At 37.9% G+C, this 72,089-nt stretch overlaps 1 protein-coding gene and 1 long non-coding RNA gene across 2 annotated transcripts; one reads left to right on the top strand and one right to left on the bottom strand.

The window, feature by feature from the left end:
- Positions 1-16,653: 16,653 nt before the first annotated feature.
- Positions 16,654-42,126, bottom strand: DDIT4L-AS1 (DDIT4L antisense RNA 1). The gene is made up of 5 exons (NR_125924.1): positions 42,085-42,126; positions 39,110-39,193; positions 38,317-38,413; positions 38,160-38,236; positions 16,654-16,879 (listed from the first exon to the last, which is right to left on the bottom strand). It is a non-coding gene; the product is annotated as a DDIT4L antisense RNA 1 (long non-coding RNA).
- On the top strand, positions 41,691-46,289 carry DDIT4L (DNA damage inducible transcript 4 like). Its single transcript, NM_145244.4, has 3 exons — positions 41,691-41,856; positions 42,127-42,266; positions 43,992-46,289. Exons 2-3 carry the CDS (start codon positions 42,176-42,178, stop codon positions 44,480-44,482), a joined length of 582 nt encoding a protein of 193 aa, NP_660287.1. The 5' UTR covers positions 41,691-41,856; positions 42,127-42,175; the 3' UTR covers positions 44,483-46,289.
- Positions 46,290-72,089: the final 25,800 nt, after the last annotated feature.

The raw sequence follows: 72,089 nt of genomic DNA, 5'->3' as shown, positions 1-72,089 counted from the left end.
TAACTGGGCTTGGCTTTTAAAAAGTCTTAACTGAGATTCTTTCTATGGAACAAAGTTCCATCAAAGCCAATATTAAAAAGCCTATGTGAAAAAGAATTATTCTTGCTGCACTGCATACAAATAATGTGGCCAAGTAAAATAAAGCAAATCGGTTCTACCAGGATTTTTCTTTAGTAAAAATGGCAAACTGGAGGGAGAAAAATTACCTTTCAAAAACTATAATACACCTGCTGTTAGATTCTAGTCTGGCCCAATGTTTTTCAATTTTTATTATTTTCTACAGTTTGGACTGAATTCTATTTTTTCTTGGCTACAAGACTTCAAAATAATGTTTTCAATTTTTATTTATTTTTTCCTAATTTGGAGTCACTAAAAACTAAGCTGTGCTTTTGTAAAGTCCTATGAACTAAAACTAGACAACTTAAACTTCAGAAGAAAATAACAGCAACCTATTTACATACATAAGTTACTTTCATACCTGCTTACTGATGTATAGACTTCAGAGTAATGTGGCCTATATCAATTTTGCAGGATTGTCCTTTTGTTTGTTGTTGTGGGAAGTCAGGGACCCCGAATGGAGGGACCGGCTGGAGCCGTGGCAGAGGAACATGAATTGTGAAGATTTCATGGACATTTATCAGTTCCCAAATAATACTTTTATAATTTCTTATGCCTGTCTTTACTTTAATCTCTTAATCCTGTTATCTTCGTAAGTTGAGGATGTACATCACCTCAGGACCACTGTGATAATTGCGTTAACTGTACAAATTGATTGTAAAACATGTGTGTTTGAACAATATGAAATCAGTGCACCTTGAAAAAGAACAGAATAACACCGATTTTTAGGGAACAAGGGAAGACAACCATAAGGTCTGACTGCCTGCAGGGTCGGGCAAAAAGAGCCATATTTTTCTTCTTGCAGAGAGCCTATAAACGGACATGCAAGTAGGAGAGATACCGCTAAATTCTTTTCCTAGCAAGGAATATTAATATTAATACCCTGGGAAAGGAATGCATTCCTGGGGGGAGGTCTATAAAAAGCCACTCTGGGAGTGTCTGTCTGATGTGGTTGAGATAAGGACTGAGATACGCCCTGGTCCCCTGCAGTACCCTCAGGCTAATTAGGGTGGGGAAAAACTCCACCCTGGTAAATTTGTGGTCAGACCAGTTCTGTGCTTTCGAACCCTGTTTTCTGTTATTTAAGATGTTTATCAAGACAATACGTGCACCGCTGAACATAGAACCTTATCAGTAGTTCTGCTTTTGCCCTTTGCCTTGTGATCTTTGTTGGACGCTTATCTGTAGTTCTCCTTTTTGCCCTTTGAAGCATGTGATCTTTGTTCTGCCTTTTGCCCTTTGAAGCATGTGATCTACTCCCCATTCTTACACCCCCCACCTTTGAAACCCTTAATAAAAAACTTGCTGGTTTGAGGCTCAGGTGAGCATCACAGTCCTACTGATATGTGATATCACCCCTGGTGGCCCAGGTGTAAAATTTCTCTCTTTGTACTCTTTCTCTTTATTTCTCAGCTGGCTGACACTTATGGAAAATAGAACCTACGTTGAAATATTGGGGGCGGGTTCCCCTGATAACTGGCAAGCCAACATGGTTTTCTTTTTCCTAAGTGCATGTGAGAACCCAATTCCCTTTGGTAAGTGTGGAGAAGTGTTCATCGGTCCAGTCCACAGAAACACTTGTTTGGCTCCCTGACATTTGGTGAGTTGTCTGTGTATTGTCTGGGGTTTGTTGTTGTTTTCTCCTTTCTTCTCCCTATTTTCTCTCCGTAGAAAATGAGAGTTCACAACCTTTTAAAAATAAGCTTTCCTAATAACTCTTATATGTACAGGAATAAATCATCCAAGTCATAAAAGATCAGACAAAACCTGGGACCAGATACTTATTTTCTCCTAAAATGCTTTCTCCAAAACATTTGTAAAAAAGGAAGGGGGAAAATATGAAAGGAAAATCTTGAGGTCCCAAAATTACTAAGCTAAGGGAAAAGTTAAGCTGGGAACTGCTCAGGACAAACCTGCCTCTCATTCTATTCAAAGTTATCCCTCTGCTCACAGATGCGTATTCTGATTGCCTCCTTTGGTAAGGCTTATTAGAAACTCGAAGAATGCAACCATTTGTCTTTCACCTACCTGTGACCTGGAAGACCGAGTAGTCCCTGACTTTCTAGATGGAACCAATGTGCTTCTTACATATATTGATGTCTCATGTCTCCCTAAAATGTATGAAACCAAGCTATGCCCCAACCACCTTGGCCCCATGCCATCAGGACTTCCTGAGGCTGTGTCATGGGTGCACATCTTTAACTTTGGCAAATAAAGCTCCTAAAATGATTGAGACTTGTCTCCTCATTTTTCTCAATTGACAGGAGAAATCATTTTGCTGTCTCCAACCACAAACCCCAATCACCATAAGAAACATACCCTAAGTTCACACCTTTGAATACTCAGAAAACATTGAGGAAGACAAGTTAGACAGTTTACTCTCATTGTTACTAGGAAAATAGCTCTACATACAAATCCTATTGAAGTGCATGAATTTCCAGGTCATTTTTCTCTAGTCTGCAAAATGCATTTATATGCACACTCCAAACTGAAAAGAATTTTTAACGATAGCCAGCACCATCTATTGTATATTTTATATTTCTCACTCTGTCTTTGCCAATTATGCAATACTTTTAGAGACAGGGATCTTACTTCTTCCAAAAGCAGCCTGATCCTGTATATCAAGGAGAGTTAGGGAGATCTTTCTTTCATCTATGGCTCAGTGATTTCCACCCAATTATTATTTTTATTTCCTTTGGAGTCATAAAAACAACAACAAATCTAACCTCATTTCCATATTATAGCCCTTAAAATAGTTGGTGACAGCTTCCATTCTCTCACCACAAGTATTCTTTCTCCCACAATGCCCAGCTTCTTCAGCTTTATGTTATATAAACATATGTTGTTAGGCCATTCTTGCATTGCTATAAAGAAATACCTGAGGCTGGGTAATTTATAAGGAAAAGAAGTTCATTTTAACCCATGGTTCTGCCAGCTGTACAAGCATGGCATCAACATCTTCTTAGCTTCTGATGAGGGCCTCAGGAAGCTGCCAAGTATGGCAAAAGGTGAAGGGGAGCAGGTGTTTCACATGGTGAAAATAAGAGAAAGAGAGTGAGGGGGAGGCGACACATTTTGAAACGACTAGATCTCGTATGAACTAAGAACTCACCTATCACCAAGGGGGTGGTGCCAAACCATTCATGAGAGATCTGCTCCAGTGATGCAAACACCTCCCATCAGGCTCCATCTCCAACACTGGGAATTACATTTCAACATTAGATTTGGAAGGGACAAACATCTAAACCATATAATATACCATGGCCCTAATTCTGTTCACTGAAAGAGTATTGTTTGATTGGGCTTTCAGCAGGGGTTTTGAGTCAGAAAAGCCTGAGTTCTAATTTTACATCACCCCTGAATGTGTATGACTCTAAGTGAAGCATCTAAGCTTCAGTGTTCTAATCTAAAAAAAAGGCAATAACAATATTTACCTCTTAAGAATATGAGTAAAAACTAATCAAGGTGCGTGAAATGAATTAGATATCAAGATAATACTGCATTGCTGCTGTGGTGGTTGAGTATGAATGTGTTTCAGTTTGTCTATTCTCTGAATAGAGATACATCCAAGTCTCAATATACTATTTCAAGCGTGATCTGAACAACAGAGAAATGTCATAATCTTGCACCACTGGGCACAGCTTTCATGATTGGCAGGACTCTTTCATTTCTTTATTCACTCATCAATCATGCAAAAGGTATTAATTTCTGCTAAGACCATGGAGCCACATCATTCTCTCCAACTATCCAGGATTGGCCCTGACCAAGGATACCAATAAAGGAAAAACTGGAGTATGTTTTCAATTTCTAAGATTCTCCTTATGACCCTAAGTAGAAAATGGTAGTGTGCTTTCTCTATTACGAAGATGAAAGAAGAAAAGAAATAATAAAAACTGCCAGAATTTCCTTGTTGGTTCATTTTTAACAGTTCAGGATGTGACCAGATGCCAAAACAACCCTGAAAACAGGACTTTGGCTATCTGAGATGGAACAGTTACAAGTTAGACAACAGTGCTAATGACAACTTGCTTTATTTGCTATCAATATTTAGACCTTGGGGAAAAAATGCGTTTGAAGAAAACTTATAACTATCTTTGGAAAAATAATACATTTGAATTGATTTTAGTTTAATTTTTTTAAAAATGTGTCAATAACAATAGGTGACCAAACAACCAAATCAATGAGTATGGCCCTGGGTTGTTTTTACACTCTATATACTAGGCTTCTCAGGGCAAAGAAATGCATACAGCCTTGGAGCTTTGGGAATAAGAAACCACAGGAAAGATGGCAAAGCTGAAAGCATGACTGTTTGATTAGGAGCAATATGTAAATCGTGTGAATTAAAATAATTGAATCAATTATTAATATAATTATTTTGTTTTGTTTGCAGACAAAAATAAAAAACATGAAGAGGCATAAAGGATGTGAAAAATCTCCCATAACACTGCCACCAGAGATAATTGTCATTTTAAAAGTCTGTAGAAAGAGAAAAACCACATGTTCTCACTTATATATGGAATCTAAAATAATTGAACTCATAGAAGCAGAGAGTAGTGGTTACCAGCAGCTGTGGAGTAGGGATACGGAGAGATGCTGGTCAAAGGGTACAAAGTCACAGTTAGACAAAAGGAATAAATGCTATGTATTTAAGGTGATAGATACACTAATTAGCTTAATTCAATCATTCCACACTGTATACGTATAACAGCACTGTATACTCCATAATTATAGATGATTATAATTTGTCAAAAAAATTATTTTAAAAGAATCTATCAAAAGTAAATAAAATAGATAAAAACTCTGTATATAAGGCATATTTTATACCTTTCAAAAGTGGTATTTTGAAAAAATATATTTTATAAGGCACTTTTAAACCATCATTAACAAAGATCAGAAATAGTAGAAAAATTGTTTCTGAATTCTAGTAGCAAGAGCACTAAACTGGGATTTCTATACTTTTTTATTTAATTTCTCCTCATAATTACATAATGCCAAAGATTCATTAAAAAAAGAATGTACATAGTCTTTTCCAGGTGGTTTTGGGCACAATAACTATAACATTGTAGAAATTAGGCAAATCATTTTAGCCTGCTTTTTGTGTTTAAACAAGAGTCGTGTCAACCAGAAAGCAAAAATCTAGTTATTGAATAGTGAATGGGTTCTGGGGAAAGAAAAAAAGAATATGTTCAGTGAAGACAAGTTTTCTGAAAAAGGAAAACAAAAAACCAAAAAAAAAAAAAAAAAAAAAAAAAAACTTTCTGGTAAACTCAGATTTTTAATGGTATGTAAAAATGTTGGAAAAGAAATGTATAGTGTACTCAGTGAAAAATATAATTAGGAAAATAATGAAATTAAAATAATGTTAGAAAAGCTAAATTATAAAGTTAATAGAGCTAAAGATAATAAGGACCTTTTCAGTTAGATTTAAAGCAGGTAGAATCAGGAAGCTAAAATATCCCTGAGTGTGAAAGATGGTGCTATGTTAATAGAAGTTTGAATGAAGATAGAATGAAGTTTTCCCTTTACACTCAACTTCCCCTAGGAGAAGAAGGGTCTTTACATTAGAAAGCATAGACAATCACTCAAGTCCCTTCCAATTTGAACAGAAGGGATTCTAGGGATGTTGCATTTTTCAGCAGATTGAGCTTTGGGTAAATACCACCGGACATATGGTTTCAAATCCAAAAACTTCTTAGAAGTTTAATAACTAAGAGACAACTTTTCACAGAACAGTACACCTGATATCAAAAGATTGAAAACATTATATTAGGAATATGATTATAGGACACATAATATAACATACATATGTAAATAATTACATTGCTGCCTACAACTTAAAATTAAAACCCTAAATTCAGGAGGCCAATGTTAAAAGAGAATAACCTCAGCATTTCAACTATAGCCTTGTTTGTTTCTCAACTATCTGAAATCACAAACTGCTTAAAAACCTATTATTTATTTCATTTTTCAGAATATTTGCTTAAGAATAAAGAAATTCATATTATGTTCTTAGCTGCATCCAGAAGGAAAAGCTAAACTTCTATTTTGCTCAAAAAAATTCAATGATCTTCCATATTAGTCAATGTCCTGTGATTATTCCCCTATGGTTTCATTAGAATTAAATGACAAGCAAGCATTCAATTAGCGAAAGACACCGGAGAAGTAAGATGATATTCCACTCATGTCACAGGAAAATAATTTACAATGTTTTAACAACATAAGTTATGTTAAATTTGTGGCATCATGAAATTCCTTCTAGATAATTTCTTACATAACTCTCAAAGCTAAAATGTAATACAGTATCCACATTCTTTTTTATCAATAAAATGAAAAACAAATTTAAAAACACTTTAAATAAATATATTTAAAAATTAAATATATGAGGATATATGTGTATGTACACATGCACACACATGTGCACATACACACAGTTTTTTTGTTATTTTGTCTTTTGGTAAAGAATGTTAAGCCACATGATTTTTGCTAAAACATGTACTCTTAACTGGAAATGCCTATCTGTCTCTAGGAACTATCCAATCAACCTTGTTGGTACCTCAGTGCTATTGTTGTAATCTGGGGTGCACTCAAACTGAAATAAATTTATGGAAGTAATATGTGGGACTTGGGGAGGGAGATGTAATGCTGTGTAATAAAAGTAATATTTTTTAAATTGGTGGGCTTTCTACTGTACCCTTCTAAGTACATAGCTTAAAGCATTTTGTTGTGGTTGGGTAGGAGAAAGGTGTGACTACTGATTCAAAATGCAAAGAGAAAGGGCAACTTCTAATTTTCAGACTAGGATTAAGCTGCAAGACGCATGCTATTGTCTTAAGGCATGATTTTCTAAGTAATGGAATTCTTACTTTCTTTGAAAAATCAGTTATTAAGCCAAGAGGAGTCAGTCCCCACTTTTTTAAAAAAATATATAGAACATAACCATTAAATATTAAGTCTTCCATTAAGCCTTGGCTAGAATTAAAAGAGAAAATAAGATATAGGGGAAGCAGAGAGACTTAAAGAGGGCTGACTAGAGGCATCTGGTACTTGTCTCCTCCATAAAAAGAACTAAAATAGCACACACTGAGATAATCACACTTTGAATAGATTATCTAGGATTCCAACAGAGAAGTGAGAGGAAACACCTAAAACAAGGAGAGGGAAGCTAGGCAGTCTACTCAGCCAGGATTGGCTGGGATCCTGAATAGGCTTCCCAGTGCAGGAAAAGGGCAAGTGAGAGATCCCCAGAATGGAATCCTCTCTTATGGCTAGGATTCCATAGTAGAAATGGAATCCTAGCCATAAGAGAGCACCTCAACCCTCACGGCCCTGAGACTTACATAGGGAGCTGCCTGGAAACTGCACAATATTGCTCCAGAAAGGGAGATCACACTGGGTGTCACATACCCCCTGAGTCCTAAACACCTGCAGTATAGTGCTAATCTGAGGACCCATTCACCATCAGACTGCCTCCTGCCCTGGGCCCCAGCAGCCTCTGCATCTATACAGCCCTGAAACCCTATTGACATCACATACCCACAGTCTTAGCTGCTGCTGGCTGCTGCCCCCAGAAGTATAAGCTATTGGCAGCAATCATGCTTCCACCAGCAACTGAGTGACAGTACATTGTCACATGCCCTAATGACAGACTCCCCTTTCTGCAGCCACCACAGCTGCTGGCTGTAGCTGCTTGAGCCAAAGCCCAAGCTACTGACAGTAACAAGCCATCCCCAGCAGTGGAGCCATGGTGCATTTACAAGCACCCTGAGGAAAGGCTACATGGCTCACAGCCACTACATGGGGCTATATAGCACATGCCCCCCAGCCACCTGCCTAAAGCTGCTGTTACAGAAAAGAAACCTACCTTCCCCAGCAGCAGGGCACAGCACAGCCAATGCTCTCCCCACCCAGGTATTCTTCCAGGGACCTGGGGATCATCCCACCCCTGCCTACCACAGCCAGTGCCTGAATGCACCGCCAGAGGGCCTGAGGACCAACACAGTTATCCAGACTCTCCTCCCAGTGCTTAAACACACCATATTGGGGGCAAAAAGATCACCCAGTTTCATTCACCACCATTGGCACCTAAGCACTCCTCCCAAGATCCTGAAGTCAGATTCACCCAACCAGCCACTCTTGACACAGGATTCTTTCAGTGCTACCTTGTGAGCTGCAAAGCACAGCCAGGGGTGCCTCTGCCCAGGCTTCAGCTGAGCCCACTGGGCTCACTCCACCCACTCAGTCTGGCAGGCTGTGCCCTAAAAGGGTTGCAGCTCTTCACTCCTCTAGTCCAGCCAACAGAAGCATGTCACAGCTCTTTTTCACTCATGCCGCCCACAGCTCACCAAACCAATGAGAAATGTGTTACAGTTCTTTTACTTTTCCTGCTGTTTGGTGGGTTTGGGGTTTTGTCCCATGACCAAGAAGAATGAGGTATGCAGTCGCCGGAGAGTGAGCAAGGCAAAGAAGAATTTTATTGAGCAACAGAAAAGCTCTTGACAAGAGGGAACCTGAAGTGGGTAGGCCTATGTGAGACGGGGCCTGAAAGCAGGCTCAGCTGCATGTCTGAGTCCAGGTTTTAACAGGTTTGGAATGAGGAGGCATGGCTACAGGTATCCTTGGAAAAGGTAACATTCAATTGGTTAAAAAGCATTATTCAGAAAGAGCCAATCAGGAAAGAGTGGGCAAACAGGAACAGAAGTTCTCACCCTGTTCGTAGACTCTATCTGGAACTGGCAGCTCGGTTTCTCGGCTTTAAATTTTCTTTGGTTTGAAGGTTGGGTTTTACCGGGGACCTGCCCCTGTATGCCTAGGAATTTGTCTGTCCCCTGCCACTATCACTATCACCACAGCTGGCATCTATCTGCACACAGCTCTTGTGGGCCTATCAACTGGCATAACCAGCTCAGTGAAGCCACCACTCACACTGGTGCAGACCACTCAGGAGCCAGAGGATTGTCCCACCACTGCTACTGCCATTGCCCATACTACATCTGCTGCCCAGAAGCCTGAGGACATGCCCACCCATCAAACCCACTTCTGCCACTGAAAGCACCCAAACAAGCCATGTAAGTGGCCCAAGAATCAGCCTCCCTGAACCTGCTAACACGAGTGTCAGCATATACCACCCTGGGTTCCAAGGACAGCACGCTTGGCCCACTATTACCACTAGTGGGGCCTGAGGACAGGCCCAATTAGCATTCCCGTTACTGGCAATACTTAACCACAGATTCCACTAACAACCACAGCCTATACCACTGAGGAGATTACACACACCACTGTCGGTGTTTACAACCAAATAAATTATATGGAGACTCTACTACTTCATACACACAGAAACAATACCAAATGCTCTATCTAATCAACACCATAGATACATCTTCAGGAAAAAATCTTCCTCTATGAAAGCAAACCCAAAACATTAGAAGAAGTAACTGCTACCCGAGATATGCAGATATCAATGTAAGGACACAGGAAATGTGAAAAAGCAAGGAAATATGGCACTTCCATTGAAACACAGTAATTCTCCAGCAATGGATTATAATGAAAAAGAAACGTATGAAATCCCGGGTAAAGAATTCAAAATAATGATACTAAAGAAGTTTAGTGAGATATAAAACAAAATAAATAATACAAAGAAATTAGAAAAACATTTCAAGATACAATTAAGAAATATACTAAAGGGATAAATGTCAGAAAAAAGAAACAAATGGAAGTCCTGGAACTGAAGAATTTATTGAAAGAAATAAAAAAATACATTCAAAAGCTTCAACAACAAAGTAAATGGAGCAGAAGAAAAAAAATTCAAAACTTGAAGACAGGGCTATTGAAATAACCTAGTCAGACGGAAACAAAAAAGAATGAACAAACCCTCTGTGACATCTGGGATACCATGAAGTGACAAAATTTTTGAGTTTTTATTGCCCCATAAGTCAAAGAGAAAACCAAAGGAATAGAAAACCTATTTAATGAAATAATAGCTGAAAACTTCCCAAGTCTAGCAAGAAATTTAGATATTTAGGTAAATAAAGCTCAGAAATTCTCAAATGGGTAAAATTCAAAAAGGTCTCTTCCATGGGACATTATAACTGTCAAAAGTAAAAGAATTCTAAAAACAGCAAAAAACAAAAAAAACAAAAAAAACAAACAAGAAAAAACAGAAAAGAAAAAAGCAACCAGTTACTAATAAGGGAATCCCATCAGATTAACAGTATTTCTCAGCAAAAATTTTACAGGCCAGGAAAGAATAGGATAATATATTCGAATTGCTGAAAGAAAGAAAAACTGCCACTCAAGGATATTATACCCAACAAAGTTATCCTTTGTCAATGAAAGAGAACTAAAGTATTTTTCAGACAAGAAAAATCTGAGGGAATTTATCACTAGGTCACTTGTATCACTACAAGAAATGCTGAAGGGAGTCCTATGCCTAGAAGAAAAAGAACAATATCAACTATAATAAAAACACAGAAGTATAAAATCCACTGGTAGAGCAAACACAAAATAAAGAAGAGAAAGTACTCAAATGTTACCACTAGAGAAAACTGCCAAACCACAATGATAAACAGTAAGAGAGAAAGAAAGGAACAAAGGATATATAAAATAACCAGAAATCAATTAATAAAATGACAGAAGTAATCACTCACATATCAATAATAACCTAATATGTAAACAGATTAGACTTTCCACTTAAAATACATAGATTGACTGAATGATTGAAAAACATAATCCAACTATATGTTGCCTATAAGAAATTAATATCATCTGTAAAAACACATAACGGTAAAAGTAAAGGGATGGAAAAGGATATTCTTTTTCCAATGCAATTGGAAATAAAAAGAGAGCAGAAGTAGCTGCACTTATATAAGATAAAAATACTTTAAGTCAAAAACAGTAAAAAAAGACAAAGAAGGTCATTATGTAATTATAAAGGGATCATTTCAACAAGATGATGTAATAATTCTGTACTTATATGTATCCAACACTGGAGCATCCAGTTATACAAAGCAAATATTATTAAAACTAAAGGGAGAGACAAACTCCAACAAATTATAGTTGGGGACTTCAATGCCTCTCTTTTACCATTGGATAGATGATATGGTTGGGCTTTGTGTCCCACCCAAATCTCATGTTGAATTGTAATCCCTATAATCCCCAGGTGTCAAGGAAGAGACCAGTAGAGGTAACTGAATCATAGGGGTTGTTTCCCCCATGCTGTTCTCATGCCAGTGAGTGAGTTCTCATGAGATCTGATGGTTTTATAAGGGACTCTTCTTCCTTTGCTCAGCAACTCTTCTCCCTGCTGCCCTGTGAAGAAGATGTCTTGCTTCTCCTTCACCTTCCACCATGATTGTAAGTTTCCTGAAGGCTCCGCAGCCATGCTGAACTGTGAGTCCATTAAATTGCTTTCCTTTATAAATTACCCAGTCTCGGGCAGTTATTTATAGCAGTATGAAAACAGACTAATACAACAGATCATCTAGACATAAAATTAACAAAGAAATGTTGGATTAAACTAGACTTTAGATCAAATGAATCTAACAGACTACAGAACATTTACAGAATTTTCATCCACCATCTGCAGAATACACATTCTTCTCATCAGCACATGGAACATTCTCCAAGATAGACCATATTTTAAGACACAAAACAAGTCTAACAAGTTTTTCAAAATAGAAATTATATCAAACATCTTCTCTGATCAAAATGAAATAAAACTAGAAATCAATAATAGTCAATAACTTTGGAAACTGCAGCAATTTTAAAAACATCCTTATAAATGACCATTGGGTAAGAAAAAAGTTAAAGAGGAAATAAAAAAATTTTTTGAAACAAATGAAAATTAAAACATAACATACCAAAATCTATGAAATACAACAAAAACAGTGCTAAGAGAGAAGTTATAGCAGTAAATGCCTACATCAAAGAGGTAGAAAGACTTCAAATCAATAACCTGATGTACCTCAAGGAACTAGAAAAGCAAGAGCAAAACAAATCCAAAATTAGTAGAAGAAAAAAATTAAAAGATCAGAGCAGAACTAAATAAAATAGAGACTAAAAATATACAAAATATCAATGAAACAAAAAGTTGGGTTTTTTTTCGGAAAAATGAACAAAATCAATAAACCACTGTCTGGAATAACTAAAAAAAAGAGAGAGAAGACCTAAGTAAACAAAAAAGTAGCCATTAAAACTGATACTACAAAAATAATTATGAGATGATTATGAACAAATATATACTAACAAACTGGAAGACCTAAAAAAAAAAATGAATGAATTCCTGGACACACACAACCTACCAAGATTGGATCAAAAAGAAATAGAAAACTTTAACAGACTTATAATGAGTAATGAGATTGAATCAGTAATAAAAAGTCTTCCAACAAAGAAAAGCCCGGGACCAGATGGCTTTACTGCTGAATTATTCCAGACTTACAAAAAAGAACTAACACCAATTCTCTTCAATCTATTCCAAAAAAAAATTGAAAAGGAGGAAATTCTTCCTACCTCAATCTATGAGGCCAGCTTTACCCTGATACCAAAACCAGGCAAGGGGACAAGAAAAAAAAGAAAACTACAGGACAATATCATTGATGAACATAGATGCCAAAATCCTCAACAAAATACTACTAACGGAATCCAATATCACTATATAATATGATGAATAACTTGGATTTATCCCAGGGATGCAAGGATGGTTGAACATAAGTAAATCAATAAATATGATACATCATATTAACAGAATGAAAGATAAAAACCATATGATCATCTTCAATAGACACAGAAAAAGCATTTAATAAGATTTAATATCCCTTTACGTGTAAAACTCTCAATAAGATAGGCATAGAAGGAACATACCTCAACATAATATGAGCCATATATGACAAACCCAATGCTAACATCATACGGACTGGGGAAAAGCTGAAAGCCTTTTCTGTAAGAACTGGAACAAAACCAGAATGTCCACTTTTACCACTCCTATTCAACATAGTACTGGAAATCCTAGCCAGAGCAAACAGACATGTGAAAGAAATAAAAGGTCTCCAAATTGAAAAAGAAGAAGTTAATTGTCTCTCTTTGAGATGATATGATCCTATATCTGGAAAAACCTATAGACTCCACCAATAAAACCCTCTTAGATCTAATAAATAAATTCAGTAAAGTTGCAGTATACAAAATCAACATACAAAAATCAGGAGCATTTTTATATGCCCATAATGAATTAGCTGAGAAAGAAATCAAGAAGGCAATTCCATTTACAATAACTACACGCACACTTGCACACACGTGCATGCACAAACACACACACACACACCCCTAAACCAAAATACCTACAAATAAGTTTAACCAAAGAGATGAAAGACCTTTGTAAAGAAAATTACAAAACATTTATGGAAGAAATTGAAGAGGCCACAAACAAATGGAAAGACATCTCATGCTCATGGATCAGAAGAATTAGTATCGTTAAAACGACCTTAGTACTTAAAGCAATCTACAAATTCAATGCAATGTCTATCAAAATATCAATGTCATTTTTCACAGAAGTAGAAAAAACAATTCTAACCAAAAAGGGCCTGAAGAGCCAAAGCAATCTTGAGCAAAAAGAACAAAGCAGGAAGCGTCACACTATGTGACTTCAAAATATACTACAAGGCACTAGTAACTGAAACAGCATGGTATTGGTATAAAAATAGACACATAGATCAAAGGGAAAGAATGAAGAACCCAAAAACAAACCGACAGATTTATAGCCAACCAGTTTTCAACCAGGAATGTGCAGTGGGGAAAAGACACCCTCTTTGATAAATGGTGATGAGAAAACTAGATATCCCTATGTAGAAGAATGAAACTGGATCCCTATCTCTCACCATATACAAAAATCAACTCAAGATGGATTAAAGATCTAAACATGGAACCTGAAACTATAAAACTACTAGAAAAAAAAACAGAGGAAACACTTTAGGACATTGGTCTAAGCAAAGATTTTATGCCTAAGACCTCAAAAGCACAGGCAACAAAAACAAAAATAGATAAATAGATAAAAACAGATAAACAATCAACAGAGTGAAAAGACAACTTGTTGAAGGAGAGAAAGTATTTGAAAACTAATCATTTGGCAAAGGACTAATATTCAGAATATATGACAAACTCAAACAACTCAACAGTAAAAAAGCAAATAATCACATGAAAAAGTGGGCAAAGGACACGAATAGACATTTCTAAAAAGAAGACATATAAATGGCCAACAGGTATATTTTAAAAAATGCTCAACATCATTAATCATCAGGGAAATGCAAATCAAAACCACAATAAGATGTCATCTTACTCCAGTGAGGATGGTTATTATTAAAAAGATATAAAATAATGGATGCTGGCCAGAATGTGGATAAAAAGGAACTCCCATACACTGTTAGTGGAAATGTAAATTAGCATAGCCTCTATGAAAAGCAGTATGGAGAGTTCTCAAAAAAATAAAAATAAAGTACTGTATGATTCAGCAATCCCATTACTGGGTATTTATCCAAAGGAAAGAAAATCAGATTTTCAAAGGGATACCTGAACCGATGTTTATTGCAGCAGCACTGTTCACAAAAGTAAAGACATGGAATCAACCTAAGTATCCATCAATGGATGAATGGATAGAAAATTATGGTATATATATACAATGAAATACTATTCAGCCAAAATAAAGAATGAAATCATGTTATTTGCAGCAACACGGATGGAGCCAGAGGTCATTGTCTTAAGTGAAATAAGCCAGGCACAGAAAGATAAAGATTGTATGTTCTCACTCATATTTAGGAATTAAAAACTTTGATCTTATGGAGTTAGATAGTAAAATGATGGGTATCAGAGGCTGGGAAGGGTGTGTTTGGCGGCACTGGGGGCGGGGAGGAGGATGGAGAGAGGTTGTACAAACATACAGTTAGAATAAATTCTAATGTTTGATAGCAGAGTAGGTTGACTGTAATTAACAATATATTGTATATACCCTAACCCTAACCAAAGTAACATTACATTGGCCACAAACTTCGGTTGTATATGACAGCAGGCAAGCAATATCAAGTCACCAAGGTACATTTAGTTTGAGGACTCTGAGTCTTCTCCACCACCCAAGACCACATAAGTCATACGCCTTCTCCATACATGTCTGAGGAAAAAAAGCAGGGAGAGAGGGAAGCTGCTGAACAACTGGGCAGATTATTTTATGAATTGAAAATTTAAATTATTAGATCAATAACATTTTAAACTATACAGAAAATTTAATTTTTTTTCCTGCTATTAGTAAATAAGGATTTTGGAAGAAAGCCAATTAGTTATAAATGTAATAAAAATTTTGCATTTCCATTGTAAGTTTTAATTGTGAATTAATTGGATTTGTGAAACTGCTACCTCTGGTTCTGCTCACACAAAAATCTTGATTCAAATTGCCAGCTAATTCCATCAGAAACAATGGTTCTTTATACTGAGTCTTTGTGGATATGACCTAAAGATTTCCAGAAAAGTGTAAATCCATACCCTGCACAAAGAACCATACACAATTTATGGTACAGTTACCTTAGGTATAAATCTACATGAACATCTACAAAGGATGCAAATTCAGAGTCTCACCCTTCTGTTTTCTCCTCCAAAAATGTCAAGGAAAACCCTTGGTTCTAGCTCTTGGGCTTGTCTCCATTCTGGTCTCGTCTTATTCTTCACATGTCGTCCAAGTTTCCCCTAAGCATGCCCCAGGTTTTCTTGTCTTGTTTTGGTGTTGTTTGGGGTGTTGCTTCCTTTTACCCGGGCCCTTCGTTATTATCTCTGCTAACATACTTGCTCTAAGTCCCCTTAGGAGCATTCTACTTAATGAATTTCTACTGAAATTGACTGCCTCAAATATGCACTGCCACATTCTGCCTGCCTGCTTTATTATCCAGAGGTTGGCTTGTCGTTTGCCTAAACCTGAAGTTCTCTTCTAGCAATAATGCTTTTTATCCTTTACATGAATAAATTGGGCATGAGAAACACCCTCGAGGGTTACTGAAAAGACTCTCCTCAGAGTTCAGCACAGGACGCTGTGAGAATTCCTATGCAACATCGTTAAGCACCCCATACCCAACGGTGTGCAAGTTTTGGCATGGAAATGGCAGGTATCGTAGACATTGCAACTTTCCTAGCACATTTCCTCCTGGATTTACGCTTACAAATACATTTTTGACAGCAGTAGTTTTTGCATTTATTACATATTGCTTTGGATAAATTGCTTAGATATTTACTAGTTTTTATTATTATTATCCTTCTGAATGTCTTAAACTTTGGTAGCTACATGAATACATTGCATTTGGTGAGTCAAATTATAGTTTAGAATTTAAGAAGTTATATCTAATGAAATTGTAAGAAAATTTTGCTTTGGGACATTTGACTAATAAAGATTTTTATTCTTCTGTGAAATCTAATGATAATTTCCTTCTAATGCAATAAAATTTTCATTTAAAAAGGGCTGTATATTTTCTGTTATGTTCTTACATAAAGACTTTTCCAATACAAAGAATTAAATGCAGAATAAAGCAGTATTTTATTTCTATGAGATGGGCACTGAAACCAATACACAACACATTCAGAGATCAAAGCTAACTGTCCCATATTCTTGTCTCATATCTTGGGTGTAGCTTCCTTTTATCGGGGCCCCTTCTGGCAAGCCTCTGACCAGGTTAGCTAGACATTGAGAAGAAGAGTCCAGAACTTCCACCTCCATGCCTCCATTCCAGATTACCTATGGAATCTGAAATGAAAGAGATGCAAACAGAGAAAATGTATTTTGCTAATGTGAGTGCATATTCCCTAAGATACTATACTCATGCACTCAATTAAAAATAATCAGTCTCCTAATTGGTCCAGGTGCTGAACTGTGCTCTCTACAATACACAATGACACAGTCTCCACCTTCCAGGAGCTCACAGACTTGAAACGAAAATAAGATGTGCACAAGTTATCCCAACAATAAGGGAGAGAGAATGGAGGCAACAGAAACAGTACCCACAATAATGCTAGAGAAGTTTGAAGGAAGAAAGTGACATCCAGCTTAATGTTTGGCAAAGAGTTCAAGTAGAAAACGGCTTTTGAGTTGAACTTTGAAGAATGTGCCCTATTTTCCCATGGTAGACATGAGAATTGTAGCTTTTACAGGTGGAGAGTAAAATAAAAAATGTAGTGGGAAGTCTATTCACGGCGTACAGGCAAAAATCAGAAACAGGGACAGGAAAGCACTGGGAAATGGGGCAGCAGAAGGAAGGAACAGAGAATGTTGCATACAAGGGGAAGGGCAGGAGTTACTTGGTCTTCAGTCCCAGTCCTGCTCTAGACAACCAAGGCTGTCAGGAAATCAGAACCATTTTCCAAAGCTGCAAAACTAAGGAAGATATGTTTGTTCAACAAACAATAAAGTGGGCTACTTAAGAACATAATCCCCTAGAACAGGAAAAGCTGGCTGTGTTAGGGTGCATCGCCTTTCTGCTGTATTGGTTCAAGTTGGCTGATTTAAGAATCTGTGCCTCATTAAGAGTAAAAATGTAAGCAAGATCAAACAAAATTTACATAAGATGTTTTATTCAGCTGAATTCTCCCTGAAATTCAAATTGGCTGAATAAAAACAAAGACGCTGAAAGACTGTTAACAAAGTCAAAATTTTATATGATCTGTGTATATGCGGGCTGAAATTTTACAGTAAAGCTGTTAGCTAGAATAAAGAGCCATTGGCTTACATTCTTTCAAAGCTATCCCGTCATCAAGAACAGAGATAATCTGTGACCAATAAGATTTCCAAAATAATTATTCCAAGAAATCTAGAGATTTGCATGTGTTGTCATTTAGAAGTAAGTTTGTGATTAATGTGAAAGCAAAGAAAATTCTCTTGTCAAAAAAAAAGATATAGGTAGTGTTTAATTTATCAAGATTGCATACAACACTACCATGCTATTTTATGACTCTGAAAACACAATTTTCGTAGAGACAATTGAGGGAATTAGATGTGCAATTTCAAACTATCCATTGAACACTGCGAATCGCTATTATTTTATGGTTGTTACTCACTAGCAAGTTATTTTCTGTGCCCTTTTAATTTGAGGAACAATCTAAACAACATCACAGTCCTAGAATCATTACTATGTAATGTCAGTTAAGAGGCTTTTAATGGAAGGCACTTCCTAATGGAACCATCTATATGAGAGAAAATAATCACATAGAGCCCTGGTCCAATAAGACCTTGGCATTCAAAAGAAAAGGACAGAATCAAAGACACTGAAGAGGAGAAAGGGACATTATAATGTAGCTAGATGTCTCAAGGGGGTATTTTCGTCATTGTTTTGTGCTATATGACTTAACGTTGGCTTGCACCATCCACTTTTCTCCATAAATCTAATCAAAATGGCAGCTTAGAAAAAGTAACAAAGCCCTGAGGTCTTCCCTGATATCCTGGCTGATACTGTGTACCAGCTGCTCCACTGTCACTGCCTTACCTTCTTTTTCTTCTTTTTTAATTTTTACAAAGTTCTTCACCCCTTCTAACATATCATATCCTTTACTTAGCTATTATGTTTATTGTTTATTGTCTGTCTTCCTTGACAAAATATAAGATCCGCAAAAAATCTTTGTTTTGTTCACTGATGTTCTGATGTACGTGAAGAATCTACAGCAGTGCCCTGTACACATTAGGCCCTCAGTAAATATTTGTTGAAAAAAATAACTAAATCCAGTACTTAAAGGAGTGCACTCTTGAGAATTAGTTTTCTACTGGTGAGATTGGTAAAAGGCTCTAAATGGAATTGCTGAAGCTATAACGTAGGAAGACTAAAGAGATTTAATATGCCAAGAAAAAAAAAGTGTATGCACTCAGGCTTACATATCAAGTCTCAGATAAAGAATGGGTGGGGGGGAACAAAACTCATGTAAATCTTCAGCTATGCCCACAAGTTCTAGGAGGGAATGTAAGTAGAGTACATTACCAGAAAGAAAATAATCTACTATATGCTGGTTGTATACACACATGAACACATGAAAGCTGCTTAAAATATTATTTTCCCTGTTGAATCCCTGTTCAGGTGGTTTAAAGCAGATTTCTCAATGACACAATGATTGGCAATTTGGGTTAGATAGATGTCTGTTGTGGGGGCTATCCTGAACCTTGAAGGATGATTAGCAGCATTCCTAGCCCTGCTCACTAGACACCAGTATCACCTACCTCCCACACAAGCTGTGGTAACCAAGTATAACTTCAGAAATGACCAAATGTCACTCTTTGCTAGTGGAGGGGAGGCATTGTTGAAAAGCACTACTTTCGAGTCTGTCTGGGTTAAGTATCTTGCAGTCTTTCTTTCTCTGGCCTCCCTTCCTCTTCTTTCCTTCTTCCCAATATTATGTCTATATTTTTAACCCGTTTACCTTTCCCCCACATTCCTGGCTTCACCCTGGAGGCTTTTCAAGTTCACAATCGTCACTATTCCTCTCTTTGTTCTGAAAAGCTGGTGCATGATTTTTACTGGCCATCTCAAGAGGTAAGTTTAGGTCAGTCAGATTCTTTATAACAAATTATTACCAAAAACAAATAGAAAGAAAAGAAAACAAGTTCATCTTACGGACACCAATCACCTTTCATAGCATAATTTCTGAGCGCTATTAGACAAAATTTCTGGCTTGATACCTGCACCCTGGGGATAGAAGGAAAGAAGAGAAGAAAGAAACAGGGAATCATCTTTGCTTCACCCCATCCCTTGTACCCAGTTATCTCAGAAGTGGGGAAATGGAGTTCCTAGGCAATTAGCACCCAAGAACTGTATACTACATTCAATAAGAAATTTGAATGAGCATGACTTTCACTTCTGACAGCTCCAAGAAAGAGACTAAAACCTACATCCTCAGCTCATGATAGGGAATCGAGATGCTGCATCTTATTTGTTCTGATGTTTTTTTCCAATCATTCTTAAGCATCAAAAACCCTTGTCAGAGTCTAACAGAAGCAAAGAAAGGTAGAGAAAGGTGTTAAAAAATAGTACAACATTCAATCTCAATTCTTGCCTAAAAGAATTTTTTTAAATGCTGTTTCAGCCTTTAGTTTTGCAAGTCACATTTCATGACAACACTGTCTAGAAAAATGTACTGTGTGCCCAAGTCACCAATACAAAATCAAAACACCCACTATAAATGTGATGGTGAATCAAATTCCACCAGGCAGAAATAAACTCCCAAGGAATAAGCTTGAGATTTTCCGGGAAGCACTGATTCTTTCAGGGCAGTATAGGAATCATTTGATGTGCAAAAATTTAGGAGCTTTCTGAACACACAGCTAAACAGGTGCATACGCACACCACAATTAAATTGGGAGCTCATTTTCTTGAATTAACAGCAGGGATACAAAGGTGGAGACAGAAGTTTGATCTAAATTGGACACTGTTTTCCTCATGCCTTTGTACCGTCCCAGAATTTTTTTTCTTGTACCTTCCCAGAATTTTTTTCTCCCCTTACAGCCAGTTTTCTTATGCTTCTAGACTATTTCCTTGCATTTTTTTGGCTTTGAATACCCTATACGTGAAAAGCTACCCATCTTCCTTAAGGCACACTCTCCAAAAGACCAGATGAAATTACTTTCAACTGTTATCAGCCCTGAGAATGTTTCGCTTAACTTCTACTATACCTTCCATTGTCAGACTAAGGTGGCCTAGAAAAAAGAAGGTAGAGAAAACAATATGGGGAAAAGAGAGAAATCAAAAGTAATTTGGCACCAGCATTTTCAGAGCATCCATTGAGTATTATGGAGTGAAAAAGGAGCATGTTTATTTATGGGGAAAATAAGACAAACAATCTAGACACAGTAGCTTTCTCTTTAAATAAATAAATTCATGCTAAACATAAACATTCTAAAATTACTTTCTTAAAGTCTGTTGAAATGTCAAGTTGAATAAATTTTAAGTAAGATAATCACACATTTTCTTACAGGAAGGTGAATTTTGGGTTAGATTTAAAAGGAAACTGGAATTGTATGTTTCAAAATAGCTAGAATAGAATAATTTTAATGTTCCTACCACAAATAACATAAATGTTTCAGGTGGTGGATATCCCAATTACCCTGACTTGATCATTATAAATTGTATACATGCATCAAAATATCACATGTACCCCCAACAAAATAGGTACAACTATGTACAACTATGATTTACCCATTAAAAATACAATAAATAAATAAGTAATTTTAAAAAGCAAATTAGAGATCTAGTGGATAGATGGAATGGGGAAGAATAGTGTTAAAACAATTATCTTTATAACTGGAAATATGTCTCAATGTTTGTAATAAATATTTAAAGCTATTAATCTTTATTTAAATAAAATGTATCCTATCAATCATATTAAAACAGAGTTCCGGTTCCCTTTCTGCCAATAAACAACTCCGTGACCTTAATAAAGACTTCCCTCGTCCCTGAATCCCTGTTTCTTAGCTGTTAAGTAAAACAATTAGATTAGCTTTTATCTTAAAGTCTACTGAAATTGATGAACAAAATTTGCATAGTCTCTGGGACTTTTAGTCCTAAAGACTTACCTGGAATACATGTAAAAGCATTATTTATTTTACATTATTCTTTATGTTGAAAACTCCCCAAATGCTTAAATTATAATTGCTCAAAAATACCTTGAAGAAAAATGGAAACATAACCACAAAATGAGTTCTAGGTATTTGAGGAGCAGGCATTTACTTAAAGAATGTGAAACAAATGCCCTATAAAGGCCCTCCCCATTTGTTTGTTGAAATGTTTTAATTTTCTACCTTTCTAACCAGGCTGACATTATATTATGCAAGACAGATAAAAATAAAAGCAATCTAATGTGTTAACAAAAATTATAGTATATCTGATGTGCACTACCTATTGTTTCCTAAAAATAAGAGCATTGAGGGATTGGAGCTAAGCTGGGCGGTTTCAAAAGGGGAATTGAAGTAAATGGGAAAGGCTTGGAGCATGAGGCACCGTAAAGGCGTGCAAACTTTTCCAACAGTGAAGAAGCTGGGACTCCCAGGCTAAGTACATCAGAAAGCCCAAAGATGCTGAGGTAGCCAGGGTGGGAATGAGCGAAAGGCGCTGTGAAGACAAACCAACTCAAACTGCATTTTTCCTTTGCTGTCACACCACAACATCCACAATCAACACAGAAAATTTCCATGACCAAACATGTGTGAGGTCTTCCACACACACCAAACAAGCAATCAGTTATGCAGCGGCTGCCAGCTAGGTGCCCTCTAATTCAATTCCTACACTATCTACCTGGAGACACCATCAGATGCCACAGGTTGAGGGCTCAGTCCCACAAGATCAACTCCCCCACCCTCTTGCCTTTAGCAACCAGTCTCAAGTCCGGGCCTCCTGAACTTCTGACCAACTGGCTTCAAGTTGGGGCTCCTAAGTCTCCCTCTTTGATTTTGATTAATTTGCCAGAGTAGCTCACAGAACTCAAACACTTACACACATTTACTGGTTTGCAATAAAGGATTTTTCAAAGGAAACCAAGGAAGAGATGCATAGGACAAGGTATGGGGAAAGGGGCGTGGAGCTTCTATGCCCTCCCTGGGTGCAGCCCCTTCCAGGAACCTCCATGTGTTCAACTCTCTGGAGGCTCTCTGATCCCTCCCTTCTGAGTTTTTATGCCATTGCATAGGCATGATTGATTAAACCATTGGCCATTGGCTGTCTCCAGTAGATAGTATGGAAACTGAATTGGAGGGCACCTAGCTGATGACTGCTGTAGAATTCATATGTGGGGGGAAAACCCACACATTGGTCACAGAAGCCTTCTGTGTTGATTGTGGTTATTGTGGTGTGAGAGCAGAGGAAAAATGCAGTTTGAGTTGTTTTTACCTCACAGCACTTCAGCCTCTCTGTCCTCCCCAGAAGTCAGGGGTGGGGCTGAAAGTCCCAACCCTCTAATCCACCCTTGTCTTTCTGGTGACCAACCCCCATCCTAAAGCTACCTAAGGGCATCCAGCCATCAGTTAATCATTAACATACACAAACACCATCACTCTGGAAGACGTAAGCATTTTAGAATTTGCATGCCAGGAAACAAGAGTCAAAAGCCAAATACATATTTTACAATGTCACAGGACCCCAGGTTGCACAGAGAAGAAGTGTAGAGGATCACGAAAGGTAAAGTTCACCTACTTTATGGTTTTACCAAGGGCTCTCCCTGTTTAGATACAAAATATTTGTTGAAGAATGTTGCCATATGCAGAGACTCACGAGGTGTCTTAATCCCAAAGTGAACAAATACTCACCAATAGTGTTGGCAAACTCTGCTGTATCTCATGGACTTCAGCGGACCTGTAAGGAGACCAACTGTGCTGTGTCAGATCAAGGCTTTCCTATTGTAAGAGGAGACAAAGTCCCAGGGGACTGACCCACTTTTACCAAGCCGACTTCTAGAAAAACTCAAATTCCCAGATGCTGGAATTCTTCCAGAAATGAAGCAATTTGGTAAGTTGGTGGCTGAGTCAACTAGTCCTGTTAGATGGTCAACATTGTTTTGTTTTTTTTTTTTTAATATTTTTAAGTGGCAACTCTAGTGTATGAGAGAATGAATGCGACAGCTCAATTTGTAGAAAGCTGCCTTGACTCTCTTGGCTCCTTCATAAACCCTGTAACTAAATGAAAGTTTAATAAATCAAGGGAAGCTACCTTTCTTTTTTCCATATTTACCCTTCCCCCTCACCTCACTCATAATTTTACAGGTTCCTTTATCAACATTTAAGGTGGTTGATCATAAAGTGGAAATGTAGAAGATTTTCTTTAACCCTGAATTAGCAAACCAAAAATTAGAATTTGTTGCATTCCTAGAACTAAGGTCAGGGTTCCCAAGCAGGTACTCAAGCAAACACAAAGACAAAACTTCCATTTCATTTCAGAAAAGCCTCCATAATCCCATGAGTTAATTCCCATAATAGATCACCTCATCTATCTATCTATCTATCTATCTATCTATCTATCTATCTATCTGTCTGTCTGTCTTTCTGTCTGTCTCCTGTTGGTTCAGTTTTTCTGGAGAATCCTAATACATATACTCTTTTTCCTGGCTCTTTGAGTATAATATGATTGGCTAGGGTTAAGGACATAGCCTCCTGTACCCACTAGCTCATTCCTGATTTAAGGAGTCCCCTCCAGTCCCTCAGAACACCACACTTTTTGTCAATTATCATTTGCATTAATATGCTTGAAAAATGTCACTTTCATGCATAAAACACCTCCATACTAAAAATAACTCCCCTTCCTCTCCCACTCAAAAAGAGAACTCTAATATAATGGTTACATATAGGGAAAATTTTGAACCTGAACTTACTTTGTAAATTACATTTAAACATTCACAAAACGTAATACCTTATTTTTTATAACAGATTATTTGTGAGGTACTCTTACAACAAAAAAGAACAGTCCATTGTGTCCTATCTAACCCAAAGATTAAAATAAAATAAATATACTTCAGCAAAAATAACTATAGACAATGAATGCTATTTGTCAGGAAGATATAAATTCCTATAAGGAAGTTTTTCTGATTATTTTACTCAAAGGTATAAAAACTTCTCAACCAAAATCAGTTTCTACTAGAATATAGTCTGTCATGTTTAAGTCATGGCAGCTGAGCCAGGACTATATTCTACACTACATCAAGTAAGATAAAGGAGCTCCAGAAATACTTTAAAGCAGGAATTTAAAGTGTAATTAGGATGGCTAACATTTAAGTGATATTCAAGTTGCTCCTTTATGAGGCTTGCAAGGCCTTTTGGAATCTGACTCCCATATCCTCCCTTTCCAATCTCATTCCTCATCATTTCCCCACTTCCCTCCTCTAACAACCTCCATCCATCCACATTATGCACTTCAGCTATTCTGAACTTCTCTCCTGAAACCAGCCACTCATAGAGCAACACTTTTCAAATCCTGGCTCTACTTGAGTAACCTGAGGCAAGTTTCTAAACTCCCTGTGACCCAGTTTCCTCATCCTCATTTCTAAATTTATAACAGTAACACCCAAGTCATAGGGTCACTGTAAAGATCAAATGAGATTATGACTACTCATATGAAATTCTTATCATAGTACCTCATGTAGTAAATGCCCCCAAATACTGGTTGTTGTTAACAGTATTGATTCTTCTGTGCATAACATTTATTCCACTCCTCACCTCCTCTCACATACTTAGTTCCTATGCATCTTTCAAACATCAGCTTAAATAGGAAAGCTTCCCCAAATAACTGCCTCTTACCTAGGTGAATATTCCTCCTATTTGTACGACTGTAATCCCTGCACATCCCATATCAAAGAACTTAACATCACTTGCCGTTATCTCCTGTATGTTGTTCCTATTCTCCCACTGAACTTCAAGCTCTGTGAAGTACTTCATTTATTCAGCTCCCCATTTAATCTCCATCCTCTGTCATAGCACTTGCTACATATTACGCTTTCTGTGTTTGTTGAAAGAATGAACGAATGAAACTCAACTGGCAAGGGAAAGTCAATTTGGCTTTAATTTAGATTTTGGGTTTTTTGCTTTATTTTTAATATAGTCATGGTCTCTTCTGTGAAAATAGAAAAATCTAAACAAATTAAATTTAACAGACTTTAATTAAGCAAAGAACAATGCAGGAATGGGGCAGCCCCTGATCCAGAATAGGTTCAGAGATACTCCAGCACTAAATGGTTGAAGAATATTTATGAAAAGAAAAAGGAAAATGTGCACAAATGGAAGTGGAGCACAAAAACAGCTGGATTCTTTACAGCTTGGCATTTGCCTTACTTAAACATGGTTTTAACAGTTGTCTGTCTTGGATTGGCTGAAACCCAGTGATTGGTAGAAGAATAGGTTACCGCCTGTTTACATGTCTAATTAAGTTACAGTTCACTACGTACAGAGAAGCCTTTAGGCTGAACTTAAAATTGTAAAGAGACAGCTGTAGGCTCGACTTCATGTAACACTTCTATAGCATGTTCAATTAGCTAACCATAGGCATCATTTCTCTTCTACCCTCCAAAACTACTGATGCTACTGGAAAAGAGAACTTCCAGCAGTTGTTTAACTGGGAATAAGTTGAAAAATTATTTGAAATGGAAGCCACTAGAATGAATTGTAAACACTTCCTTAATCTTTCTCCTTTGTATGCCTCAGCAGATAAGGCTGCTTCTGTGCCCCAAAATTGGGACCACATGCTCCGTAGTTTCCTGCTCTGACCAATTGCTATTTGTGTTACCAAAGCATATTTTGTAGATTTTATTTGAAAAAAGAAAGTTAGAAAATACTCAAAGTATTGTATAACATGAATTCTTCATTTAAATTTATCATATTTGATCTCTGAAAGCTAAATAATTAAAATCCCATTTCTACTAAATTATTCTTTTTTTTCATGCAAAGGCTAAATGCGAGATCTAACATTTCACAAAATTTTGGGTCTTTTTTTCAAGACACATGACAAAATATAAAAGCATTTTTATCAGGATTAAAGTAATTTATGGAAACTGTAGCTCCACATTATAATTCACTATGTAAGCAATGATCTAGTTCTATTACAATATTATGTTTTTTAGTACCCATTATGATTGTGTGTTAAGTGCTTTCCTTGCCACGATAGTAAAGTTACACACATACATAGTAAGCAATTATAGGTATAATACTCACCACTGTAATGATAAATAATAAATAATGACATTTCTTAAACTCTAGAGATGTATTTATCTATTCAGCCAATAATTATTAAGTATCAGACACTGCGCAAAGAATGAGCATATCATGGTGAACAACAGAGAAATGGGCCTGGACTCCTGGAACAAGATGAAAACGTTACAGAAATAAGCCTAAAATATATGTATATACTTATAAGTTATAATAAAATGTACAAAGAAAAAAGACACTAAAAGACAGAAGGAATCTAATTTAGATTGGAATGTTAGGAAAGTCTTTCCGAGGATATGGTATTTAAAATTAAACTGAAAAGCATGAACACCAATTCTATGCAAACTCTCTCAGAAAATATAAGAAGAGGAAACACTGTATAAAAATCTTCAATAAGGCCAGCACTGTACTGACACCCAAGCCAGACAAAGATAGAACAAGAAAGGAAGAAAGGAGAGAAAACTCCCAATAATATTCCTCATGAAACAGGAGGAATATTATTGAAATTGAAGTGAAAGTCCTCAACAAAATATGAGCAAGTGGATTCAGGAATAAAAAGAAGACAACATACCATGACTAAATATGTCAGTAAATGTAAATCTGGTTGAACATTTTTAAATCAATAGATATAATTCACCACATCAATAAATTAAAGTAGAAAACCATATAATCATCTCACAAGATGCAGAGAAAATATTTGACAAAGTTTAACATCCACTCATGATAAAACCTCTCAGCAAAGAGGGATTGTGGAGCACTTCCTCAACTTGAAAGTGAGCATCTCAAAAATACTTCCAGCTAACTTCATAGTCAGTGAGGAAAGACTGAATGCTTTCCCTCTCAGAGTATGAACAAGGCAAGAATGTCCTCTCTTACTACTCATATTCAACACTGTACTTGAGGTCCTTGTCAGTGCAATAAAAGCAAAAAAATAAAATAAAAGCATCCAGAGTGGAATGAATGGAATAAAACTAAAACTGTCCTTATTTTAATTAATTAATTTATTTATTTATTTGGAGACATAGTCTCGCTCTGTCGCCCAGGCTGGAGTGCAGTGGCGCGATCTCGGCTCACTGCAAGCTCCACCTCCCGGGTTCACGCCATTCTCCTGCCTCAGCCTCACGAGTAGCTGGGATTACAGGCGCCCGCCACCTCGCCCGGCTAATTTTTTGTATTTTTAGTAGAGACGGGGTTTCACCGTGTTAGCCAGGATGGTCTCGATCTCCTGACCTCGTGATCTGCCCACCTCGGCCTCCCAAAGTGCTGGGATTACAGGCGTGAGCCACCGCGCCCAGCCAAACTGTCCTTATTTTTAGAGAACGTGATTGCTTGTGGAGAAAATCTCAAAGAACTTACCAAAAACTTAGTAGAACTAATAAGTGATATTAGCAAGAATGAAAAAAACAAGGTCAAGTTTATTTTGTATATTGTAGTTCTGCATTTCTAGATAGTATTTCTGTATTTCTATTTTTTCCATATGCTAGCAATAAACAGTTAGAAATTGTAATTTTAAAATAGCATCAAAAACATAAAATGCTTAGCTATAAATCTAACAAAATATATGCAGGTTCTGTGCTGAAAACGGTAAACCTCTAATAAAAGAAATCGAAGAAGATCTCAGTAGAGAGCTACATCATGTCTATTGTTGGAAAACTCAATAGAATTAAGATGCAAATTTCCCCCAAAGTAATCTGGTTGCAAAGCAATTCCATTCAAATTCAAGTAGACATTTTCTTTTGAAATCTACAAACTGATTCTAAATATATATGAAAATGCATAAGAATAAAAAAGTCAAAATACTTCTGAATGAGAACAAATTTAGAAGACTCACACTATCTGATTTCAGGATGTATTATAACATAGTGTAATACTGGTGAAAAGACAGACATGTAGATTCATGGTATAGAATAAAGACTAGAAATAGAGTAACTATACATGAGCAATTGATTTTTCACAAAAATGCAAAGGCAATTCAATAGAGAAAGCATTGGTTTTTAACAAATGGTGCTGGAACAACTGGAAATCTATATGTAAAAAAAGTTCTAATTCATACCTTGTATCATACACAAAAAGTAACTAAAATAGATCATACTCATAAATGTAAACCTATAAAACACATAGAAGAAAATTTACAACAAAAATCTTTGTGACCTTGACTTAGACAAAAATTTCTTGGACATGACACCAAAAATATGACCCATAAAATTATAATAAATTAGACATTATCATAATTTTAAATTTTTCTCCAAAAGATGCTGTTAGAATAAAAACACAAACCACAGACAGAGAAAACATTTGCAAAACACATATCTAATAAAGGGCTTACATCCAGAACACATAAAGCCCTCTCAAGCTCAATAATAGGGAAACAAATAATTCCATAAAAATACATAGGCAACAGATTTGAGTATATAGTTCACCAAAGAAGATATAAGGGTGGCAAATAAGCTTATAAAATCCGATGTTGAACAACAGGGGTTATAGGAGAAATTAAAATTAAAGCCACAATGAGCTACTGTTACATTCTATTAAAAGGGCCTAAATTTAAAAAAAAAAAAAATTAAAAGATGACAGCATCAAGTTCTGGCCAGGATATGAAGCACCTGGAACACTCATACATTGCTGGTGGAAGACAAAATGAAACAGCCATTTTGAAAATCATTTTAGCAGTTTCTTATGAAATTATTATTATTATTTTGAGATAGGATCTTGCTCTGTCACACAGGCTAGAGTACAGTGGCACCATAACAGCTCATCGCAGACTTGACCTCCTGGGCTCGATCTTCTTCCCTCCTCAGCCTCTGGAGTAGCTGGGACTACAGGCACATGCCACCACACCTAGCTAAATTTCTTATAAAATTAAACACACTTTACCATATGACTCAGCATTTCACTTTTAGGTATTTATTCTGGAGAAATGAACATGTTATGTTCATATACAAACTTGTAAGCAAATATATACATAATGAGATTATGTTTAATATCAAAAACTGGAAACAACTCAAATGTCTTTCAACTGGTAAATGGATAAACAAATTGTGGTATAGCTGTGCAATGAAACTGTATTCAGAAATCAAAAAAAAAAAAAAAAAACTACCAATACCCACAACAACCTGGAAGAATTTCAAATGTATCACTCTTAGTGAAAGAAACCAGACTCAAAAATCTATATACTTGTTTAATGATATTTGTATGTCACTATGGAAGAGATCATTATTTGCCAAGGACTGGGAATGGGATGAGGGGTTAATTAGAAATACACGCAAAGTAATATTTTGTGGTGGTGGAACAGTTATAAATTTTAACTGTGGTGGTGGTTACATGACAGTGTGGACCATTCAAAATTCATTGAATTCTATACTAAGAAAAATGAATTTTAGCATACTTAAATTATATCTCAATAAACTTGACCTACAAGATTAATAGCTCCCACTTACTGAGTACTCTTCCCAAGAATTTTCCAATCCTCCTATATATACGAAGTACACTCTAGTCTCCTCTTTTTAAAATGAAGTGACAACGATCTTAAATAGTGTTGTCCTGCATTTCTTTCTTTCTCTCTTTTTTCTTTTTAAGACAGATTTTCACTCTGTTGACCAGGCTGGAATGCAGTGGCACAATCTCAGCTCACTGCAACCTCTGCCTCCCAGGTTCAAGTGATTCTTGTGCCTCAGCCTCCCGAGTAGCTAGGATTAGAGGCACATGCCACCACGTCTGGCTAATTTTTTTGTATTTTTAGTAGAGACAGGGATTGACCATGTTGGCCAAGCTGGTCTCGAACTCCTGACCTCAAGTGATCCACCCGCCTCAGCCTCCCAAAGTGCTTGGATCACAGGCGTGAGCCACTGTGCCCAGCCCTTGTCCTGTATTTCTTAGTGTGAGCCTCATATTAAATTTTGAATATTCTAATAGCCACGTTTTTGAGTCACTGAATCAGGTGAAATTAATTTTATCGATATATTTTATTTAACCCAACATATAAAAAATCTTATTTCAACATGTAACCAATATAAAAATTATTAATGTGATATTTTACATTCTTCATGTTTGACTAAATCTTCAAAAATCTGGTGTGTATTTTCTACATCTCACTTTGGACTGGTCACATTTTAAAGTGCTCAATCACAAATGTATCTGTACCTGTCGGATTGGATGGAGCTGACCTAGAACGTTTTCCAAAGCTGCGTTTGAACTTCTGCTCTCCCTGCCCTACACTCTATAGTAACATCCACAAACATTTGATGAACGGAATTGCACCTAACTCAATATTCTACTGTGGGCTATAACAAAGTCATAATTCTACTGAGGTTAAAAAGAAGGAAATATTATTTAACTATCTGAAATTGAAATTGAATTACTGGCAACTTGTAAGTTTTATATTAAAGAATATTTTCTCTTTTTGACAAAAATTCTTTCCTCAACAGACAGCAAAAAGACTGACTTAAATGAACACCAATGTCCCCGCATAACAACAAAACAGCTGATTGATGACTTAGTGTAGTGTGGTTGAAAAAAAACAATATTTTTGGTGCCTGAGCTGACCAACCGGTGAATTTATAATGGCCTTTGTAGATACAGTCTTAAGGCTTTCCCCAAAAGTAGAACTCAGGAAGAAAATGATACATTTCTAATTTTGCCTGAAAGTTATGATTAATGATTTACATTTATAGTTTCCCCTTTTAAAAATTATGATAATATCTCTTCTAGCTAGTATGAGAGAAATTACAACTCCTAACCAACAGGTTTCTAGAACATATTTAAACTGTATAAAAAGGTATAGCAGATGAATGAATGAATGTTGAAGAGAATAAAGAAACAAAAGTTCTCATACTTTATTGGTGGGTGCCCAAAACTGTACAATTCCTATGAAGGATAATTTATCAAGATCTATCAAAACTATATTTAGCATATTTATCCTTTAATGCAGAAATCTCTCCTCTAAAAATTTAATTTCATTTCTAAATCAGAGAACTGTTTATAGATAGACATTATAAAGACATAACTCTTGTAGGCAATTATGCAGGTGGAATCTAACAAGTGTAACAATAAAAATTACTTTTAAAATAATAATTCTTATGCTTTTATCTTCCTCTTAAACAATCCAGAGAAAGTGTTACAGAAGCAAGTCCAGAAAACTAAAAAATGAAATAAAATAATAAAGTTAGTAAAGGATTTACTTCAAATTTCTAAACTAATAGCCAATTTGTAAATTTCAAAATTGAAAACGGTTCCCTGATTTAGAAAATACAAAAATATTCCTGATTTATGGAGTTTTCATATTAACTATTTAAAAACAGAACACATGAAAACCATATACATATAGGTTTCATTGTAGGCAGCAATCTTTCAATAATGGATAAACTAAAAATGTGCTGTGTATGGAACTCGTGTTGACTGTAGACACTAAAAGCAGGGCTTCCAAGAATGCTGCCTTAAATTGAATAGAAAGAAAAATGTTAAAATATATTTTTCAGAAGTACAACTACAGCTATGCTGGTAGATAGATAGAGTATCAATCTTAGTCCCCAGACTGAATTGGCAATAAAGCAACATTACTGCTTCATGTTTGCTATTTAACTTAATTTCTGATATTTACCCTTCATTCAGCTGAGGAATAGATACTTTAATGTCACTCATTCTTTGCCCTTACCATCCTTATCCTCCTATCCCACAGATCCAATACACATGTCAAGGGTTTCAAATCCTGTGCAATGTTGAGGTTTCAGGAGAGGGGCAGGGATGGAGACTGTACTCTCCAGTCATTGATCACGCAAAGGTTACAGCTAAGATGTTCATCACCTGTGCCCTCAGCATCCCATCTGATCTGGCTATTTTCTTCTGCTCCATATGGCTCTTGGGGAAAAACAGGAATCTTCTCCAAATAGGAACTCTGTCCAGTCCTCCTAGACATAGCCATAAAGTAAGGCCCTGGTCTCTACTGCTTTGAAATCCATAGATAAATCTCTCCTCCAGCCTGGGTGAATCTCTTTTTAGTTTCTTACTACATCCAGGAAATTCTGTTGACACATCCTGTCCAAAGTCAGAGACCAAGTTAATATAAAAGCTGTATTTGGGGACAGGTCTCCTGATTCTCCAGCATGTGCACTCTTTATTATACATCATGTGCACACTAAAATCTACAACCATTGGAGAAGTCTATCACACCATTTGATGAATTATTTAATACAGTTGAATTTTGTGCATTTACAGAAACAAACTTATATAGCCATGAGTGTCTAGGATGACCACCTTTGACTTAGCTCTTAATATATACCAGTTGCATTGCTAGAAACTTAACATGTATTGTATCATTGAATCTTCCATATTACAGATGAGGAGGCTGAAATTCAAAGGATTTCAGTTGATTTCACAATGTGCCCACTCATGACAAAACCAGAATTTGAAGGCAAGTTTGAGTTAGAGCCCAAAGTCAAACCATTAAGGTATACTACTCTGTTACATATTCAGAGGTGAGGCCTGTTTTATAAGCCTCACAAGCTACCTGCAAAGGTAATTATGTGATGCTATAAATTAAGTACCATTTATTGCTCAATTTAGATATGATGCATCAATAATGTCACAAAACTGAATGTACTTCAGCACGCTTATAGCTAATATTGACATCCCCTGAAAGGCTTCTTCAGCAATTTACAATTTAGCTCTTCTACCACAATAGATAACATCTACAAAAATAGTTCCCAATTACCAGCACAATATTTCAAAAACTAAGTCAGTGTTTTAAAACATATTTTATGATACAATTACAGCAGAAGAAATGAATACATACATAACTTTATTTATCCTCTGTAGTAAATTTGGAAGTAATAAGATATATCTTTCTGTGTTACTCTCTTCCTTCTAAATTTGTGGTTTCCAAATGCAACTTTCCATAGACCAATTACTTTAAATACATTTTATTATATAAGCCCCTTCCTTGTGTTATATTATAGGCTTCCATTCCATCAAGGTTGAATATAATTCAGGGTTTGATAATGTCTCAACTTTATTAAAACAGGACTTAATTTTTACATAATACAGTCTTCTCTGAAAACCAGACTGTTTTCACATAGCTGTGTGTGGTCTGTGAGCCAGGCCCAGGAGCTAAAAACCACACAGGATGGATTATTTTCATTACAGCCATTATATCTGACTTAAGCTATGGAGAATCAACAAACACTTACCAGCTGAGATTCTATCCACCTTGCATCAAGGCCTTGCACATAGTAGGTACTCAAGAAATATTTTTTCTTAATTGGCCAAGAAATAGCTTTGCAAGTGCTTAGATTGTCTTACGGTTTTGTTCATTGTCTTTAACTAAAATCTGTTTTAATTGCATACAATATGCATCACCTAAAAATCTTACTAAAAAGCAGATTCTGTTTCCAGTAGTGTAGGGTGAGGCCTGAGATTTTGCATTTCTTACACTCTCCCAAGAGATGCCTATGCTTTTGGTCCGTGATACACATGATGAGCAGCAAGGTTATAAATCTTATTTCAAAACACATTAGTGTTTATATCATTGTGCTCCTGGAGCACCCTGTACCTCCCCTAACTTTATCACACTATTTATAATCTTGTATTTATTTGCCTATATAGCTTTCTAAACTATAATCTGTCTGGTGATGGGCACCAAACGTATCTGGTTTCCTGTTGTGTTCTCAGGGCCTAACATAATTAATACACAACAAATAGTTACTGAATGTCAGTTGACCAAATGAATGATTATGTACAAGACATACTTTTATACACACTCTTGATCATATGTAAATACTCCTCTAGCTACCTGTTCATTAAAAATGTCACCATGACTTTGAGAATTTTTCAAGGTCAGAGTAAAATCATCATTCTGATCATGGCTAACTTTTATTGAGTACATTATGCATTCACTCATTGAATCCCCACAACAGCCCTGTAAGGTAAAATTATTATAATTCTCATTTTATTTATTTAGTGTAGTTTTTAAAATTTTTTTAGTTGACAAATAATAATTATACATTTTCATGCGGTACACAGTAATGTTGCAACACATAAAATGTATAGTGATCAAATTGGGGTAATTACCATATCCCACTAATCATATTCATCATTTCTCTGTGTTGGGAAAATATTCATTATTTCTCTGTGTTGGGAACATTCAATATCCTCCTTCTAGCTATTTAAAACACCGTATTATTGTTAACTATAGTCACCCTACAGTGGAAGAAACACTAGAACTGATTCCTCTTACCTAGCTATAATTTTGTATCCTTTAACACAGGGGTCTCCAACCGTCAGGCCACGGACCAGTGAGAGGTGACAGCGTGCTGGCAGTCCTCACAGCCCTCGCTCGCTCTCAGCGCCTCCTCTGCCTGGGCTCCCACTTTGGCGGCACTTGAGGAGCCCTTCAGCCCACCGCTGCACTGTGGGAGCCCTTTTCTGGGCTGGCCAAGGCCCGAGCCAGCTCCCTCAGCTTGCAGGGAGGTGTGGAGGGAGAGGCGCGAGCGGGAACCGGGACTGCGCACTGCGCTTGGGGGCCAGCTGGAGTTCCGGGTGGGCGTGGGCTTGGCCGGCCCGGCACTAGGAGCAGCCGGCCGGCCCTGCCGGCTCCGGGCAATGAGGGGCTTAGCACCCGGGCCAGCGGCTGCAGAGGGTGTACTGGGTCCCCCAGCAGTGCCAGCCCACCGGCACTGCACTCGATTTCTCACCAGGCCTTAGCTGCCTTCCCGCGGAGCAGGGCTCAGGACCTGCAGCCGGCCATGCCTCTGCCTCCCACCCCCTCCATGGGCTCCTGTGCAGCCCGAGCCTCGCCGATGAGCGCCGCCCCCTGCTCCACGGCGCCCAGTCCTATCGACCACCCAAGGGCTGAGGAGTGTGGGCGCACGGTGCGGGACTGGCAGGCAGCTCCACCTGCAGCCCTGGTTCGGGATCCACTGGGTGAAGCCAGCTGGCCTCCTGAATCTGATGGGGACATGGAGAACCTTTATGTCTAGCTCAGGGATTGTAAATACACCAATGGGCACTCTGTATCTAGCTCAAGGTTTGTAAATACACCAATCAGCACCCTGTGTCTAGCTCAGGGTTTGTGAATACACCAATTGACACTCTGTATCTAGCTATTCTGGTGGGGCCTTGGAGAACCTTTGTGTGGACACTCTGTGTCTAGCTAATCTGGTGGGGAGGTGGAGAACCTTTGTGTCTAGCTCAGGGATTGTAAACGCACCAATCAGCACCCTGTCAAAACAGACCACTAGACTCTACCAATCAGCAGGATGTGGGTGGGGCCAGATAAGAGAATAAAAGCAGGCTGCCCCAGCCAGCAGTGGTAACCCGCTCGGGTCACCTTCCACACTGTGGAAGCGTTGTTCTTTTACTCTTTGCAATAACTCTTGCTGCTGCTCACTCTTTGGGTCCACTGCTTTTATGAGCTGTAACACTCACCGCGAAAGTCTGCAGCTTCACTCCTGAAGCCAGCAAGACCAGGAGCCCACCGGGAGGAATTAACAACTCCAGGCGCGCCGCCTTAAGAGCTGTAACATTCACCGCAAAGGTCCGCGGCTTCATTCCTGAGCCAGCGAGACCACGAACACACCAGAAGGAAGAAACTCCGAACATATCCGAACATCAGAAGGAACAAACACCAGACACGCCACCTTAAGAGCTGTAACACTCACTTCGAAGGTCTGCGGCTTCATTCCTGAGCCAGCGAGACCACGAACCCACCAGAAGGAAGAAACTCCGACATCCGAACATCAGAAGGAACAAACTCCAGACACGCCACCTTAAGAGCTGTAACACTCACTTCGAAGGTCTGCTGCTTCATTCCTGAGCCAGCGAGACCACGAACCCACCAGAAGGAAGAAACTCCGACATCCGAACATCAGAAGGAACAAACTCCAGACACACCACCTTAAGAGCTGTAACACTCACTGCGAGGGTCCGCGGCTTCATTCTTGAAGTCAGGGAGACCAAGAACCCACCAATTCCGGACAGACCAGTACCAGTCCATGGCCTGTTAGAAACTGGGTGCAAAGCAGGAAGGGAGCAGTGGGTGGGCAAGGAACAAAGCTTCATCTGTATTTACAGCTGCTACCCATTGCCTGCATTCCCACCTGAGTTCTGCCTCAGCTGCAACATTAGATTCTCATAGGAGCATGAACCCTTTGTGAACTGCCTGTGAGGGATCTAGGTTACCCATTCCTCATGAGAATGTAACTAATGCCTGTTGATCTGAAGTGGAACAGTTTCATCCCCAAAACATCTGCATCCTCAACTGAGGAAAAATTCTCTTCCACAAACAAGTCCCTGGTGCCAAAAAGGTTGGGGACTGCTGCTTTAACACATCTCTCCCTCTCACTTCCTTCTCCGTAATTCCCATTTTAAAGGTGAAAATAGAGGCACAGAAATGTTAAGTACCTAATCCAAGTTACACAGCTAGTAAATGTCACTGCTAGGAGTTAGGCTGCACAGTTCATGCACTAACTACTACACCATGAAGATGAAAAAACTGAATCATTCTGGACTAGTCAAATTTCTTAACCTTAATGTGCTTTAAATCTGCAGAATGGAGATCAGATCCCATTCTAAAAAGTACCCTGCAGAATTCCATATCTAGTCGACACTCAGGCATTCTCAGATTTAATTCTCTTCTTAAGCAACCCCACAGGTTTATGTCATGAAGTAATGTGTAATTTTGCTAGGATACAAATGTCAATGACAAAAGCTGTGCAAGGCTGGCCCACCAAAATAGGACACTTGGTTGATACAGGAAGGGAAACCAGTAAGGAACCCAACATTGACATGAGCATGTAGCTTTATTTTCCTCATCTCCTGGTGCACATTAAAATTCCAGAAAAAATGGTATGGCATAGTGGTATTCTCAAATTTGGAACTTGTAAAAGTTTTAAGATGTATCGCTAGACAAATGTCAAGGACCCACTCCATGTTCCTGGCTGACATCCTCTGATATGGTCACCTGAATTATACATTTTTCCATAATTAAGGAAAAGCAGATATTGTATGCATTTAAACATATTATCTCTATTTAAAGACTGATAATACACAGCATTGTTTATGAAGAGAACAAAATCATATAACTATATTAAGAGACAAGTTGCTATGGTAACCATTTCTCTGCTTAAAAAGAGAGGCAAACCCTTGTGTTATTGGAAGATTCTCTCAGCTTTTAATAGCAAGCATTATGTATTATTTTATGTATTGGGCCTGCTTTTTGTCTTATACGAGATAAGTTTCCATGTTACCTTACTTAACAGAATAAGTCATATTGAATATTTAATAATTAAATGGAAATTGTATTGGGTGATGCACCCTCAAAGGCAAATAAAAATTATGATTAAATATCTCACCGAGTATGTTAACAGATGATCACACATACCTTGAAACAACTGCGTCATTCTATAGTCAATAGTTTCAATTGTCTGTAGATGTTATTTATTTCCAGAAAACTATTTCCTAGATTAATAGAGGAAAGTTAACATATAAAACTCTGTATTTTACACCAAGATAATTTTTTACCCACATTATTTTCTTACGTTTCATTGGCAGATCCTTTCCTGCTTTCCCATACAGTGATGGATGTATTATAATAAAAAAGGCTTTCCTAATCAGTGCCAATACTTTCCAGATTTCCTGCAAACAGGAAAGATCATAAATTTTCTTATACTTTAACAACACTTCCCCAACTCCATTTAGCCACTTGCTTGTTGCACTGACCCAGATAACTACAATTTCAGAACATAATAACAGCAATAATAATAATATCACTCATTAAGTTCTTGCCTAATATCAGTATTAGTTTGGTTCTAAGCACTTTGCATGAGACACCAAATTTACAAACTTAGCACAACTAAGGGAATCTAGAGGCAGTGTGCATTTAAAGATCTCATATTTGTTTATAAAAAAGAGATAATATTTAGCATTGATTTTAAGGGTTTCTCTTTTAATCCTTACAATAACCCCATGAGCTTACTGCTAATGTATAGATCAATTTCCATGTCCTGTAAGTTTTCCCTGAATTGCACAGATTAAGAAACTCAGTAACTTTCCCTCAGGTGTCATAGTTTATGAAATAAAATAAGCTATGTGTGGAACGTAAATGTATTAATAAGATTCAAAAATAAGTGTTCATACCAAATAAAGACAGAAAATTGGCTAGTGAAACACGTAATGAACATTCAACACTCCAAATCACAAATGCAAAAGACACCAACATTTCCTGTAATAATACATGAAAGCATCATTTTTGCTTTTTGTTTTTTCAGTATCCCTGGCATTGTGAATTTATACTTTACATAAGCAATGACATTATGAATACTATATTTATACCTGAGGAAGCCTAGAACTTAAATATTTGCAAATACATCAGATGAACATATGGTTGCCAGTTGTTACTGCTATCTCATTTTCTTTCTGTAAGAAGATGGATTAGTGAATTATAGTAATAAAAAAGCAAGCATGCTTAAGTTAAAGCCTTTGCCTATGATTTAGATAGTTTCTTATAATACATTGGTGTATGAAAGGAAATCAAATTATTTAACTGACTAGATTTTCTATTCATACACAACTATTTCCAGTAAGCACTCCCACAAACTGTTTATATAGTATTAGTTAGAGGATATAATGAAAGAGCAATAAAACAAACTTCTTTATCACTGCACTTAATAAACACCTGAAGTTCCCCAATGCGAACTTTCAGTTATAAATAATTGACTGTATCCACATTTTTCTGAAATCTGATAGACTGTGTCACCTTGCACTTAGCCTATAATGGCACTTAGTTTTTCCTAATTCTTCTCTATGCTTCAAATTTTTAAAAAATCAGTTCTGTTTAACCTTGTGAAGATGCAAACTGGTGATAGAATGGATTTTCTACGCTTTTAAGTAGATAAAAAAGGACATTCTTAATTATTCCAGGTATGTGTTTTACCTCAATCATTCCTTATGCCCTGTATGTCCTGAGAGCAAGGCCCATTCAGCCAAGAAGATATTATTTGAAGTCTTTTGTACATAAGTAAATTGTTTTCTGAAGTCAAATCCCAAAGGGCTTTGCAAAATTTCATTTAGTCAGGTGGGCCAAGAGCAACTACTACTTTCTGTAAGTTCCAATAATCTTTCTGGCCCTATGGGGGCATTTACTCTATGAATTATGCCTAAATACCCTAAGGAAATTGAAACGAGTAATTTCTTTATTTCGCTAGTATTGGTTCAGACCACTCATTATATTAATTCTAAAAATCCTCCTTGGAGGCAGGTTAAGTGGCAGCCTCATTAGTAATGCTGCCCAGACAAGGACAAGAGGCTCTGTGGCCTGCCCAGGGACTGACTGTCAGGCGGCTGGCATCCAACTCCTGACCATGGGCCCATCCATTGGTCCTGAACACCCTAGCCACTGAAACCGCTTTTTAATTGGCTTAAATGGGCTTGTTTATTTTCCACTTTTCTGTTTATTGAAGTAGAAGTGGAAACTGGCCTTCAAAGACCAGTCTATCAGCATCTCCTTCCTTGGCTCGCCTGACCTTCAGGCAGTGCAGCTGCCTGAACTGAGTTAAAAATGGACTGTCAAGCTGGCTTTAATTTCTGCTGCTCTGCGTCCGAATGTCCTCCCACTGATCTGTTTATCACACCCTCTATACCCCTTCTGTTGTTGTTTTTCTAAGAGTTTTATGCCAGGACAGCTGAAACTGCCTTTCAAGGTTCTAACCTGCAAATCCTTCTACACATAATCCTAGAGGGCCTGGGAGCCAACACTGGGATCTCTACTGTAGGAACAACCTTCTCCCTCCAGGCATCCCCTAACGCACCCCAAGCTGACTCTCTGAACAGATCATCTCCTACTGGCACACCAAAGCGAGAAAACCGTGGCTTAATAACTTTGGAAGAAAAAAATCAGGTTTGGCTTCTTGCTCATGGGCTATGCGGGCATGTTGCCTCTTTCCAGGGCTCCTCTGCCTCTCTGTGTGTTCCTGTGCAGGACCGCACGGAGCCCTCACAGGGATTATCTGCTGATCCCCAGCAGAATATAAAACTCTTTATCTTCAGTCTCTGAAACCTCTTCAAAATATCCCAAACCAAAGATCCTCCCAACAGGGCTCGCCAGAAACTTCTGCCTCCGGAAATGACAGTTGCTCTCGATGCACGGATAGAGGAGTACCTAAGATCCTACTAATGGTATTGTGTGTTTCTTGGCAAACTCCCGCTCAATTCAAGCTCCCCGCGCTCTGGGGCAAGGTCTAATTAGAAGAGTGCCAGGCTCACCCTTCCTGCGAAGAAAACGCATTAGCCACAGATGTAAGTGCACGAAGAATGCCAGGGAGCCACGGAGTGCGTGGGGTCATTAAGGCCCTTCTTAAAATGCTGGCGAGCCTTCGATGCGGGAAAGGAAAACTAGATCTGACCGCTTGCAGCAGAGGAGGATACAGAAACCCTGGGAGGCAGAGTAGAGTTGACTGGGTTAGAGGCCAGAAATAAGTGCATAAATGATGCTCAGTGGACGTTGCAACAGATTTAAGCCAAGTGTTCAGGATGACACAGCAAAGCCCCAGGACAAGGAAATGCACAGATCGCTTAAAGCTTCCCGCTGCCGGGAGCAGCCTGAGTGTGAAAGCGCGGACGCTCGGGGAGGGGTCGCACTGAACAATCAGGTTCAGGCTTTGACGAGTCGTGCACCCGGAATTGCGGTCCCAGTGGCCCGAGATCTACCCTGGAAGCAACAGGTGTCCGCTCTACCACAGGCTTATCCTCAACTCCCTGTGGCTAGGCTCGGGCTCCCTGGAAGTGTAGAGGTTGAAAGGGGACCAGACTCTGGAGGGGAGGGGCGGGGCGCTGGCCGGGGAGGGGCGGTGCAGGTGGGCGGGCCTGAGCAGGGTGGGGACTGGACCTATAAAGTTCTCGCTGCCCCGGAGGCTATGCTACTGCGAGGAGCCGGCGCAGGGTGGCCCGGGAGGGGTGAGCAGGGTGCCGCTGGCTGCTGGGGTCTGCAGGTCACCGAGTCCCCAGGAGAGGGGACTCCTAAGAAGCCACCTGCCTGTGTTTACCCGGCAGCGAGCGCGCAGGCCCCCGCGAACTCCTGGCAGGTGAGCGAAGCTGCGGCCTTGGTGGGGGCAGCGGGGCCGGGGGGCGCTCCGCGGGGCAGGTCGCTTCCAAGTTTTGCGAACTGTTGAGTTAGTTTCAGGTTGCGGCTCCGCTCCCAGGGCTTTGTCAAATTGAGTTGCAGAGGCCGGTTCCACCCCTTTGGCAAAGGAGTTCCTCCGCTAGTTCGCTCCCGGGACGCCGGGCATTTTAGGAGCCTCTGCACGACTCGCCTGCTTTTGCAAATCCGTCTCTTCTCGCCTCATTTTTTCCAGCGCTCAGGAAAGGCCGTTGCGCCTCGCGAAGGAAACAGAGCCGTTGACCATGGTTGCAACTGGCAGTTTGAGCAGCAAGAACCCGGCCAGCATTTCAGAATTGCTGGACTGTGGCTATCACCCAGAGAGCCTGCTAAGTGGTGAGTGTCCCCGCTGTCCACCCTTCTCCCCTCCCAAGGTCGGTGCCTCTGGATCTATTGGGTGGGCGGGCTTTCGACTTCCTCCCCTACCTCTATGTAGGAGGTGCCACAAAATCCATCTGAGGAGACTCCTTTCCAAATTTTCTAACATCTTCTCTCCATGATAGAAACAAAAGTAGCAAAAGTAGAATACCCGAGGGCTGCATCTTTCTAGTCTGGTGCCAGTAGGCCCCTTGGGATTAAGTTCCTTATCTTACATGATTGTGAAGAACACAGTTATGTGTGTTTTAGCAAATGTATTTACCCTGTAATCAATATCGCCCCTCCCCCTGAATTCCGACGCACCTATTTGCCAGGTATTCCTCACTCTCCCCTGACTCCAGGGAACTACTGATCTGATTTTTATCATTCCAAGTTAGTTTTGCCTTTAGGTAAGTGGAACCATACAGTAGGTATTCTTTTGTGTCTGGTTTCTTTCCCGCAGCCTAATGTTTTTGAGATTCTTTTATGTCCGTTGCTTAAATCAGTGTGTTCGTGTTTATTGTTTATTACTGAGTAGGATTTTCAGTCGTGGATATATCCATTATTCCATTTTTAATGTGAGAAGGAAACTGTTGAACAGCAGCGGTGCTTGACTTGCTGTCATTTGGAATTTTAACAGCAGTTTCTAGGTGAACACACTGCTCTGACACTAAAGAGCTGTAAGAGCATAGATAAACTGCTTAAGCTCTTCGTGTTTTTCTCCTTTCAAGGTGAAGTGGTTGATGACCTAATTTACAGGCCAGAACTCCAAACTTACACGAAGTGGAGAGGAAAAGCCAGTGGCTGATGAAGGTGGAGTAGGCTTAGAGAGAGGAGCTGGGAGGGCATCTGCCTGCACCTTGTTCATTTGACTCCGTGTGGTGTGGCATCCTGCCAAGGGGTAGGATTAATTTGAGGTGTAGGTGACCAAATGCAGAGCTATCTCTTTTCCTTTGAGCCCAGCTAATTTTATTTCCCTAGGACTATTTTGTTTTGCTTGGCTAAGAAAAACCACCCAGCCGGTTACAAATATCCTCATGAACCTCAAAGGTCTTCTCTGCACAATTTTTAATTAAAGAGGCTAAAGCTAAAATTGGGACCTACAGGCCACTCCAGTAAAGACTTAAAGACACAAATTTGATAGATCTTTAATATAACTCTTAAAGCTTTAATACAACTCTTCAAACATAATAGTAAAAATTCTTTATTTTACAATACATGTATTCCTACAGTTAGAAAGTAACAACCCCTTAGTCCAAAAAACAAAGTTATAACTTTTTATTCCAGAAGTAATGCATGTTTTCTGTAAAACAAAATTAGAAAACCCCCATAAGCAAGTAGGAGAAAAGAAAAGAAAATCACCAATAATCTGGGATAATCACAAGTAGATTTTTGATGCATAGTCTTCACGGTTGTGTGTGTGTTTTGTGTACACACATAAATTTAAAGAAAAGTGGTTACATCCTATCTACTCTATTTATCTAAACCTTTATTTCATACATGAACTTTCATTCATGAGAGCTTAAATTATTCGCTATATTACCTAGCTAGTTAACAGTTAATTGAGGTCAGCTGACTCTGAAACAAATACAAGAAAAAGGCAGACATGGTAGATAGAGGTAACCAATGTTGATATCTTGGTGTTTTTTTTCTACTCTTAAATTTTTTCTTCTGTATCTAAAAAGAAAACTCCATTTCTTACAGATTTTGACTACTGGGATTATGTTGTTCCTGAACCCAACCTCAACGAGGTAATATTTGAGGAATCAACTTGCCAGAATTTGGTTAAAATGCTGGAGAACTGTCTGTCCAAATCAAAGCAAACTAAACTTGGTTGCTCAAAGGTCCTTGTCCCTGAGAAACTGACCCAGAGAATTGCTCAAGATGTCCTGCGGCTTTCCTCAACGGAGCCCTGCGGCTTGCGAGGTTGTGTTATGCACGTGAACTTGGAAATTGAAAATGTATGTAAAAAGCTGGATAGGATTGTGTGTGATTCTAGCGTCGTACCTACTTTTGAGCTTACACTTGTGTTTAAGCAGGAGAACTGCTCATGGACTAGCTTCAGGGACTTTTTCTTTAGTAGAGGTCGCTTCTCCTCTGGTTTCAGGAGAACTCTGATCCTCAGCTCAGGATTTCGACTTGTTAAGAAAAAACTTTACTCACTGATTGGAACAACAGTGATTGAAGGGTCCTAAAAAGGGAAAATATATAAAGATTATTTCATGATTGGGTAGTAAAACTATTCAGCTAGTCAGCTAAAGTCATTTGTAGTTTGCCCCACCTGCCCTAAATAAGAAACCCCAAATGTAGTCTCTTTTCTTTCTGTGTTTCACATTCATAGCAACTGCAGCTAACAGGCTGATTTTCTGGCCTTTGGAGAAGTGATTCAAAATAGTGTAGATTTTCTGCATAGATCCCATTTTTGTACAGAATTGAATGGGATGGAATAGGTAAGCAAAAGTAGAAGCCCATTTGAGTTTTACATTTGATTCCACAATTTGGTTTCAGGTAGGCTTGGTAATAGACTATATAAACCAGATTTGCCTATTTTGATTTTCATATGGCTTTTTTTTCTGTAAGTTTTCAGAGGATTTTTTAAATCACAGAATCATACTAAATGATATTTAGCCTATCAAAACTTCCAAAAGCCCACACCACCAGTTCCTGACTCAAATTTGAAGGGTTTTTAGACAGGAGGGTAGGATTAAGTAGGTGAGTTTAATTAAAGCTTAACCCTAGGTAAGAGTAAATGAGAAATATTACGGCAATAATGGAACTGCTTCACTGTTTCTTGGTGACTTCCTCACTCTAATGTTTTAAAGAGGCAACAAAAGCTTGTGGTGCCATTTCAGTAACCACGGTGTTGTTTTAGATGCCTTTATAAGCTCAGTTTCCCCTGTTCTTAAGTGTTGAATACTGTCTTTAAACTAGAAAAATGCAAAATATTGAACTGATATTTTTGTGTGTAGTTGATTACTCTTCCATTGAGTGAATGATGAATACCTGTGAGGATAGGAAATTAGTTCTGAGATCTAGTCCCTCTCTGATTCACTTAGTAATCTATCCTCTTTTCAGTATTACATGTGCTTAATCTCAGATGAACCATTTCACCATGGCAGTGTTATCTCATCTCTGGGCTTTTCTGGGAATTGAAGTATCTCTCCTTAACCCCAATTGTCAAGGGTAGTAGCTGTATACTACCACTTTGAATTATTGAAACGGGTCAATTTACGAAGTCTGCATTGGCTATGGAGATATGGTTTATAGTACAGCCTAGAGAATGAAACTCACCGTCCAGATAACCATGCATGCACCCAGATTTTTTCCACCTTGGATACCTGTCACTAGGGAATAATAAAGGCCTGATTTTTTGTCTTATTCCAACTAAGTAGATCATTATCTCTTTCCTTTTTTATGTTAATGAGAGAATTTAGCCTCCACTCAACAATGTTCAATTCAGCAAGGCTTTCATATCCTTGCTGTGGGTCGTGGATAAGGAGCTTATTCAGGTTTCCTGCCCTAGCTATTAGCTCCACTTCACATGCTGGAGACCGGCGTAGGGACAGATGTATTCATCCTGGTGTTACTGAAAAACAGGTGTGATCCTGTTACTGATACTATAAGTGACCTAAAATGTCACTGTTCAAATTAGCCAGTGTTCTAACAAACTAAACTCTTCAAATGCTTGGAAAGATACTACAAAGCCAATCTTTATAGAATTGGGCCAAGATAAATCTATGTTGTTTTGCATGGCTATTGTTAAGCTCCAAAGGTTCACTGTGTTTCTGCCGCTGTCCTGGAGTTGTCACCACTGACTGGGCAAGGCTTCTTGGGCATGGATGTAGAACTGTTGTCCTTTTCCCACTAACAGTTATCTTTGACTCTCTTGCCTGTTATGCTTACAAAATGGTGATGGCTTATGGAAGGCTGTTAAATTAATATTCCTGTTAAAGGAAATTAAAGTTTGTCTATTTTTGACAATAAAACATTATATATTTTTAATTCTCTTGTCCTCTTTTTTTTTTCTTTCACCTACTTGATGCAGTGGTCATAGGATCAGGGCTGCAATTACAAGGGCTGTAAGTAGGGATGGCTCATTATAAACCTTATATCAGAATTCCTTATGGGCCTGATAGAAGTGGGTTGTGCCTTCATCTCATTTGGCAAAATTGGGGTTAACAGTGAATGCAGCTATTTTGCCTGGTAGTAAAAACAGCCCACCAGTTCTGGACCTGTGTAGCCTAACCCTATCTGAATATGAGTGGACTGAAAGGGAGCACCTGCTAGACTGGCATTGCTGCGTTCCGCCTAGACAGACAGGGTGTACAAATGGAGGCAAACCTTTGCTTCCAAAGGTGGAAGATTTGGGGTATAAATGAAGAGAAGGAAGAATAGTCACTGAGGTTAAAGGAATTAATAAATGGGTTATATAAGGATGGAAATCCAATATTATCACTTCAAAAGAGGATCAGAGCAAGTGATGATGATGTCTTCCAGCTGAATTATAACAGATGCCTGAAAAGGTGAAGCTATGTTTGCAGAGACTACTTTTGAAATCAGACAGGGTCGAATGGAAGCCTACAAACTTGAGTGACCTCATCCTGGGAGACATATTTATACTACACAACGGACTTGATTAATTATAAATGATTCAGTGAGATTCTAGGAGTGCTGCAGTATCTTTTAAGTTGTATGTCCTTTTGATGTAAGGAATTCTCATTGGAAGATTAGGGTGGTCTTTAAATATATATTGTGAAATATACATTTGGTCTTAGTCCCTGTTTCCTGGTATAAAACTCTTGAACTACTTAGATTCTTCAAAGTGATGAGTGTCTTTTGTATGCTAATGATTGACTGATGGCTGGAAACCCCCAGGTAGCTTCAGGATGGGGCTTGGTCACCAGAAAGACCAAGGCTATATTAGGGTGTTGGGACTTTTAGCCTCACCACACCCTCACATCCACCTGAAAGGAGAGAGGGTCCGAAGATTAAGCCAATGGCCAATGATTTAACCAGTCTACATAATTCTACATAACGAAGCTTCCATAAAAACCTAAAAGGACTGAGGTCAAACACCTTCTGGATAAGTGAACACTTGGAGGTTCCTGGAGGATGGTGGGCCTGGAGAGGGCATAGAAGCTCCTGCCCCTTCCCACATTTCTTGCCCTATGCATTTCTTCATCGGCACTCATCAGCATCTTTTCTACTAATCTTTATCATAAACCAGTAAACGTAAGTAAGTGTTTCCCTGAGTTCTGTGAGCTGCTCTAGCAAATTAATCTAATCCCAGGAGGGAGTCATGGGAACCCTAATTTATAGCAGGTAGTCAGAAGCACAGGTAAAGCAAGCTGAGGCTTGAGATTGGCATTGGAAGTTGGGGGAGGGGGACACCCTTGGGGACTGAGCCCTCTACCTGTGGTATTTGAGGCTGTCTCCTGGTAGTGTCAGAATGGAATTGGATTAGAGGATACCCAGCTGGTGTCAGATGGCGGAATTGATTGCTTGTCTGATATGTCGGGAAAACCCACACATTTGGTCACAGAAGGCTTCTGTGTTCATTTTTGAGTGATAAGGTATAGGAGAAAGCAAGTTTGATTATTTTTCCCTCAGTATTCTCAGAATGGGTAAAGGATGTTGTTTTCAATAACTGGTGCAATAACAACTTTTCACAGGAGATAAATAAGTTGAATGCATACACATTGAGCATAAAAATCAATTTCAGGTTGATTAAGGAATTAAATATGAAAGGGAAACTTAGAAGATAGAATTTTCGTAATTTTCTCGTAGAGGGAAGAACTCTTAAATAAGACGTCAAGATGCCCTGAAACATCTCTTTATCAAATAATCCTATAAGGAAGATAAAATTAAAACTCGGGAACTGGAAGAAAGTGTTTTCAACACATATAACTGAAAAATGGTTTGTAACCAGAATACGTCAAGAATTCTTGCAAAGCAATAAGAAAAACACAACCCCCCAAAAAATACGTTGTCAAAAGCCTGAATAGGTATTGTATGGAAAAGGAAGCCAATCTGGCTGATAATTATATGAAAAGATCCTCAATCTAATTAGTAATCAGAGAAATTCAAGTTAAAAGCAATAATAAAATATCAGTATAGACATCCACGTTAGTAAAAATAAATTGATAATTCCAAAAGTTGGTGAGGACACAAGAAAAAAAAATCAACAAGTCAATATATGTATATGGCATTATTTTATAAAATTGAATGATAAGTATATTTTGTGAACCAGCATATCAAAGAGTGTTCTTCAAACTATTTTTTTTTTTGGAGAGAGAGGGTCTTGCTCTGTCACACAGGCTGGAGCACAGTGACGTGATCACAGCTCATTGTAGCCTCTATTTTCCAGACTCAAGCGATCCTCCCGTCTGAGCCTGCCAAGTATCTGAAACCATAGGCGTGTGCCACCACACCCAGCTAATTTTTTTATTTTTTATTTTTTGTAGAGACAGGGTCTCCCTATGTTGCCCAAGCTGGTTTTAAACTGCTGAGCTCAAGTGATCCTTCCACTTTGGCTTCCCAAAATCCTGGTACTACAGGTGTGAGCCACTGTGCCCTGCCTGTCAAATTTTTTAAATTGTCATTCAAATTATTTATCCTAAGTTTAAAAAGTTGCAAATGATGTAAAGTCCAGAATGTGACAAATACTGGCCTTTTAAAATAAAACTATTACATCATCTTTTAAATATTTCCAATGGAATGTAAGTAGCATAGTAATTTGACATTCAACAACATCTATTTAGAAAATATTATAAATAAGGTCTTCAACAGAATTAAATTTTTTCAGTGTTACTTTTTCTTCATTCCTGTATCTTTTCAAAGTCTACAATTTATATTGAGTTTTCTTTAATGTAATATCTTTTAAACTTAAAAGTCATTTATTATTATTTCTTCCCTGTAAAAAAATAAGATTATAAACTGAAATTAAATTTTTTCAAATTTTCTGTGACCGACTCTTTAAATGTCCATTTTTGAGTGAGTTAACTTTGCAAATAGTAATAATACACAATGGCCAAAATAACATGTTTTCCAAATTTTTGAATACTATTAAACACAATAATAATAATAAGCTATTTCTTAATGAGAGGACTCTTTAGTTAATTAATTCGTGGTTTCATATTGGTTTTTTGCTAGAATTGAGAGCTTAGCATTATTTCTTTCCATCCTTCCTTTTCTCTCTCTCTCTCTCTGTGTCTCACTCTCTGGCCCAGCCTGGAGTGCAGTGGTGCAATCCCAGCTCACTGCAGCCTCAAACTCCTGGGCTCAAGCATTCCTCCCACATCAGCCTCCCGGGTAGCTAGGACTACAAGGGTGCACTGCCATATCCAGCTAACTTTTTAATCTTTTGTAGAGATAGGATCTTGCTATGTCACCCAGGCTGATCTCAAACTTCTGGCCTCAAGTGATCCTCCTGCCTCAGCCTCCCAAAGTCTTGAATTCTTTCAAAGCAATAAGAAAATGACAAACAACTCCCCAAAAAGTATATGGTCAAAAGCCTGAGCCACTATGCCTGGCCATCTATTTTTGTTTCTATAGATGTAATCTCTGAGAAAATCTATTCACATCAATAAGATGGGAATGTAGGAGATTTGGTTATTACAGTATCACTCAATCTTTGAACTACTTTCAAGATATATACTCAAATCACATAAATATATATCACCAAAAAATTATCTTAAATGATCAATCTGCACATAATTCAATCAGGTTTTCTTTCAATATTGTTGAAATAAAAAAACTGAAACCACCTGACTCACAAAAGTACTTGTTCTCTAATTATATTAGTTTGCTAGGGCTACAATAACGAAGTACCAAATACTAGAGAGCATAAACAACAAAAATGTATTGTCTCACAGTTCTGGAGGCTAGAAGTCCAAGAACAAGGTGTCAGAAGTGTTGGTTTCTTCTGAGGCCCTTCTTTGTGGCCTGTAGGTGAGGCTGTCTTCTCCCTGTGTCTTCACATTGTCTTCCCTCTGTGTGCATGTCTGTGTCCTAATCTCCTCTTCCTATAAGGACATCAGTCATTGGATTAGGGTCTACCCTAGGGGCCTCATTTTAACTTAATTACCTGTCTAAAGACCCTATCTCCAAATGCAGTCACATGCTGAATTACTGGTGGTTAGAACCTAAGAATTTGGGGTTAATACGATTCAGCCATAAAACCAAGCATTCAAATAATACACAATACTATCCTAGAGCAATATTTCAAACTGTCCCTTTCTTTGGCACTCTAGGAGTTTGTACGCTCCAGAATAAAGCATTATAGTAAGATTGACCAACTGAGAGAAAGGTATGTCATTTTGTGAAGTGGGGAAAGAGGATAAAGAGCAAATATAAAATCGGGACCTGTGTCTCTGACAAAGTCTCAGAGAGATCAGTTTTAGAAAAGAGTGTGTATAGAAGCAAAATGTTTAGAAATTGGTTCCCCTAAAACTATTTACACCCTACATATCCACATATCACATGGGAAACATTTGTATATCCTTGTACATATATCCCCGTTTTAAGACTACTGCCTTTTATTCTTGCACTAATGTGTTAGGAGACTCTCACAGGAGTTCAGCAACACAACTGTCTGGAAAAGCAACGTGGACTGCCCATCAACTGAGGAACGGGTACATGAATTGTGGGTATCATCATAAATGGAATGCTGGTCAGCAATGAAAATGGCCTTTAAATTACAAACGAGGCTGGTCTGAGTGCAGTGATGTTTACAAGCAATGTATTACAACCAGTTACAGATTTTTTTTTTTTTTTTTTTTGAGACAGGGTCTTCCTTCCATTGCCCAGGCTGAAGTGCAGTGGCGAGATCATGGCTTATTGCAGCCTCAACATCTCTGGCTCAGGTGATCCTCCCACCTCAACCTCCTGAGTAGCTGGGACTACAGGCGTGTGCCACCATGCCTGGCTAATTTTTTTAAATATTTCTTTTAGAGACAGGATTTCACCATTTTGCCCAGGCTGCTCTTGAACTCTTGGGCTCAAGCAATCCACCTGCCTCAGCCTCTCTAAGTGCTGGGATTACAGGTGTGAGCCACTGTGCCTGACCAAGATTTTTTTTGTTCCTTCTCCACTCCTACTACCTCAGTTGATTAGCCTTTAAAAATAAAATAATAAACTACAAGTTATCTGGATGAATCTTTGGAATATATTATTGATTACAAAAAGAAAGTCACAAACGAACAAATAGAGCTTTTTTCTGTTTATGTAATAAAGACATAAAACATTAAAATGTTTAGGGATGCAAATATATACGATTTATCTGTTTAAAAGTCTGGGGATTTGTAAGCGCAAATTTTGGAAGAATGAATACGTCTGAAGAGAGAGAAAAGTAAGTGGGAATAATAACAGATTAACAGAAAACATCAAAGGAAATAGTAGCAATCATTTCCTTAAATTTGGAGGTATGCACAAATATGTTATTGAATCATAACTCCTTATGTTTTACATGCATTTGATAAATCTCTTTTTGTGCTTAATACTTAATAAAACATTTAAAAATGTTTAAAGGCAATTTAAAAACTTAAATAAAATTCTAGGGGAAAATAAAATTATCTGTATCTCTACCCAAGAATTTTCTGCCAGTCATGGTGGCTCATGCCTGTAACCTCAGCACTTTGGGAGGCTGAGGCACAAGGCTCACATAAAGCCGGGAGTTCGAAACCAGCCTCAGCAACGAAGTGAGACTCCTGTCTCTACACAAAATTTAAAAATTAGCTGAGTGCAGTGCCCTGACCCTGTAGTCCAGGTTACTCGGGAGGCTGAGGTGGAAGGATTGTTTGAGCCCTGGAGTTCAAGGCTACAGTGAGCTATGTTCACACCACTGCACTCCAGCCTGGGTGACATAGCAAGACACTGTCTCAAAAAAAAAAAAAAGTATTGCCATTGCATATGGTTAATCTTGCAATAGATTTACCTTTGCGGAGGATAATATAAAGTGATTTTTGCCGCCTGAACATGGAATATCCGAAAAATTCTCACAGATTATATGCTGAGGAATGCAAACGAGTTAAACAAGGCTGCTGAAGAACTTGACCATCTGGATAACTAAGACTTGATCTTATTTTCAGAACTAATAATTAGGTAGAATTATTTACATAACAAATACTTGCTAATAATTTACGAATATAAAAAGGATACTTTTTCACTCTATCCAAACATGCTGAAGGAAAAGCAAAGACAGATGGTTTGATTCATATAAACCAAATTATAGCTCAAGTGTGGCTTTGTTGAGAAAGAAATTTTCTAAACCTGTTTCAAGGCAAAACTCTAAAGCCATTTGAAGGGAATATAGAAGAGCATTTTGCAGTATTCTATCAGCAACAGCATAAAGATATTGAGCCAACGGCTACCGTGTCAGAGAATCTTCTGGGTAGCTACCACCTAATTCAAAGTGAACTTGCTATCGCAGACACTGTGAAGTCTGAAGGAAGTACCAGCAGCATCAGGACAGACAAGTTTAACGTGAAGGGAAGTGAATCTGGTGTCAAAGAACTCTCAAGGGTCTAAAATTAACCCAACTTTCAAGGTAACATATTAGCCTGCCACAGTTTCATGGATACTTGTAGAAAACACAAGACTCCAAGGATTTTACTACTGCTCCATAGCCAGCAGCATGAACATCAGCATGTTTGCATCAGTCTACTCTTCCCTTTAAGTCCCACAGGAGTAGTAAGGTTAGGCCCAGTTGGAGGCCTATGGGTTACATTGCAGGAGAGGAACCCTGAGCTTAGGGAACCCAAGAGGATGCCTACCCTTTGCTTCAGACACTATCTATCTTCCACAGTTTTCCACTATAAAAATATCCTTGAAAAGACAGTCCAGAACTAAAGGCAATCACTGCCTCCCTTTTAAGACAAGCAGAAATATGAGAGAACCACGGAACCACGGAGAATTGTCTCCCACAGCCAGTGTAAGAACTGGGCCTCTATTAGTTCTTACAAAGTAAGCTATATATATATATATATATATATATACACATACACACACACACACACACATATATGTATGTATATATATGTATATACATATATATGTGTATATATATGTATACACATTGTATATATATGTATACACATATATGTGTATATATATGTATACACATATATGTGTATATATATGTGTATACATGTATACACACATATGTGTATACATGTATACACACATATGTGTATACATGTGTGCACACATATGTGTATACATGTGTGCACACATATGTGTGTATATATGTGTGCACACATATGTGTGTATATATGTGTGCACACATATGTGTGTATATATGTGTGCACACATATGTGTGTATATATGTGTGCACACATATGTGTGTATATATGTGTGCACACATATATGTGTGTATATATGTGTGCACACATATATGTGTGTATATATGTGTGCACACATATATACACATATATGTGTGTATATATGTGTGCACACATATATGTGTGTATATATGTGTGCACACATATTGTATATACACATATATATCTATCTATCTTAAGGTCTGAGCACAGATATCAATCATATTTCACACTGCTTCCTCTATTGTCTTTTTATAATCTTAACCAACATTATTAGGGATAAAGTGAATTGCAACATAATAACTAAATAATTTTCCTGGAAAATATAATAGTACCGAACTTGTATGTTGTAATAGTCATTAGACTTTCCCCAAAAGTTCTGCTTCTTCTTCTGGAGATAGGATATAATTATATTTCTCCACCACTAAACCCCCTTGAAATTAGCTAAGGTCATCTGAAATGCTTTCACCAAAGAAGTGTGACCAGAAATGACAAGAGGACACATCTGTCAGTCTGAGTCACTGAGTAAAGAAAATTAATCCAGTTCTTTCACTGCTGACTCAAATTAAAGCTATAGTGTAAGTAAGAAATAAACCTTCTGTTAACATACTGAAATTTGGGGGATTTTTGATATTACAGCATAATCTGATCTATCCTGATTAATACCTTTGTACCCAATAATATGGCCTCAAAATAATAAGTGCAAATTTGCAAAATTAGAAAGTAGATTGAGCAACTTACAATCATAGTGGACCATACTAGTACACATCTCTCAATAATTGAGAAATCAATCAAAAAGAGAATTAAAGAAGTGAAAGATGTGAATGACACCATAAACATTAGTTTTATGTACCACATTTAATGACCATGCCTGGAACTATAAGCCCCCACTTAGTAAACACACATTATTTTCATGTATACATAAAAAATTTACAAAAACTTAAATTTTATAATACAAAGCAAACCTTAAATTAACAAAGACTGTTCTGTGAAATGAATTATAAAAATCTAAAAACCAGCCACAAAAACCTCACACATTTAGAAATTTAAATACAAATATGCTTCTAAAGAATTTATGGGTCAAAAAGATAGTTAGAAAAAACTTGGAATTTAATGACAATGAAACTGTTACACAGCAAAACACATAGTATGTGGTTAAGGCAGTTGTTCCTTGGTGAGCAGGTGTAGGCATACATGTCTCCAAAGGTCCAAGGAGGCTGAGAGGCTGAAGAAAGAGACTAATAAGTCTAGTTTCTCAGAAAGAAACATGTAATAGAGACTTACAACAGAAACCATGTCTAGTGCAGCCACCATGAAATGAGATGGTGAATCTCCATGCTAATACCCACCAGAACCAGGGTTTATTTACCTTAGGGAATTTGCCTGTGGGCCAGATTTATGATTGGTGTCTGTTTACAATAACATTTATGGTACACAGTAGATAAAGTAGAAATCTTACAGGCATTTCCAGAAGAAAGGAGCTGATGAAACTATTATATAGCAAAACATACGGTATGCAGTTAAAGCAGTTTTCCTTGGTAAGCAGGTCTATGCATATCTGTCCCAGCTGAGAGGCTGAAGAAAAAGACTGATAAATTTAGTACTGAGGTTAATCAGCAGTCAACATGGCAGATTCATATCCAAGATGGGGTCACTTTAGTACATGAAAAGTACTAAAGTCCACAGCAGTACATGAAAAGAAATGTATAGCCTTAAATCCTTGTATGAGAAAAGAAAAAAGATGAAATCAATGAGCTAAATGGCCAAGTAAAGATGTTACAAAAAGAAATAGAGAAACCCCAAAAACTAGAAGGAAGGAAATGATAAGGATATAAGCAGAAATTGATGACTTCGAAAATATAAACAATAGAAAGGATCACAAAAATAAAATCCAATTTTTTAAAAGACTATTAATAACATTCACAAACTGAAAATGGACAAGAAAATAATGGAAAGCATCCATCAGCAGCTATAGGAATGAAAATGAGGATATATAGACAGATACAACAGACAGTATATGAAAAATAGAAGTACATACTCCAACAAAACTAAATCTCAATATTGTGTTGACTGAAAAAAAGAGTAAAAATGATCAGTATAGTATAACATATTATTCATGAATCTATGTGTGTATATATATATATATATATATATATATATAGTAACATTGTAAAGCATAAACGTAAAAAATAAAGTCCAAATTCAGTGTAATAGTTACCCCCAGAGAAAGCACGGAATGAGACCTGAAAAATCAGTATAAGAATATCTCTAATCTGGAATGCAGTTATTTTCTCATTCTCTATATGTTTCTATTTGCTTGAATATTTTATAATATTTTAAAGGACTGATTATTCATAAGGGGATTTACTCAAGGCATAGAGTTGTACATAGAAATAATGTGGCAACAGAAAAAGTTTTGAAATTACTCTGAGCAACTTGAAGGCAGAGACTTGGATTTTTATCTTCGTCAATGTTTAGTAATTTCTTTGTTAAACATATTAGTAAGAGGTGAATATGGACTGCAATGTGGAGGCTTTTGGGATGCCACACTAAGAAATGTATAGTTAGTTACGTGGTTGAGCACTTTCATGTTTATAAGCTTTTACAACATAGAATTTTGGGTAAATCAATCAGACAATATTATATATAATAATTTAATAGCCTTTAAGAGTCAAGAGGCATGAGGTCAGTGAAAAACCTATTGAGGTAGCCTAGGTAGGAGGGCAGACATATCTAAATTAGAATAGAAACACTTTATGTTAAAATAATAATAATGATAATAATAATTAGCTCAAGGGTCATTACAAGGAAAAATGAACGGGCTTTGGTATATGAGTCTAAGGAAGAGAAAAAGGAGGGTATCAGTAAATTTCTGGTATTCAGGCTTTTCTGCTGCTTGTTTAATATAGAAGGCAATATTGTCACCCACAATAGGCAATGAGAGAACTTAGAGAACCTTAAACAAGATAGCAACCACACATCTTACATCTAGCATTATTTCCATTTTAATAACTGTCTTAAGTAGGGTTCCCAGGAAATAGACACTGAGATGGAGATTTGCAAGCAGGAAGTTAATGTCCTTCCAGTCAACACCACTGGAAGAGAAGGGAGTCGGACTGAGCAGAGGAAATGGTTGAATAGTTGATACAATCTCAAAAAAAAAAAGGAAAGAAAAAGAAAAAGGCTCTTAACTGATGTTTCAGGGAACTTTAGAGTTAGGATGCCATTTGGAGTTAATTACCCTGAGGCAAGAAGGTTTGACCTCTATCTGCTGCCCCTCTGACTAGACACTAGAAATGAGCTGCCACAGGGTTGGGGTGTGTGCCTTTGGACAAGGCAGCTCTTTTCAATGGAAAGCAATTCCTGAAGTGTTGGCTCGTCTGTGAGCAGTCAGTTCCCGACACTTCCATCAGGAGGGGTTATGCTTGCTCCAGACATGAAGAGGGAACCTGGGTGGCACATCACAGTGTCCACCCTCGTCCTTTGCTTATGCTATTTGGATCCACTTATGTTATATAATAAGTTCTGGGCCTAGCTCTTCCAGGATTTTAATTGGTCTATTTTACTGGGAAAACTGACAGAAAAAAAGCTTGATGGGGCCAACTATAGCCCTCCCACATCCATGAAATCAGTGGACACACTGTGACCTGGACCTAGCCCTGGACCCCATTTAAACTAGTAATAACTCAGGGGTCATTATGATGCTTTTTAAGTTTCAGGTTATCAAATGTCAACTCAGACCCTGTATTAGTAAGGGTTCTCAGAAAACAAAACCAGCTGACAAGTGCTGCGTGTGTGTGTGTGTGTGTGTGTGTGTGTGTGTGTGTGTGTGTGTGTGTGTTTGCAGTGTTAAAAGAAAAACCTTAGATAAATTTAACAAAGTTTAATTGAACTAAGAACAATTAGCAAATCAGGCAGCCCTCAAACCAGAATAGATTCAGGGAGACTCCAGCATTGCCTTGTGGTTGAAGATGATTTATGGATAGAAAAAGGAAAAAAGTAACATACAGAAAATGGAAGTGAGATACAGAAACAGACAGATTGGTTACAGCCTGGCATTTGACTTATTTGAATATGGTTTGAACAATTGGCTGCCGTTGATTGACCAAAACTTGGTGATTGGTAGATAAGTAGGTTACAGCCTGTTTACACATCCAGTTAGGTTATAGTTTACTATGTATGGAGAAACCTTCAGGCCAAATTTAAACTATGTAAGGAAGTGGCTTTAGGCTAAACTTCATTTAACAGCAGTTTGCTGGGAGAATTCCTTTTTGCCTGGTGAAGGTCAGCCCATTCTATCTAGGCTTTCTACTGATTGGATGAGGCCCCCCACATTATGAAAGGTAATCTGCTTACTCAGAGTCTAATAAATGAAATGTTAATCCCATATTAAAACAAAGAAACAAAAACCTCTGCAGAAACATCCAAAATAAAGTTTGAGCAAATATCTGCGCACTGTGGCCCAGGCAAATTGACACATAACTGTCATAGACTCTGTGTCCAAAAGACTTTGAAATTACACATTCTCCATTTCTACTGTACAGCAACCCAGACAAACGGCTATAGGTCACTTTGGGGAAGGACTAGGGGCATCAATATTCTATACACTTGCCATGGGATTGCTGAATTTTTTCCTCCAAAATGTTCATCCTCCCCTTTAGTATAGGCACACGTCATTTTATTGCACTCCTATTTATTGAGCTTTGCAGATATTGAGTGTTTTACAAATTGAAGGTTTGTAGAAACCTTGTGTCAAGCAAGTCTATCAGCACCATTTTTCCAACAGGTTGTGCTCACTCAAGTCTCTGTGTCACATTTCGGTAATTCACACAATACCTCAAACTTTTTCATTATTTTATCTGTTTTGGTGATCTGTGATCAGTGATCTTTTATCTTACTATTGTAATTTTTTGGGAGCACCACGAACCACACCCATATGAGATGGCAAACTTAATTGATAAAGGTTGTGTGTATCCCAACTGCACCTCCAACCAGCCCTTCCCCCACCTCTCTCCCTCTCCTCAAGACCCCTTTTTCCCTGAGACACAATGATACTAAAATTAGGCCAATTAATAACTCTGCAATGGCTTCTAAGTGTTCAGTTGAAAAGAAGATTCACATATTTCTGACTTTAAATCAAAAGCCAGAAATAATTAAGCTTAGTGAAGAAGGCATGTCACAAAAAAAGCCAAGTGAAGCTTAGTGAAGAAGGCATGTCATGAAAAAGCCAAGACAGAGCAGAATGTAGACCTCTTGTGCCAAACAGTTAGCTAAGCTGTGAATGCAAAGAAAATTTCTTGACGGAAATTTAAAGTGCTGCTCCTGAACACATGAATCATAAGAAATCCAAACAGCCTAATTGTTAATGGGTAGAACGTTTCAGTGGTCTAAATAGAAGATCAAAATAGCCTAACATTCCCTTAAGCTAAAACCTAATCTGGAGCAAGACCCTAACTCTCATCAGTTCTATAAAGGCTGAGAGAGGTAAGAAAGCTGCAGAAGAAAAGTTGGAAGCCAGCAGTGGTTGGTTCATTAGGTTTAATGAAACAAGCTATTTCCTTAATGTAAAAGTGCAAGGTGGCCAGGTGTGGTGGCTCATGCCTGTATTCCCAACAGTTTGGGAGGCCGAGGTGGACAGATCGCCTGAGGTCAGGAGTTCAAGACCAGCCTGGCCCACATGGCGAAACCCCGTCTCTACTAAAAGTACAAAAACTAGCCGGGCGTGGTGGCAGACGCCTGTAATCCCAGCTACTCGGGGGGCTAAGGCAGGAGAATTGCTTGAACCCGGGAAGCAGAGGTTCCAGTGACCCGAGATCATGCCACTGCACTCAGCCTGGGCGACAAGAGAGAGACTCTGTCTCAAAATAAATAAATAAATAAATAAATAAAAGTGCAAGGTAAAGCAGCAGGTGCTGACATAGAAACTGCAGCAAGTTATCCAGGAGATCTAGCTAAGATCATTGAAGAAGGTGCCTACTGCAAACAACAGGTTTTCAATGGAAAAGAAATAGCTTTTTATTGGGAGAAGATGCCATCTAGGACTTTCATAGCTAGAGAGGAGAAATCAATGCCAAGCTTCAAAGCTTCTAAGAGCAGGCTGACTCTCATATTAAAGACTAACGCAGCTGGTGACTTCAAGTTAAAGCCAATGCTCATTTACCGTTCCAAAAATCTTAGGACCCTTAAGGAAAATGCTCAGTATACTCTACCTGTGCTCTATAAATGGAATAACAAAGCCTGGATGACAGCACATCTGTTTACAGAATGGCTTACTGAATACTTTAAACCCCCCATTGAAACCTACTGCTCATAAAACAAAAACAGGGGCTGGACGCGATGGCTCACACCTGTAATCCTAGCATTTTGGGAGGTCAAGGCGGGAGGATCACTTGAGGTCAGGAGTTTGAGACCAGCCTGGCCAACATAGTGAAACCCCATCTCTACTAAAAATACAAAAATTAGCTGGGCATGGTAGTGGGCACCTGTAGGCTACTCGGGAGGCTGAGGCAGGAGAATCGTTTGAACCCGTGAGGCAAAGGTTGCAGTGAGCCGAGATTGCACCACTGCACTCCAGCCTGGGTGGCAGAGTGAGACTCCACCTCAAGAACAAAAACAACACAAAAGAAAACAAAAACAAACAAACCAAACGAAGAGATTTTTTTTCCACATATTACAGCTTATTTACAATACCCCTAGTCACCCAAGAGCTCTGATGAAGATGTACAAGAAGATTAATGTTGTTTTCATGCCTGCTAACACAACATCCATTCTGCGGCCCATGGATCAAAGAGCAATTTCAACTTTTAAGTCTTATTATTTCAATAATACATTTTGTAAAGTTTTAGCTGCCATAGATAGTAGTTCCTCTGATAAATCTGGATGTAACTTTAAACCCTCTGGAAAGGATTCACTATTCTAGGTGCCATTAAGAGCATTGTAATTTATGGGAGGAAGCCAAAATATCAATATTAACAGGAATTTGGAAGAAGTTGATTTCAATCCTTATGGATAACTTTGAGGGGTTCAAGATTTCCGTGAAGGAAGTTACTGCAGCTGTGGTAAAATTAGCAAGAAAACCAAAATTAGAAGTGGAGCCTAAAGATGGACCGAATTGCTGCAATAAAACTTGAACAGATGAGGTGTAGCCTCTTATGGATGAGCAAAGAATGGTTTCTTGAGATGGAATCTACTCGTGGTGAAGATGCTGTGAACATTGCTGAAATGACAACAAAGGATTTAGAATATTCCATAAAGTTAGTTGATAAAACAATGGCAGTGTTTGAGAGGATTGACTCCAATTTGGAAAGAAGTTCTACTATGAGTCAAATGCTATGAAACAGCATCACGTGCTACAGGAAATCCTTTTGTGAAAGGAGAAATCAGTTGATGTGGCAAACTTCATTGTTGTTTTATTTTCAGAAATTGCCACAGCCATGCCAACCTTCAGCAACCACCACCCTGATCAGTCAGCAACTACCAACATTGAGACAAGACCCTCCTCCACCACCAAAAAGATTACGACTCCCTGAAGGTTCAGATGATCATTAGCATATTTTAGCAATAAAGTATTTTTAAATTAAAGGGTGTACATTGTTTAAGAGACTGCACTATAATGCAAACATATCTTTTATGTGCACCGAGAAACCAAAACATTTCTGGGACTCTCTTTATTGCAATATTTGCTTTATTGTGGTAGTCTGGAATGATATCCACAATATCACCAAAATATGCTTGTATATAGGTTTTATTCTAAATATTGACTTAATTCTGGAAACTGGATGGAAGATTGCGACTTTTTATTGGAATGGCTGCCTCCAAGAAGGGACATAACTTTGGGTGAGGGTACTGCCTGCAGAAGGTCTCAGCTGAAAGTTGTCAGCCACCAAAACATCCAGTTTTTGAGTAGATGAGTGTCCTGGACCTGTATGGCACACAGTGGCATCCATTACAATTGCCACTCCTTTTAAGGTGAATGTAGAAAGGTGGAAATGAGAAATTAATGTCTGTTTGAAGTGATGGAAAGGAGTTAAGTCTGCAACATTTTAAATTCCAAATTATTAGGGCTCTTGTTGGTCTCAGCTCTGCATCAATCTCATTCGGGTAACTTACATCACAGTGTTCTCAGGTTTGTGTGGAACAATTCTGACATATCAAACATAAGTCTAACTAGCATAGCATGAATCTGTAAATAAACAAAGGAAGTGTTTGCCAGTGAAAAAGGCTTTGCTAGGGTCTCATGTATTTGTAGAGGCTGGAGAGAACAGCCAGGAAGTTTTGACCTGACTCACTGAAAATGACATAAGGATAACTCCCTAAATGGCAGTACCAGCTCTCCAAACTTTTGTATGCCCAAGACTCTCCACTTATGATCTTAGGTGTGATGAAAAACAACAGACAATGAGAAAACTGATTTTTAATAATCAGTCTACAAATGTAAAGGGTCCCAGTTGAAGTAGAGGCCCAAAATAACATATTATTGAGTATAGCACCACACCAGATGGCCTCTCCCAGATCGTGTGGGGGCGAAGAATACTTTATTTGCCTGAGTCACAGAATTACTGATGTGCACGATGGGAGCCAAAGTTCAAAGCTGCTCTTGATTGGAAGCCCTGAAAAGTATTGCTTTAGTTTTTCATAGTAATCAACTCAAATGGCTGCACTTTCAAATTCTTTCATCTAGCAACTTTTAAATCATTGCAAAGAGTGGAATTTTATTAGTTTAAAAATGATTTCTTTTTGCTTATTGACTGGTATATGTTGTGTTTGTCTTTAATAAGCAGAGGAAGTAACAGTAAATCCAGTTGAATGCTGATATAAACTGTGGGGTTTCTGGCCTCAGAGGTGTAAGTAGAAGAGCAATGAACAAGGTTGTTATGGAAAAAAAGTATTTCTGGAATCCAAGCATTGCCATTATAAGTTGGTTTATCTTTATTACTCTGAGTTTCCAGAGTATTACAACAAATTACACAGTTTACAACAAACCTTTTATGATAGTCTTGTAATGTGTCTTTTCTATACTTTAATTCAAGTAGGAAAAATAAACAAAACAAAGTTTCCTCTTTAAAAAATTCAGGACTAGACCAAGAAAGCAAGCAAAAAATGTGAAAACAAACAAGCAAACAAACAAAAACTATCTCTTCAACGTGCCTTTCTATGTAGTTGCGTTTAAAGCTTCTGTTAGTAAGCACTTTTCCCCCATCACCTTTATTTATTCTACTTCTCACCTGACCCCTATCTTCACAAGATTTGCACTTATTTATAAGGCAGTTTAAAAACTCATGTATCCTGTCTAAATCATTTAAATGAAAGCTTTTGTTATGTTATAATATTTGATAATATATGATAGGAAATATGAGCCAGTCCTTTACACAGGGTGGTTGGATTCAATGTTATCATGAGCAAATAAAATGAAGTCTGTGAATACTTGCCTTAGAAAGGACCTTTGCAAATAAAACTAGGCAGAGTGAAGCATCCTTGTACAGATCAGGACAATTTAGATCATAAAGTAGTAGAGCTGTAACTAATTAATAAAAACAAGGGGAGGGTATTAATTGAAAGCAATACTGTGTTGATGTAAAAATAAATGTAAAAAATATTAATGTTAAAAAAAAGCATGCCTATTCCCAACCAAGGTAGAGCAGAGTTTCCCTAATTTGTGTAACGTGGGAATCACCTGGGTCACAAATTAACAAATTTCCAGAGCTACCCCTGGGAGATTGTGAATCAGATCTGAGGTCAATTCTGTGTTTAACAAATCTCTCTGGGATTTGATGTGACTGGGCAAGTGAAGGAATTACCAGTGCTTCTGTTTATTCTAATACAACATTCCTAAGAAATCGTCCTTTCTGCCAAACTGCATTCTAAAAATAACAGCATTCACAGAAAAAATTATGATTAGAGTTAGTCACTCAAAACCGATATTGTAACCAGAGCACTAACAAAAATAATAACAGTCCTAACCGAGCAAACAAAAAGCTACAACCGTAAAGAAATGTTACAGTAGTAAATGTAGGATTTTACTATTAAAAGAAAAAGTGAAAGCTAAAAATGAAAGGGTGTGTAAGGAAGGATCTCCTTGTTGAATCATGAAAACAAGGACAAAAAGAAAAGGATAGGGAGAACCCAACAATATGCACTTTCAAGTACAACCAAATTGATCCTAGAGGAACCCCAGGAGGTGAATGGGCTCCATAGAGCATCTTCATCTGAGGCTTGCTGCCTCCCACTGTGTTCATGTAATTTACACTCAGTTTTGTGACTTGTAGGCAACTGTGGTGAAATTGCTTATGACCAGACCAAATTCCATGTCCTATTGATATCTTCCCCCTATTTAACAATAGCTTTTGAGGTAATGAGTGTTATAGAAACACAGGTTATAGAAGTAATGGACTAAGATTGGATATGTTCATAGCTGCAGCAATGTTAAGTTAAAGTAGCCTTTCTAAGAACATATTAAATAAGGATGAAGAGGCCTGAAATGTTCATACTTTCTAACCCAGTGACTTCCTTGCAAGCATCCAAGTGTTGCTACTGGCTGCACTGCCACTGCCCACGTGGGAAATTAATTGCCACTCTTCTGGCACATGAATTCCACACAGCCCTGCTTCTTCAATGCTCTATCCTTCAATTCAAGGCCTAGGATGGCCCACTTCATAAGAAGAAGTATCATTTGAACACTTACTTTGTACTAGACACTGTACTAGAATGTTGCTGGTTAATCTTCATAATCCAATAAGCAAGATATAATTTCTTCATTTTCCTGAGGGGTAAACCTCAAAGGCATACTTAACTTCTTCAAAGACTCACAGCCATTGATGAGGTTGTGGAATCCAAATGCAAACTTATATTGACTTGGGGTTCATGGCAGGGCCACACCAGCAGGAGGCATTAAATGCTGGAAAGGCAAAGCTAGTCAGATCAAGGCAAGGTTCAAATGTAGAGGGGACCAAACACAAACAGCAACTTCTAAAGTCAGGGTAGACTGTGACTGCAGAGGCCAGAGTTCAACACTGGATGAAGACAGGAGAAAGTGAGGCTGGGCAGCAATAAGCAATAAGATTTCCTTGGCCACTGCATGCACACCCAGGAGTGTTTGCGATTGTCCTTGTGGACTGGTATAGAGGTGGTATGAAGCACACAAGCAGGCTGGCTTAAGGCCAGATGTAGGGCAGAGAGTGGATCAGCGTCTCTATCCAAGTGGTTGTTTTTCACAGAGCATCTTCCTTCCTATAGTCTACCCTAGGTCCCTGGACTTCCACTACCATCTGAGACTCCGGAAGATGCACAAACCCAAAGCCAAATGCCTGGGTTGGAATCCCTGATTTATCGTTAACTGTGTAACCTTGGCAAAGTTTCTTGTCCTCAGTTCCCTTGTCTGTAAAAATAAGTTTAATACCTCAGAGTGATTGTGAGGATTAAATGATTTAATATACATCAAGCGCTTGGAACTGCGCACAGCACAAACTTAGTAGTCTTTACTACTTCTTTCTAAGCATGACCTTTCAGTCTAACAGATACAGGCCTAATAGGGCTTGGCTTTGTGTCCCTACCCAAATATCATCTTGAATTGTACCCCATAATTCCCATATGTTGTGGGAGGGAGCTGGGGGGAGATAATTGAATCATGGGGGGCAGCTTCCCCATACTGTTATAAGTGAATACTGTCATATAGTGAATAAGTCTCATGAGATCTGATGGTTTTATCAGGGGTTTCCGCTTTTGCATCTTCCTCATTTTCTCTTGCCACTGCCGCGTAAGAAGTGCCTTTCACCTCCTGCCATGATTCTGAGGCCTCCCCAGCCATGTGGAACCGTAAGTCCATTACACCTCTTTTTCTTCCCAGTCTCGGGTATGTCTTTATCAGCAGCGTGAAAATGGACTAAAACATGGCCACAAACACAGAGGGAATTAGCAACAGAGGATGTAATCTAAAGCTCATAAAGTCATCAAGAGGCTAAATTCTCTCCAAGTTCCCCGAACACCAGGTGTGGACACAACAGACTATTTTAGGATCCCACTCACCAAATACCCTGCAAGCCACACTCTCAAGGGTTCAAGGACTTGGCAGGAAGGAGTCCACAGGTGGTAGACCTTTAGAACTCTCCACCGGGTAGGCCAGAGATTGACAGATTCTCCAACAATACACTAGTCCTCTTGACTTTAATTTAAGGCAATATTCTAAAATGCATTACTAAAGTAATTGTTAGCACTTACATGGAAAAGAAGTGAAGACCAGGGGCCACCTTACATTTTTTTATCATTCTTTTATAACAGACTAACCTAATTTATTTCTTTGATTGTCTCCCTAGACCCTAAATTTAGGTCTAAAGAAATAGAATAACTGACTTCAAATATTTGAAACACTTGTGTGCATGAAGATTACATTCATTCAACATGACCCCAAAATCCAGGGAACCAAAGCTGCTGAAAAACAGATTTTTCTGTTTGATAATAATAATGAAACCTTTCTAACAGTCTAAACCACAGGGTTGCAAACTTCCTACCGGTGGGTTGAATTTAACCCTCATGCAATCTTTTGTTTGGCTTACAAATAGTCACAAGGCACTGCATGCTGCTGTGCAGCTGTACTTTCACAATCTGTGCAATTGTGCTCAGTGACCCAGAAATGTTCACATTATAATCCAAATTTCTCTCTTTTCTTCAGAAATCTAATGGTGTACAGCACAGCCAGCATTCCCTGATAGTATTGTGGATGGATATGTACATTCCAGTCACCTGGAATGTCACTAGTTTATATCACCTGTGCCTAGAAGGCATCTGAGTTAAAGTCTCAGATAATCTTCTTAATAGATGCAAAGAAAGACCTTCTTCCATCATTAAGATTCTCTGATTCTCTAATCCTCTAAGCCTAAATGTCATTCAACAATCTCTATTTTTGCTTTTAGTTGTTTATGAGGGTAACAGGCCTTGTGTGTTCTTTTCAGTAAGAATCTAGCACCATTCTCTGCTTTAAACGTATGTCTTATTTGGCAGCTCTTTGGCCAGCAGCTGCAATGCCCCTCCCTCTCAAATTTCAAAGTAACTTTAAGAATAAGGACAGGAAATGCAAGTGCTTCAAAAAGAGCTTTTTGATGCACTCCTGTGCTGATAAATGCATGTTGAAAAGTAAATTACTACAACGGCTATCTATTTTTAACTGACTTCCGTCATATTACTTCAATACATGCTCCAATTACATATATTGAATTTCCTGACGTTCAATGACACCAAAAATCTTTTCTTGCACTTTGGGGACTTTACTGATTTATATTCTTGAGAAAATAAAGATCACGAAAGAAAGAGAGTTTAATTAATGTGTTAGGGCTGACCATACTATTATCATTAATCAGAAAAAAACAGAATCACAGTAACATTGTTCAAAACAAAATGGTGATAAAAAACAAAAACAACAGCAAAAAGTAACCTAGTCAAAGTATGTGGGTATTAGGTAAAGAAAATAGTAAGCTTGTTTTTATGAAAGCTAAAACTGTTGACTACAACTTGGATATAACATGTGGGAGGTTATGTTTCTAAATATAATGTAAATTAATCCACTCGGTCACTAGATATTATGCAGTCTCACTGCCCTTAAAACTCAATAGGAGAATCCTCTTAATAAGAGGAAATAAGAAAATCCTCAGGGAACTACTCAGAAGAAATGTGATATTAGTTTGCTTTCATAAATGTGTCTGCTAAATATTATTAAAGAAAGCACTCATTTTTGTGATCACTATCCAATAAGAAAATATATAGTAAACTATAACTTTATGGAAAGCGAGCTACCTGATACTTTAAAAAGGAAAAAACCCAATTTTCTTGTTTAAAAATGTCTAGATACACCTAATACCAAAAGAAACCTATTTCTTTTATTTCTATTATTCAGGAAATAAAATTGTATTATACTGAAAACTTAGAAAACAAATATAGTTTGAGAGATTAATAGGATTTCCTGATTAAGAAAAAGGATGCACTACTTAGAAACATCTAAACATGTGATCCTTAAACATTTTCAGATCAATTTAACATGAGTAAATTCTGCAAAAATATTTCAAATATTTTTGGTTCGAAGGCATTGCTAACATAGTTAACCCTCTGTTAAGCTTAAACTATTCTAAATAAAATGAAGGAAACTTACAAATGACAACAACCTGACCTTTTTCCTCCACTTTCTTCCCAATAAATGTATACAAGAGCTGTTATCTGAGATCATAAAGAACTGTCTGTTTCCAGGGGCAAGGTGGTGCCTGGGGAGCAAAAGTTAGGGGCCTGAGTTTGGATAATTGAGTTAAAGTTTGCAATGCACAGAAATGAGTGAAAACATTACAGACAGAAGCCTAGACTGTGATTAGAATAATATGATGCTAGGAAAAGCATATCTTTGAAATCATACAGTCTTAAATCCTTATGCGGGTATTAACAAAATGATCTGCTTTTAGGTGAAAAAAAAAAACATGACAGTAAGGGACAAGATACATGGCTTGACAGTTGCATGAGAAAATACTTGTTAATCATGTCTGTTCCAGGTTCTTCATTCTGAGGCAATTATTAGCAGCTTATAGAGAGCAGTTAAGAGAGAAGAGGATGTTTAATTTAAAGTAAGGACCATCTTTTGACTATTTGGAAGACTTTCTTTTAAAAGATAAGATCATTTATATGATCTCTCTGAGAGTGATAGATTGTGCCAATTGGCACCTCGATCAAATGAACAAGCACTTTATAGCAATCAGAACTGCCTTATAATATTTTACAAGGAGATAAGCTGCTTCTCTCTGGAAAGAAAGTTTAAATGCCACCCAGCAGAGATGCTGTAATGGCATGACTGTGCTGGGCATTGAAGAACTCTCTTTGACTTTTCAGGGCCCCTCAACTTCTAACATTCAATTGGCTTTATAATTTTAAGTGTTGGCTTACAGAAGTCAAGGTAGTTCTCATTATTTTGCTTCTTCTCTTTATTCATAAAATGGTTTAAAAATGGTTTTGAAATCTGTTTTGTTGTTGTTGTTCTTACCTTTCTCCTTTTTATTATGTTAGAATTCTACTTGGGTCATTTTTTTCCATTGCCATCCTATCTAATCTATTATATTGGTACTCATAATGATAAGTTATTCTCCCTAAAACATGTACCTGCATCAGAAAATTTCACTGCACCCCTCCATTTCCATCATTATCTGAAAACCTAAGAGAAAATAAAACCACCAAATTCACCTATACAAAAGCAAATAAATTTTTATAAATGACAAATTGTTTACTACTTCAAACCAAAAAAAGATGAAATTATACTTTTTTAAAATTATTAGAATAATAATAGCTGAAGTACATAGCCCAAGCAGAGTGCCTTAGTGGAGCAAGGCCCTGGCTGGAAGTTTTGCCTTTTCTGCTTAATTTAGTCACTCAACAAACCTGCAGGGTGGAAATTACTATCCCCATTCCAAAAACAAGAAAACTGAAGTTCAGCTCTGTTAGATGACTTGCTAGAGGTCAAAGAGCTGTGAGAATTCCCCTTGAACTAATATTATGATTCTAAATTCTGTGTTTTTCAGGCCATACAGATTTCTTCCCCTTAGCAGAAGCAAAGTGGCATTTGGGACAGAAATTGTTTTTAAAACTTAAGGAAATAACAGTGAGCAGGACATTAAGTGAAAAGCTAAAAGGCTTTGAAATCACCTTTTGAAAAATTATAGTAGTAAGGGAAATTTAACATAATTGACTCCATTTTGCTTCTACCAGGCAAAATTGCTTTTGCCCACTCTTGTGCAGAGAACATAATAGCCCTTTCCTTGAACTGATCCATTCGTTTTTCAAAGATTGAAACTGTATTTGTGAAAACTAATAAAAAGCCACAAGATTAGAATAATGGCAGAAGCCTGAACTTTGTTAAAGAACATGCATGGTTAAACAATAACTATTCATTGCTTGCTTAGCTTGCTTTTCTATAGTTGCTTATTGCCCTAGAGTCATGTAACCGGAAGTCACAAGATTTGTTAACTTCCCCAACTGCTCCTATAAATAACATCACTATTGTTAGACCTAAAGGACTGGTCTTTGAGATCTTTCTCAGATTTAGCATTTTGGCATATTAAGAGACACAGACCTGTGACCCATACCAAGGAACTGACTCAACTGGTCCTGCAGCCCCTGGCCGGGAACTGACTCAGCTGTAGTTTCAATATCTCTGTGATTCCATCCCCAAACAATCAATTGTTTCAGTTCCCCAGTCCCCTGCCTGACAAAGTATCCTTAAAAGTTATTGCCTCTGAATTCTCAGGAAGGTGAATTTGAAAAATATCTTCTGTCCTCCTCCCACATCTGTCCTGTGATTATTAAACTCTTTCTCTGCTGCAATACCTGCTGTTCTCAGTGTATTGGCTTTTGGGGGGCAGCTGGCAAGAAGAACCCATTGGGCTGTAACAGCTTTAGTGCACAGCTTCCTGATTAAAAGATAAAGCACCTCAGAGTCATATGTGTGAGAAAGTTACAAGATATGTGCCTGAAATTTAGCCCAAAGAAGCTAAATGGCGTGATATTACTAGGCATCACCAAATTGCAGAATTAGTCCCTTTCAAGACACTGAAATAAGCTAATTAGAAAAAATTGCTAATATAGAATATTTTAAAGTTGTTTAGTGCTTCTTTAATTTAAGTACAACAAATCTATGAGCCTTTTGTCAAAGAGATATCTCTACATCACATACTGGAGCACTTGGCGTGGTGTTGGTACATTAAAAATGCCATGCAAGGCAAGACTGACTGGCTGAAAGAACGAATGAATAAATGAAATTATGTAAGGCAAAACGATGGGGTCATAATAACACATATAACAATGTTTAGCAGTACAGAATGCTCAGTGCTATCCTAGACTTACAGAATCTCTCATTTGCCCATTTGTAGGGTTTCCTCATTAATAATTCATTCATTTTTATTAAGCATCTCCTCTGTGCCAGGTGCTATACTAAGAACTTCACATGTATTTTATCAGCTATTGCTCGTAAAAACCCTTTGAGACAGTATAGCATGGAGGCTATGAACACAAACTCTGGAGCCGTACTGGATGGATCTGCCATAGCACCTACTAACTGTGTCAGTTTGGGCAAGATATTTAACCTCTCCGTGCTCAGTTTTCTAATCCGTAAAATGGGATAAAGAAAGTTCCTATCTCATAGACTTCTTAGATAAGTGCCTGGCATAGAGTATAGAAAGTATTTGCTGTTATCATTCAGATATAGCAACAGACTGCCTGTATTCTAATCCTACCTTCACCTCTACTTATGTGATCATGAAAAGTAACTTAATCTCTCAGCGGCATGGTTTTTTTCATCTGCAAACAGATGAAAATAAAACATCTTGAGGCTATTTATCAATTAAACAAGTTAATATAAGTGGCTAAAACAGTGTGTGGCATATAAAAACACTCAATATTTGTTGATTATTATAACCTTTATTTTATAGATGAGAAAACTGAGGTTTAGCAAAGGTAAGCGAATATTCCAAACTCACGTGCCATGTGAGTGTGCCCCCAGGCTCAAATCCAGACAGACTGTGACTTAATTCATTTTAGGTGGTCTTAAAATAAATGTTGACATGTTAAATACATTCTACCTAGCAATAACATTTTGGATTTTACCATAAATATTCTGCATATGTTATTGGATGAGACCTATATGTGTTGGATTCCAGTCATTTTTCTTACCACCTTTCAGAATGGGAATACCTAAGTCTTGAAGACAACAGCATAAAATGTGGTGAATACTTCCATTCTCCACAGCAGTAATACTTGGCATGAGCACTTTCAGAGCATCTTAAACATCTTAAATATGTCTTTCTTCCTTCCTCCTTTCTCAGTGCTTGTGACCAAGTCGCAACTGGTTTGAAGCTCTTTATAGCCTCCAATTTCTGATTTTCTTTTCTTTTACCCAGAAAGACCATAGACTTACCCAGTGCCAAACACTGTACATTGGGAAAAAAGTATGGCTTTTGTAGTTACACAAACATTGGTAAATTAATATGGCAGACATTATTTTGCAAATATTAAAACAATGTTCTTAATTTCTACCCCTTTTAAGTCCTTGGAGCTTTTCCTCACCAACTGAAGCCTTGAGGTTTATTGCTCTAGAGAAAGAAAGAGACAAGAATAAAGGTGCTATTGATTAGCTCTGATTCTCAGAGCTGACCTCTTTACGGAGACAGTGCACTTGGAAGATAGGCTGTCAGGAGAGAGAGATATTTAAATCACAAAACCCCACTTTAAGCCTGTGGACAGGTAAGGCTGGTACTGCAGATCACAAAACCCACAATATGACAGAAAGGAGGTACAAATCCTGCCCTTCCAGCCTGGGTGAAGAAAAGTGAAAAAAATGAGACATATGCATTCTGCTGTCCTGCCTCTCCATAGGGGAAGATTTAGGGGGATGCCTAATCCACATAGGAGAGGTGTGGTAGCAATAGCGTAAAAGTTGAGCACAAAGTGTGATTAGATATGAGAAGGGTCT

Source organism: Homo sapiens, chromosome 4 (genome assembly GCF_000001405.40).
Source record: "Homo sapiens chromosome 4, GRCh38.p14 Primary Assembly".
Lineage (NCBI taxonomy): Eukaryota > Metazoa > Chordata > Mammalia > Primates > Hominidae > Homo > Homo sapiens.
This window is presented reverse-complemented; position numbering and strand designations above follow the sequence as displayed.

Coding starts and splice junctions, on each gene's coding strand:
- DDIT4L (NM_145244.4), top strand. CDS start 42,176: ATGGTTGCAACTGGCAGTTTGAGCAGCAAGAACCCGGCCAGCATTTCA. Junction 42,267..43,991: donor CCCAGAGAGCCTGCTAAGTG/GTGAGTGTCCCC, acceptor CATTTCTTACAG/ATTTTGACTACTGGGATTAT.